General features: G+C 31.8%; 3 protein-coding genes, 1 long non-coding RNA gene and 1 pseudogene across 4 annotated transcripts; 3 read left to right on the top strand and 2 right to left on the bottom strand.

Annotated features, from left to right (window-relative positions):
* Nucleotides 1-2,161: 2,161 nt before the first annotated feature.
* LOC146898580 (putative disease resistance protein RGA1) lies at nucleotides 2,162-12,805 on the top strand. The gene is made up of 3 exons (XM_085736581.1): nucleotides 2,162-2,371; nucleotides 9,238-9,288; nucleotides 9,737-12,805. Exons 1-3 carry the CDS (start codon nucleotides 2,162-2,164, stop codon nucleotides 12,803-12,805), a joined length of 3,330 nt encoding a protein of 1,109 aa, XP_085592707.1.
* Nucleotides 12,806-17,169: 4,364 nt separating this feature from the next.
* LOC146898581 (uncharacterized) lies at nucleotides 17,170-18,449 on the top strand (annotated as a pseudogene).
* Nucleotides 18,450-28,194: 9,745 nt separating this feature from the next.
* LOC146898582 (uncharacterized) lies at nucleotides 28,195-29,468 on the top strand. The gene is made up of 2 exons (XR_015021308.1): nucleotides 28,195-29,043; nucleotides 29,240-29,468. It is a non-coding gene; the product is annotated as an uncharacterized LOC146898582 (long non-coding RNA).
* Nucleotides 29,469-36,000: 6,532 nt separating this feature from the next.
* LOC146898583 (uncharacterized) lies at nucleotides 36,001-39,486 on the bottom strand. Its single transcript, XM_085732027.1, has 2 exons — nucleotides 39,367-39,486; nucleotides 36,001-38,548 (listed from the first exon to the last, which is right to left on the bottom strand). Exon 2 carries the CDS (start codon nucleotides 38,544-38,546, stop codon nucleotides 36,192-36,194), a length of 2,355 nt encoding a protein of 784 aa, XP_085588153.1. The 5' UTR covers nucleotides 38,547-38,548; nucleotides 39,367-39,486; the 3' UTR covers nucleotides 36,001-36,191.
* A 28,938-nt stretch (nucleotides 39,487-68,424) lies between these two features.
* LOC146898584 (putative disease resistance protein RGA3) lies at nucleotides 68,425-70,494 on the bottom strand. The gene is made up of 2 exons (XM_085732028.1): nucleotides 70,362-70,494; nucleotides 68,425-69,836 (listed from the first exon to the last, which is right to left on the bottom strand). Exon 2 carries the CDS (start codon nucleotides 69,795-69,797, stop codon nucleotides 68,610-68,612), a length of 1,188 nt encoding a protein of 395 aa, XP_085588154.1. The 5' UTR covers nucleotides 69,798-69,836; nucleotides 70,362-70,494; the 3' UTR covers nucleotides 68,425-68,609.
* Nucleotides 70,495-72,089: the final 1,595 nt, after the last annotated feature.

Consider the following 72,089-nt stretch of genomic DNA (forward strand, 5'->3'; position numbering starts at 1 on the left):
TGATGTAGGGTAGGAAGAACCAGATATTAAGTTTGTAATATTGTAGAATGGCCTCAAAAAGTCATACATTACTTCAGCTCTATCCCACTCAACACTACTTGGACAGAACTTGTAATTTGGATCACACAAACTTAAACTATAAAAGGCACGTTGATAATTAAGAGCACTCTCAAGCATTATAAATGTTGAGTTCCATCGAGTTGGTGTATCCGTCCTCAATCCAATTGATGTATCAATCCCTTCAACGTTGTTAACACAGTTAAAAAAAGCAATTGTTCTACTTTCTGATGCCCTCACATAATTCACACTTTGCCTAATTTTTTGCAATGCATCACTTGCTAACTTCAATCCATCTTGAACAATGAGGTTCAAGATGTGAGCGCAGCATCTGATATGAAAGAACTCTCCCTTAAGCAACAAACTATTTGACAGTCCTAAGTGTTCTTTCAAATAGCTTTGCATGTTATCATTTGCAGAAGCATTATCCAAAGTGAGAGAAAAAACTTTTCTGTCTATGCCCCATTCTCGTAAAAGTTCCATAACCTTCAATGCTAGTTGGGATCCCGAATGTGGGGGTTTTAAATGAGAAAATGCAAGAATCTTACTATTCAACTTCCAATTCACATCAACAAAGTGAGCAGTTAAAGAAATGTAGCCATTATTTGTGCAAGAAGTCCAACAATCAGAAGTGAGACATACTCTCCCAGGAATTTGGGCCAATTGTGACTTTAACTTTTCTTTCTCAACCTTGTAAATTTCCATTACATCAGCTTTAATGGTATTTCTAGAAATCCACTTACATTCCTCGTTCATAAACTTCTGATATTTTCTGAAGACCTTCCACTCAACTATATTAAATGGTGCACCGTGTGTAATTATCATTTCGGCTATAATTGCACGATTAGCCTTCTGATCAAACTTTTTTCTTTTCAGGTTTCCTTCAACATCAATGTGCATATCACCCACATCACCAAATTTACCTTTAAGGAACATACAACTTTTTGTATGACGATTTAAATGTGTAGTTCCATCTCTAGACCGACAACTCAATTCTTTCCCACAACCCTTGCATTTACATTTCTCTTTTCCATCAGCACCGAGACCAATCTTTACAAGGTCGTTCCACACATCAGATGTTAAGGCCCTCGTCTTCTTTTCCACTGATGTGTTAGTGTTATCTTGTGGGCTGGCCTCTTGAGGTTGATTAACTTGTAGTTGAGGTTGATTAACTTGTAGTGGAGGGGTTTCAAGAATTTGAAGATCATCATCATCATCCGGCACCACACGTTTTCCATTACCACGAGCATTCATATTGAAAGAAGCAAATTTCTGCAAAGAAGCAAAGAATTTAAATTAGAAAAAACATGTCCAACACATCTCTTTCATGAAAAATAACGCAGGCATGCACTCACAATTACACAATTACATACATCTACGACTCAACAGTGGGATAACATATCCTTCAGTGCACAAAACAAATCACAAGTTGGCATTCACAGAATATGATCCACAACAAATTTCAATACATACAAGTAATGATGATTCTGCTCGATCGAACGTTTACCGGCATGCTTTGCTTCTTTATACATACACCTTAACCGACACATGTGCATATACATGAAATTAATATTTTTAAACCAAAATAATAGTACAATATTATTAATTAATGTAATAAAAATAGTTGAAAAGGACAAAATCATGAGAGACGAGACTAGAACCAACACACATGAAAAAGAATGAAAAAAAATCAAGTATATCTAAATTTACTATTCTGATTTAACCTCATACGATAGTTGTGATTTTAACTTTAATCCAGCACAATGAAAAGAATAGTAGAAGTTTTGTTCTGCATTATTAGTATTTAATGCATCATTAGATTTCTGATTCTCCGATGTACCACTAAGGTTGCCTTACCTTCAGCAGCCCAGTTCTCTGCATAAAATAACCGCCCTTGTTCCTCAACAAAAAACATTTTTACTGAATACTTACAATAATAATAAGGTATATTGATCAAAATCCCAAGATTCGACATACATCTTTGTTATTAGTATTACAAATCTGAGCAGTTGGAGATATAAATAACTTGCAAGTTTTGCATCAGATTACCAAACTAATAGAAAGAGAATAAATATCCAACATTAAAAGTTTAAAACAGGAGAAGATGGCTCACCAAAGAACTGAAGATGATGAAGCTTGCGATGTCGTGTGGAGGTTGAGGATGGTGGCGCGACAGCAGATTAGCTACGGTTCAGTCAGAGTGGGCTGTGGAGGAGTGATGTGCGGCAGCGGTGGAGGAGTGACAGCAGATCTAGGTCAGACGGTCATGGTTTTCTTTCAATTCTTTGTGAACGTGGTCGAGAGAGAGAGTGAAGTGAGTGAAGTGAATTGGTTTCCTTGTATTATTTGGGGTTTTGGGTTGGGCCGCTTTAGCCAAACATCAATTTTTTTTTCCTGGTGCATGGGCTGGACTGTAGAAAATTTAATATTAAAAAAATTATTATAAAATAAACGGGCTACCCTCGGCCCGGTCGGGCTAGCCCGCAACGGGCTCGGGCCTCAACGGGCTCGGGCTAAAAAGGCCCGGTTTTAAACGGGCCAAAAAATTTATGTCCAAGCCCTTTATTTTTCGGGCTTTTCCGGCCCGGCCCGGCAGGCCCGGCCCGTTTTGACAGCTCTACCTATGGTCCACCCGGTTCGACTCAACCTACTAAATTCATGGAGTTTATACCAACTCCCGGATTTCCAAAGAAGTGATGCTTCCTAGAGTTTAATAGATGTTTTAGATTTGTAATATTTAGGCTTGTTTGAATTATGCCCATAGTTGGGTTTCTTTTTGCTTAACTTGCCGTTTAAGACTTATGACTTGTTAATGCCCCAAAATTGGGTTGCTTTTGCCTATGTAATTTCTCAGACTTATGACTTATGACCTATGACTTTTGCCTATATAATATTTCAGTTTCAATTTGTGTGTTCTGTAATTTCAAGGATCTATTTGATATATGTTTAAAAAATTCAGGGACTTATTTGATGGTTTTTAATATTACTTAGGGATGTATTTGAAGGTTACATTTCTGAATCATCTTCAACCTCTTTTCATCACCATTAAAGTTGGAGCTTGAAGATGAAGCTCGACTTTAATAACAGTTTTTTTCCCATATTCCCATTTAATTAGAATGTAGATTGCATATTGTTTAATTAGGGTTCCAATTTTATACAATTGGGGAAGACATATACGTTGGGGAAGAAAAGAGCTGTTTGGGAAGAAGCCAAAAAAATTTCTGCAAATCAATCAATTTAGTCCTTAAAAATGTTTGTTATTTTCGGCCAAATTAGTCCCTGCCTACGTGGCGTATGACAAGTGAGAGGTTAACGGCCACGTCAGCCCGTTAACCCTCCGTTTGGACAGAAGGACGAAATTGATTGACAATTTACAAATTCAGGGACTAATTAGAAATTTCGTATAATTGAGGGACTAAGTTGGCCGACGCGTTAAAATTTAGGGACTAATTTGAGTATTTACTCAACTTGGAAGTCTTATTATTTGATCTGTTTTGTCAGTGTGGTGTGCCGTTCGAATTTTGCTGTGTACTTGTTGTGTGGTCCACATTATTAGATATGGGTTTTGCTACAAGACACCTTTTGTGAAGGTGTCTTTTAGCAAGTTACTCTATGAGCATTTGCGAAAAGACACCAACTTACTTTTATGAAGGTGTCTTTTAGCAAAGTTATAACTAAAAAGTGAAAATCACACCTTGAGGTGTGACTTGCTAAAAGACACCACCAAAGGGTGGCTTGTAGCAAAACCCATTAGATATAAACCTCATAATAAACACTTTGGTTATTTTGAAGGACATCTTGTCTTATTATTTGACTATTTACGTGATTAAGCCTGTGTTTGGATTCACGGCCAAAACACCTTTTCCACTTCCCAATGCAATTTCTAACGTGATTTAAAGAAGCTTTAAAAGGTAGCTTCTGCTGAAACGTGGTTTTTTGCCAAATCTACCGCTTGCACAAACATGCTATAATACTTGCAACATATACAAAGAATTAACAACTAACTTCTCAAATTAACTCGTTACTTGGTATACAAGTAACCTAAATAACGAACTAGATTGTTTCTTAACACACAAGTTACACAACTAACTAAGTAATCAATTTTTTTGAAATATAATAATAACTAATATACTTTTCATCAATTTTTCTTTTTGTGATTTGGAAGAAAATAACAAAATAAATAGAGAGAATAGAAGAGCCAAATTGTCGCTTTCATTTGGTCATAGATTATTACATTTAAAAAAAAAAAACTAGGTTAATTATGTTTAACATCATCCAATATTTTTAATATAGATAATATAAGGTTGTGAAAACAAACAAATTAGCTAATTATAGGTTTATTATTTATTTATAATAAAACAAAAAATTATAAGAAATTCAATTGGTGTTAATTTGTATGATCATATCTTCGGGATGGGGGGAGGTTGGGAATCAGAAAGGATGATGATTGCACTGACCATGACAGCAATTGGGGAAGACTAAAAGTTTCCTATTCTTAATAAAGTGATCACATGATAGTTAGTATCGGAAGATATTAATTTCTGATCATATTTTTAAAAAAATTATGAATAAACATTTTATAAAGAATTAGAATATTAAAAAGATGACTTCTTCACTATTTTTTTAATAAGTGAATAACCATTACGGTCCCTCACTAAAGGTATGTTGTCCAGATTAATTATTAATTAATAAAAAAATTGTCTATTTTAGTCCCTTCTTACAAACTAAATTAGACCATGTCAGTTCATTCATCAAAAGAAATTTAGACTGGTTATTATTTATTTTTTTAAATCCAAAAACAAGTAAACTTGAATATTGATCATTCTTTCATTCCATTTGTTTTTCCTTCATACAAGAATCAAAATTAAATTTTGTTGACCTTTAAGAGACTAAATTTGTACTTTTTTTTAGGGACCAAAATTGTTTTTTTGGTAATATATAATACACTTACAACAATAGTAAAAGTTGTTTTCACTTTTCAATCTGTTAGCATGAGTTAATCAGTTTTATTATTAGATAAGTATTGTTTTTATTTATCATGGTGTTTATTGTGTGTTAATCCTAAAATGTTACAAAAGATAATGACTGCATTGACCATGACCAGGATTGAAAAAGACTAAAAGTGGTCCTCAAAAAGAAAGCACATGACATTTGGTATGGTATTGAAAAATATTTATTTTTGATCATGTGTTTGTAATGAAAGAAACACTTACAACTTATTGTGTAATTTTTTAGTAGTGAGGATAATTAAAAACATGAACTATTTTGTAAGAATTAGAAGATAGTCACAAAAGGTATGTTGTCCAAATTAATTAGTTTCAAGCAAGAAAGATAGTCATTTTTTGTAGCTTAGTACCCACTCTTAATTTCGTTATCAATCGTTTGAAGGGGCACATATTGCCTTCTTAATGTTTGTAACTTCACCTTTTTCAAATTTTGATATCCATTAAACACTTTCTCTTTGTAACCCTTGCACATTCACAATGCATATTTATCTTTTCAAAGATATCAAAACCAACACATTGATGATGTATAAGGAACAAGGTTTTTCCCACTTTTTTCTTCGTATCTTAATGCGCGGTGGTTTGCGCATTAGTAGCGCCTTTTTCAAGCACACAAATATCATCTCTAACTACATTAAGCACATGTTGATATTGAAAGATCACCTTCATATTTATAATCCATTTGTCGTAGTTTTTTGCGTTAAGAAACAGTAAATGCGCCGAAACCCTCCATTATTTAAACTTGACGACGCAATCATTCACATATTGCACACACTTTTGATTCGAGGATTGATCAATCGAACTAGGGTCTTGTCGCCAATTTGATAGAAGTCTTTACTCTTTATTAATTTTTTAAAAAAAATATTGTTTTAGGGATTGTTGAGAATTGAGAGAATGAGTGATAGGAAATCATAATTTTCTTTATTAATTATGATCACTACTATTTACATTGTCCTCGTTAGCTTAGCTCAGTTGTTAGGGACAATGCATAAAATATGCAAGGTTTGGGGTTCGAACCCCGGCCACCACCAAGGTTTGGGGTTCGAACCCCGGCCACCACCAAAAAAAAAAAGATAACGGCAGAATATCTTCAAATAAAAAATACTATTTACATTGTGAACATTTGCTACTTATACAAAGAATTAAATACTAACTTGTCAAACTGACTCATTACTTGGTATACAAGTAACCAAACAAACTAACTATAACTTTATTTCTTAATACAAAAGTTACACAACTAACTAATAAACTATTTTGAAATAAAATAACTAATACCTTACTCATAAAGTTTTCTTTATGGGTATTGGGAGAAAATGACAAAATAAATGTAGAGAGTATAGATGAGCTAAACCGTCGCTTTTATTTGATCTTTATATATAGAAAAAACAAGGGTGTGTCTATTTTATTAGATAAGCTTTTATTTGATCTTTATATATAGAAAAAACAAGGGTGTGTCTATTTTATTAGATAAATAATGTATATCATTAGTTGAATAATAATCAGTACAAAAATATTACCCCACTTTTAAATTTCATTTGAATATTGTAAAAATCTTTACTTTTTTATTTTTAATTAAAAAAATTCAAATAATAATGAAACTAGGTTAATTAGTTTTAGAATCATCCAATATTTTTCTTCCCATTGCTCCCATGAAAATAGTGAAAGAACCAAAGCTTTAAAAAAGACAAGAAAAAAAAGTTCTATCAAAAAAAAAAAAAGACAAGAAAAATGTACTCATTTGAAACCATAGTTTTTATCATCTTGAGAAAATTGAAATGTAAATAAAAAATAATAATAAAATTCACTAGAAATTTGGGATTTAATTGAATACAATATTTATTTTTTATTAACTTATGTACCAGATAAAATAGAATTGGTGAGGTGATAAAGTTGCTTTTCCCTAATATAGATAATATAAGATTGTCAAAAAATTAGGGTTAGTTTGAATGATTATACTCTATTGGGATTGTCATGTTATTTATCAGAAATAGAAATAACGTGTATCAGTCCAATTTGCATTTTATTGATTTATGAGAGAAGACAAGTCTTCTACCAGGATAGTCCATTTCAACATACCAATTTCCATTCTTTCAACAAAACAAAAAAAAAAAACATACCAAGTTCCATAAAAAAAAAAATCAATTATTTTCTACCTCTCTAAGTTGATCACATTGCATACAACCAACAATTTGAGTCCAAGGCTGAGTCAAGAGGAAAGTGGTTGTTTGTTTCTTTGATTTTCATCAAAAAAGTTCAACTATTTCAGGTTGGTTTCTCTGTCTCTTCAAATCCTTTTTCTGCTCTAACTAATTAATTTTCAAGTAAACTATTAGTACTTTATCTTTTATGTTTTTTAAGACATGAATTCATATCTGATCTGTTCTTTGATTTTTGTTTGAACATGTTGGATTGTTTGAACATGTTTTTTGTTTATTATGGTAGTTATCACTTTAAGACATGATTTTTGTTTATATAGACTAACGTGATTTTTTCCTTGAACATGATCTTTGATTTTTGTTTGAACATGTTGGATTGTTTGAACATGTTTTTTGTTTATTATGGTAGTTATCACTTTAAGACATGATTTTTGATTTTTGATCTTTTAGTGTTTGATCTTTGATTTTTGTTTGAAAACTTTTCATACTAAAGAAGTAGATCTTTGAGTTTTTGTAAACAAAGTCCTTGATGAACTATGAATTACCATCAGGCAACTTTACTATTGGATCTAATTAAAAAATTATGTTTTTAATACCTAAATCCATATTTGAATCAACTTTTTTTTAAGGAATATTTGAATCAACTTATTATTAGGTAGTAGTGATTACGTTCTAAAATGTAGGCTCCTTATTATGTTTTGTAGTAGTTTTCCAGATTAATTATTAATATTAATTAATAAAAAAATTGTTTATTTTAGTCCCTTGTTACAAACTAAATTAGACCACGTTAGTTCATTCATCAAAAGAAATTTAAACTGAATATTATTTATTTTTTTAAATCCAAGAACAAGTAAACTTGAATATTGATCATTCTTTCATTCCACTTTTTTTTTCTCCCTTCATACAAGAATTCAAAATTAAATTTTGTTGACATCTAAGAGACTAAATTTGTACTTTTGTTTTTTTTGTGAAACCCCAAATTGATACTTTTGTTTTTTGTTAGGGACCCAAATTGTTTTTTTGGGTAATATATAATACACATACAACAATAGTAAAAGTTGTCTTCATTTATCAGTTTGTTAGCATGAGTTAATCAGTTTTATTATTAGATAAGTATTGTTTTTTCTATTTAAAAAAAAGAAGTATTACAATTTTTTAATGAGAAATGAATGTGTGTATGTTTGTTGTGTTTTTATTTATCAGGGTGTTTATTGTGTGTTAATCCTAAAATGTTAGAAATTAAAGGAAAATGACTGCATTGACCATGACCAGAATTGAAAAAGACTAAAAGTGGTCCTCTAAAATTGAGCACATGACATTTGGTATGGTATTGAAAAATATTTATTTTTGATCATGTGTTTGTTATGAATAAAACACTTACATTCGGTTGAGCACATGACATTTGGTATGGTATTGAAAAATATTTATTTTTGATCATGTGTTTGTTATGAATAAAACACTTACACTCGGTTAGCATGAATTAATAAGTTTTATTATTATGTGTGAGAAATGAGGTGTGAGTGTGTCTATTGTGTGGGAACCTTCCTCAACAAGTTCTCCATTTATTAATTAAGTTCATCAAAAAACTAAATTCATCACATTGCATCATACCAAGGATTTGTGTCTTCCATTTTCATCAAGAGGATAGTGCTGCGTTTGTTTCTTAATGTAAAGGTCACTTTAACTTCATTGCATTAATTTAGTGTTTGTAATTAGTTTAGTTTTGTGCACACTAGTGTAGTGATTGCTGGGTTTATATATGAAGATTAAAATATAACTTAATCGATACATTCAACAACCATATGAAGATTAAAATATAACTTAATGGATACATTCAACAACCTTCAATTTGGTGGGTATGTTTCAAAAAAATTGTGCAATTTCATGAAATTTTGTGTATATCCAAGATGTATATAGCAAGTGTGTTTTGGGCTGTTTAGTCCATCCCCGTCGCCGCTTACTCGTGTTTTTGGGTTGTTTTCGGTTGTTTGTGCTATTGTTCCACTTGTTTACTGTCTTAGGGATTTGTCATATGGATCTTTGAGGATGGAAAATGTGTTGGAATTAGGGAGGTAAAAAATTTCATAACAATGTATCAATTTTTTGTAGCATATCAAAGTAAGCTGTAAATAATGGATAAGTCATAAAATTACTTTCCAAGCAACAACACATATTAAATAGCCACACCTAGGTTCATGCATGATTTATTGAAATTTAGATGGAAATCTATGAAATCCAACTATGAGATGGATACAAAGATTTTGTTTATTTAAAGTGGTAGGTTCAAGATATCATGCATGGTAGATATCAAATATTAAGCGATGAATGGTAGATTTTTTGTGATTTTGTTTTCTATCTTTGGTACCTAAGTTAACATTTCCCTAATGTAAAGGTCACTTTAACTTCATTGCATTAATTTAATGTCTGTAACATTCCCCCTCTCCACAAAAGATTGTATATATCCATTAAGTATGATTCTTATCAAGAACTTTTTTAACTGAGTTTTTGTTCTATTGATAGGAAATGTCAACAAGTGTGCCGACCGACCCTGCCTCCTACTCTATAAGTTCTGCGTTCAGCATCATCTCGACGTTGATTGACAAGCTAGGGCCCCTAGCTATCAAAATCTGGTATTTGAGAGAAGATCTGGAGAAATTGAAGAATTTGATGGCTGAAATCCAAGCTGTGATTTTGGATGCAGAGGAGACACAAAGGATATCATACAGCCATGAACTTAACCATTGGTTGAAGACTCTTAATGATGCTCTTCATGAAGCTGAGGACTTGATTGATGAAGTTTCCACCGAAGATTTGTCTCGCCAGGTGATGACCAAGCACAAGAATTTCAAAAAATTCCGCGTTTTCTTCTCATCATCAAACCAGATTGGGTTCTATCTAATAATGGCTTTCAAACTTAGGGATATGATGAAGATGTTTCATGACCTTAATGTTGGTAAGAGAGTGTTTAATTTTTTAAGACACACTCCTAACCAACAAGTTATTAACCAAAGAAACACTAACCCCTTTGTTTTTGAGCAACATGTTATTGGAAGAGAGGTCAAGAAGAACATGCTGATATCGTGGTTGTTGAACTTTAAAGGCGAGTTAGAACCAACAATTTCAGTTATTGCAATAGTTGGAATTGGTGGGCTTGGCAAGACTACACTTGCTAAACTTGCATTCTCTGATCCTATTGTCCAAGAGCATTTTAAGTTCAAAAAATGGGTGTGCGTTGCGGATAATTTTTCCAGTTTTGATGCAAACAGTATTGCTGCAAAGATTGCTGGGTGTAATAATAATGATGACATGGAATCCGTGCTTGAGAAACTTAATCAGAAAACAGATGGACTTAGATGTTTGATCGTATTGGATGATGTATGGAGTGAGAGTCGTCAAGGTTGGGATCAATTGATGGAAATGGCAAGATCGATGAAGGTAGCTAAAGGAAGCAAGCTCATTGTAACTACAAGAAGTGAGGCGGTGGCCACGGTATCTCGCGCATCTTCAATTTTACATTTGGATGGTCTTGATGAAGAACAGTCATGGAGTTTGTTTTCTCGACATGCTTTTGGTGCTGTTGGAAAAGAACCTGAAAATAAAAAATTGATAACAATCGGCAAAGATATTGTCAAGAAATGTGCAGGGGTTCCCCTTGCCATTAGAGTTATTGGGGACTTGATGGCTTCCATGGACAGGGAACAAGATTGGTTGAATGTCAATAACAAGGATCTTGCAAAAATTGACGAACAAGATGAAAATAGAATTTTTCAATTCATCAAACTCAGTTATGAACAACTACCTTTTCCTTTGAAAAGATGCTTTGCATTTTGTTCACTCTTCCCAAAAGATGCTCATATTAACAAGAATAACCTGATTCGGCTCTGGATTGCAAATGATTTCATTCTGTCATCTGATGCAAATACAAGTTTAGAAGATGTTGCTGAAAAATACTTCCTGACTCTTCTTCACCGATCCTTCTTCCAAGACGTAAAAAGAGATGAGAACGGTTACATCTATAAGTTCAAAATGCATGCTCTCATGCATGACTTGGCATGTTCTATTGCAAATAATGAATATGTGAAGATGGACAAAAGAGGGAAGCCGCATGTTGACAAACAAACGTGTCACATCTCTTTTTGCTTAGAACATGGACCTTCATGCACACTTCCAAGTAATCTTTTCCAGGCTGACAAGCTGAGGACATTCTTATCACATCAAAGTTCATGGCTTCAAGAGCCTGCTTGTAAGTCGATCATGTCAAGATTTAAACAACTCCGTGTGCTGACACTTAACTTCTTGAGTATACGGAGCATTCCTTCTTGTGTTGGTGCCCTGAAACATTTAAGGTCTCTTGATATTTCTGGTAGCAAACTGATTGAGGTTCTCCCAAGGTCTATAACTAAATTATACAACCTGGAAACACTTTTACTAATTGGATGTCTCAGGTTGAGAGAGTTGCCAAAAGATATTTGGAAACTGACACGTCTCCGACATCTTGTTTTGATAGGTTGTGTTAAATTGTCTTTCATGCCACTTGGAATAGGGCAATTGACTAGTCTTCAAACGTTGCTTCCATTTGTGTTATCTGAACAAGGTGCTGGAGCTAGGGAGCTTGGAGAATTGAACAACTTAACGAAACGGCTCACTATTTTTGGCTTGAAATGTTTGAGGCCTGCACCAAGACAAGTAAAGCGGATGAATTTAATGCGCAAGTCGCACATTGAAGTCTTGGAATTGTTTTGGAGCTTGAAAGGGGGTGGTGATACAGACTTCAATGGAAAAGATGATATAATGTTACAATGTATGCGCCTGCACCCCAATACCAAGAAGTTAAGTATAAATGGATTTGGCGGGGTACAAATCTCTAGTTCGGTTAACTTATTTTCACACTTGAATAAATTGCAATTAGTTGGATGCCCCAAATTGCAATATCTCCCAATCTCAGTATTCAATGTCAAATCTCTTCACCTGCAACACTTGCCTAGTCTAGAATGGCTAGTCAACGACAACAACAGTGCCAACCCATCGCCCTTTTCTTCATCTCTTGAACAGATCAAACTTCATTCGTTGCCTAATCTTAAAGGTTGGTGTGGATGCAGTGAAGAATCACTTGCAGGGGGTTGCCATCAGTTTAAGGGCCTTGATAGTTTATGGATTAGTGACTGTCCAAATGTGATTTCAATTCCACAACACACAAAAATCAGGAATGTACAGCTTTACAATGTCGGACAGAAGGTGTTACAGGAAGTCCTCAATCATTTCGAAGTGGAGACTCTTTGGATATGTCTGATCAATGATTTAAAATCTCTATCCGGAGTCCTTCAAAATCTCACTACATTGAGTGAACTGCATATTTCAAAGTGCTACGAGCTTGATCCATGCAATGATGAAGATGGTTGCTACAGCATGAAATGGGAGCAACTCAAGAACCTTAAATTGATTAACTTGTGGGGAATCCCAAAAATGGTATCCTTACCTGACGGGCTTGAACATGCAACCAGTTTACAGGATTTAATTATCTGGCAGTGTGAAAATTTTAAATGTGTACCAGAATGGGCAAAATCGCGGGCAACTCTTTACAACTGTTGAACTTCATATCATATGTTGGTATCCAGTAGGTGTACCATTGTAGGTAACTTCTCTACACTAGTTCTCTGTAATGGAAGTATTGTTTATGGATATGGTACCTTTAAGAACATTTAGATTTTGAATTGTTTTAGCCGAATTTATATTTTGAATTGTAGGTAACTTATTCTAATGACAAACTGTGATACCTTGTTGTGCAGGTAAGTAAGTGGAGTCTGATTAAAGGTTTTGAAGGCTGTAATATAAGTGTCATGCTAGCTGCTTCAGACCTCTTTACAACAATTGAATTTCATATCATATGTTGGTATCCTGTAGGTGTTCCATCGTAGGTAACTTCTCTACTCCAGTTCTCTGTAATGGAAGTATTGTTTATGGATATGGTACCTCTAAGAACATTTAGATTTTGAATCGTTTTAGCCATATTTATCAGAACTGTGATGCCTTGTTGTGCAGGTAATTAATTGAAGGCAGTTGATCAAACAGGCCGTACAAGTGTCTGAGGAGGTAATATAAGTGTCATGCTGCTTCAGACCTTTGCATATGAAAGAAGTCTTTTTTTTAGTCACTGAATCGAGTGTAGATTCTTGCTGAACCTGCTTGCTAGTTATTAATTTGTTTTCTGAAATTTGGGATTTGTATCATGACATTTTATACTTTTGGCATCTATATTGCTAGTTAGAACGGTCTGACATGATTTTCCCCCAAACTTCTTCATTTCAGCTCCATATGTATATATTCTCTCCCAAACAAGTTTTACTATTATGACTAGAATGTAATATAATACAATGCAATACATGTATTGAATATGAATATATTTTTATATGGGTATATAGTCATGCATCATGATAATATATAGTCATAAGGATAAAGTAACATGATAACCAAAATGATTTTTGACAATATATATCTATCTCATTAATAGTAATAAGTTCAACACAATTAGGCATCTTAGTAAACAAATGGAAACTAGATAACAATGTGACTTCCCTAGCAAGGCTATGAGAAGCCTCATTTTCTTGTCTCGTAATAAACTCAACGTGCAAGTTTGTGAAAAAAGACGAGAATGAATTTCTACACTCTCTAATAATAGCTCCAAGTTCCGATTCATATTTGTGATTACTATGGAAGCTATCAACAACTTTCTTAGAGTCTAACTCAAAATTCATATTATTAATATGCAAATCCTTGAGCCATCTTATCGCAAACAGTTGGCCTAAAGCCTCTCCAATATCAACTTTAAGAATGGGTGATATCCATTCAGTTTTAGCCAAGACGAATCTCCCTTGATCATCCCTAATACACATACCTCTCCCGACTCTATTGCTAATCTTGGAGAAAGCTGCATCGAAGTTACATTTACACCTCCCTAAAAAAACATGCATGCTATCTTCTAGTCCATCTTCACATAACACACAATTACTTGGACAGTTAACACCACGGTCATGGAGCATTACCCTTGTTGGTAAACAATTGCGACAAATTCTCCACAAAAGATTCTTGACTTTCGGTGGAGCTTGGAGTTTCCAAATCAAATCCCAATTGCCTTCTACTATATGATTATTGGAATCTAAAAGTTGCTGCAAGCTGATACGATAACCACTCCAAACCGAGTACATTCCATTTGCTTCAAGATTCCAAAATTTTTTGTCATTTTGAATAACTTCTAAAGTAGGAGTTTGCAGGATGCGTCAAATCAACATTACTTACCGAATTTCGAATTACTCCTACATCCCACACCCTCAATTGGGGTATCCGAATGTCTGCAACTGTGATATTAGTCAGTTCATCTGACAAGGAATCCGGTCTGACAATTGCGCTACAATCGTCTAGCCAATTCTGATCTCAAAACGGAATATTATGACCTGAACCTATACTCCTATGCCTATGTGACACCTCTAAAAAACCTTCTCATCCTTTATTGAAATTTTGTCATCTTTCATATTCTAATTATCATATGAATGAATATATATTGAAAAAGTTCACTCTTTATTCATGAGACCTTTCATCTTTATGCGTTTGGTTTCAATTACTGAAAGAGTCCTTTGAAGACAAGGTTGTCATTAGATAAGTAGATTAGCTACTAATGCATCTTATCTATTTACTAACTACAATATTATCTTAAAACAATTTATTTTAATCAATCCAAGATTTTCAACTCAAAAATAAGAATTTTTTTGAAAAGGAATTATACTTTCAATTGTTTAAAGAATGGCAAAAATAATTAATCCTACTAATATAACCAATCTTCTTATGGCTCGAAATATTTCAGTTAAAATTTTGACTTAGCTTTCCATTATAGCATTTTAATCATTGTGACATTATTTTCCAAACTTGTTGGACCCATCCTTTCTCCTGGGTACGACCAACGAAGAATATAGATGTATCTGCTATAAATATTGATGGTATTTGGATGATTTGACATTGCAAAAATCAAGTGACTTTATTTAACTAGAGCGCGTTGAATTTAGTTATTTTAACATTTTCTCAATCAAGTAATCGATCAAAAGGCTTTATGAGTGTCAATGGAGTAAACTTTGATGTCCTCTCCACCCCTCTTTCTGCTGGTAAACTACGCATGAAATCGATCTAACCCCGCATAAAGCACGATTTCATGTGTACATTAATTGAGCAATTCAAACATCTCACAATGGATAAGGCCACCACCAAATATGATAATATATGAATGATCTAAGCCACCACCAAACCAAGAGCAAAGAGAACATGCAACAGAAAACACCACCTATCGATCAAAGAACACTCTCACCCACTTAGATGATAAGGCCACTTCGATCAAAAACTAGAGCTCCATTGTCATTAGCTATAATTCCTAAACTTTGAATCTGCTCCCTATACTATGATGCTAGCTGGTGTAAGACAATGTCATTTGAAATTGTCAATAGACAGATTGTATGTAAATAAACTGTTGCAATCTGTCTACTGAGCGCAAGATCAAAAAATAAAGGTCTTGACCCTCAGAACATAGTAGATATAAGTTACACGCAACTTACCAACCAGATTCGCATACACTAGTAAAAGTTGCAACCTGTCAATTACAAAACAAATAAGGGTCAGACCTTCATACTTACAAACCCTGTCTCAGATTTCACAAATAGAAATCAGAAAATATGAATTTGATAATCTTTATCATAATTATCAATCAAATATATGCATTTATTCAAGTAGAGCATCAAAAAGTCCATTTTTTTTACGTTGAATCCAGTAAAATTAATAACACGAAACAGAAAAACTATTCTATTAAATATCAATCATTGAGAATTCTCAAAAGTTGAAAAGTGAGGGTTCTACACAATAGAAAGGAGAAACGGTTATAAAGTAGTTTTTTAATAAAAGTATTTCAATGTCCAATACTTGTAAGGAAGAATAAGAAGTCAGAGAGTAATTTAAAATAGGAATTGATCTCAATGAACAATTTACTAATACTATCTTATATATATATATATATATATATATATATATATATATATATATATATATATATTGCTAACAGCGTTGAGGGCATGCTCTGCTTTACAAGTTTGTTATTATTGACATAACTAGTAAGAACGGTAACAAATTAAATCCTAAACTTTCTTGTCACCTCGGTGCTCATTTTGATAAATTGTAAGTACACCTTGTTCATCAATTTCTACTAGATTTTTGTTCTTGAAGGACACCATTTGTTTTGATTCTCTGGTTCATTTTCATCATCAAAAGCAAAGAAAAGAAACATTCTCCACGAAAGTGATGGACAAAGATCGGTTTGTTGGTATCATTGCCACTTTCTCACTTCTGTGGTTATGATGATTTTACTCCCTTTTGCTCCAAGTTTCAAAATGCCCATCAAATTTGACCAATAAAAAGGAGACCCATTCCACATATCAATCAACACAAGCAAATATCTCTTTCTATCAACTTTTTCGTGGATTAGCCGGTATATACGATGCATAGCAATATTAGTATCTGTAGCTTCTATAATTTTTGCAAAAATACTAGAAACATTAAAAAAAATTAGAAAGCCACACCCATTCTCTCCACTCAAAATATCTTTGGACTTCCTTATCATTGTATACAAGTTGAGAAAGTGCAGTCTTTCCAATTCCTTCTTTTCCAATGATGGAAATAACTGAAACGTTGTCGTTTCCATTGTTGTTGGTATTCGACAACAACTTTATCAAATCCTTCTTCTCTTTCTCTCTCCCAATAAAATTTTGTTCAAGAATGTAGGAATGAGTTTCTCTTTCATTCAAATCCTGCATTTGTTTAGCGCAGGACTTTCATTTTCATTCGACAGTTTAATTTCCTTGAAATTTCGTCGGAAAGAAAATGGTATATGTTATCTGCTCCTGAATGCAAGTTTGTGCAACAAAATGACCTCCATGCTCAACCAAATTGTAAGATGGGTGATGCATCCAAAGATATGGAGATATGTGTGTCTTTTTCATTCATGGTTGGCATCGCCGTCTTGTTTGCAAAAATAAACCACACATCGGGTACTAGTCTTCCATATAAGGCTCATTTGGTATTTTTGGTTTTCACAATCTCGACTTTTTACTCCTTTTTTGATAAAGCTAGCCAAAAACCAGATTCATATGTTCTGATTTCCAATGCAGCTTTTGCTATCATGTCTCTTTGTTTGTCAAAGCAAACTCGCTTCGGATTTGAGGCTGATCTCTTATATTTTTTCTGCAGTTGTTTAACTTTACAGCTCATGAAGATTAAATTGTTTTTAGTGATCGTTGGAGTGAGTTTCAACTATTCCCTCATCATTCTTCGTTTTTATTTGGCCGCAGCTATAGAAAGTGGCAATCTTGGACTCCAAATCCAAGACCAAAATTCTCTAGTCATTCAAATTGATGCAGATTTAGAAGAATCTAGTACTGCTGCGGAAAACGTGCATCTTACCTAGGCACAAGAAGCTGTTAATTATCCGAAAGTGCTGAAAATATGAATTCTCATGCCTTTGAAGAAAACACCCATATAATCCTGCCACAAGAAACCATTAATTCTGGAAGTGCTACAATTATCAATTCTGATGCCTCCCAAGAAAACACTCATCTCATTCTTCCACTAGAAATCATTAATTCCGAAAGTGCACCACTTTTGAATTTCGATGCGAAAATGCTCTTCTTAACGAGGCCCAAGAAACCATTCATTTCGAAAGTGCTCCAATTAAGAATTTTGATGGCCAAGACGAGAACACTCATCTTATTCTGCCACAAGAAAACATTAATTCTGAAAGTGCTCCAATTATGAATCCTGATTCTCCGTGAGAAAACGAAGAGGTCACTCAAGTAAATTCGCAATTACAACACAGTATTGCACAATATTACACACGACGTTCCATCATTACAAAAGAGGAAGAGAAATAGAGAGAGGGCTTGCATCTCAGGTAAGAAAAAATCCCTTTGGAGCTTGCTCCAATGAAGGGTTTAAAATAAAGTCACACTCAAACAGATTAAAATAAATCCAATTACTTGAAATTAACGAAAGCTCAACTTAAACGAGAATCTGCATCAAAATGGTGACGACAGACTGGCTGGCGGCTGCGCAAGGTGGGAGAACGACAAACAGCACAGCAGCAAATCAGCAATGTGGTGACGTGAAGAGGCAAACTCTGAATTATGAAATGACAGATGCACAAATGTAATGTAAACCAAATAGCAGAAAAACAAAGACATAAACATATTCATCATTAACTGATTCAAAAACTCAACCACAAGAAGCCATTTAAGGAAAATATAAATGCAAATTACAATCATGGAATTGTGAAACATACATTGTGTTGTTCAGTTTTTAAAACACTCTTCCTTTGGCATATATGATATCATGGATATTTTTCCAAATCAAAACATTAGTGCAATTGAAATTGTTTCGAATAATAAAAAACTCAACTTTGTCACTTCTCAATTTTTTATTCTCAATGATAATTCCTCATCTTAATACTATAACATACCAAACCCTTTGTTGAGTATGAATGAGTATCCTCGCTGGACAAGTTGTTTGCATAACTTCTGTCATTCCAATGAAATTAGGAGCTTCTGATTCCTTTTGATCATTCCAATGAAATTAGGAGCTTCTGATTCCTTTTGATCAAATTTGAAAAATAAAGCGACCAGTAACCATATCGATGTTGTTTATCTTTTAAAAAAACACAATATCCCGATCCATTGTATTTGAATCCAAATCCAAGACAATTTGAGTCTCTTAAACAACTTGATTCACAAATTATATAATTTAAACCATAGATTTGATTCATTGAGTCATTAGTGTATAGTTTACATAATCAAGCCTAAGAAAATGAGTGTTACTTGAAAGTGGAATTTTCTATTGCTCAAACACAAAAGGTTGAATTATAGAAATCTTCTCTAGGCATGCAAACTGAATTAGGAGCACATTTTCCTCAGGGTAAAAACTATAAATTTTTGTGTTTCCATCATTATCATCAAGAACAACTTTTCTAAACCTAAAATCAATTTCAATTCGACTAATATTTTGATTTGGTAAAATAGTTAGTAATTGATAACAAATTACAATGAAGACTTGTGAAACACTCTTCCGTTCAGCATAAACACAAATACACAATGTGTTCTTTCTTCACAGATTAGTGGAATAGAACTTATGATAGAAGAACAAGATGTAAGTTAGTGGTATTGGTTAGGTTAGGGTTCCGACTTCCGTTCCTACGAGTATGATAGAAGGCTTCGTGAGAATTTTTTTTGAGTATCTCACAATTTTGTTTGGATTATATAATCCAAAAGCGTTTTAGAAATTTTCAGATTATATAATCTGAAATATGCATATAAGCAACAGCAAGAATCTCTCCCATTTCAGTAGTTGCCAATTTTAAATCCGTGATTCAGCAAGTCTTTCAAACCAACTCGTTACTTGCTATTGCTTAAGCAAGCACTGTCCTGTTACTTTTTGTGCTAATGTCATAATTCTAAGTGCTAATCTATTCAAGTTGCTTATATTGATTAAGTTGAAGATACTAGCAAAGATTCATCCCGAAAAAATAAAAGGTTTATTATTCAGTACTTTCCAAAGCTGCTTCACCAATGGAATCAATTAATTTATATGTAGCAGTTCAAAATTTAGACCAGGTATGAATCCACAGACCATTCTTGAAATAAAAAAATAAAGTAGTAATTGATGAAAAATTTGCACAATATTATACGTCAAAACCTACTCTTTAAATCAGATATCAAATCCACATCAGGCACGTCCCGACACATCTTTGGAAGAAGCTTCCATAATGAGGAATTTGCTGGTCGAAGTTTTGTGGTATTTCATGCTAATAATTATAGGTTACCAATAAAACAAAAGACAATCTAGCAAAGAAGAGAGCTATTCCGAGAGACATGAACTTATGTATTTGTCATGTGGGGGGTTGAAAGTAGTGTACATCTATTTTTAGTACTAAACTTGGTGGTGATATACTATGAGAATACAAAGATACAAGGACTTTTTTGAGTGTTGTTTTAGGATGTTCTGTTCAGTTCTTCTTATGTTAGTACATAGCAAGGGAAAAGTTTTGCTTTTTTATCGTACCCTGAGGAGGAGTTTTCTGCTGCTGACTTGACACCATGTGATATACTAAATTTGGGAAGGCTGAACACCATGCTGAGGTTGCCCTTATTCCTTAATTATGATAGAGTTGATGGTTTTATAATTGGTGAGTGCTCCAATGTGTTGTGCCCAACTTAGTTTCATATCGAGAGAGGAAGGAAACAGACTATTTTCACCTTGAAGGAGTACAAAGGATGATGAATATCTTGAGTACATGCTGTGAGTTTCTTCCTTGCTTCCTACACTTCATAAAAAATTATTATGATCATGTTTTTCGTTTTTGTAATATAATTTTCACTCTTTTAGTATGTGATCAAAAAATTGTTCAACATTTGTGACATTTAAAAAAATGTGTTCTAGAATTCTCTTGCTCGTTTAGTTTGTCTATGGAAGAGCATTTGAATTTGGTCGGGTAAAATGCTTTCATGTTTCCCTTGTAGAAATTTCGATCCTTGTTAAGTTATGTAATGTTTCACACGTTGGTAAGTTTGAACCATTTTCCTTTTGCTGTCTGAAGTTTCTATTTTCCATGTGCACAATCAAGATTTCAATGCTTATCTTATCATGTTGAACTTTGTGCAATGATGTCATGCTTCCCTTTTAGAATATTTTTTTTGTTTGAAACAACCAATATTATTGCAAAAAGCCAAGCCTCTCAAAATGAGAAAACTGGGACAGGAAAGTACACATACAAACCCCAGCGTGAATGCAATACAGGGCACCCAAACAAAAACTACCGCTCACAAAAACAGATGCAGCTGATTTCAGTTCGGGAAACAGCCCCGTATCCGAGGAAAAAACCGGGGAAAAAAACGCCACTTAACACTGTTGCAGCCATCACCTGACACTCAAACTTTCACCGAATCTTTACCGAGCTAAGCATTCCCATGGGTTCAAACACCACTTGTAATACAAACATGAAGCAATTTTCAACCCAAGCTAACATCTTGATCCTCTCCACTACTCCGTCCATCTCGAAAGTGCCATTATTGAAAATAATCTCATTCTGCCTCTTCCAAATTGCCCAAATCGTCGCGCTCCAAATCACTTGCGCTTATTGTATACATTGAGTGGATTCATGTCAACACATCTGGTTTTATCTGCCATGGACCACTTGATAGAGATGCCAATGGTCCAAGTGCCAACCAAATTCACTAGAAGACAACATTCATGATGTATCTTGGCGAAACACATTGAAGGAATTGAGCGATATTGTGGTTCAAATGCAAAAATAAATATCATTGCTTTGCAGAATATTTCCAAGCTAGGCATGATTATCAAAAGGTCTACTCATGAGCTGGATCTGGATGATAGCATCACCATTGTGTTGTCGTAGAAAACTCATCCTTTGGTGTATAGAGACTTAAAGTAATTATTTTCCATTCACGTACGTCTTTTATGTTATACTAGATCTATGAGAATTATCCTTCAGTTATCTTTTGATGTTGGCTATATCACTTGTTCGCGCTACTTGTTTTTGATTTAAGACAACGTCGCATGGATTACACGAAGCTTTGCAAAGTAATTGACGATGCTGCAGGATCTTTTGTGGGAAGATTTTGAATTCTATAGTTGATTTTAATTGTCTTACTGCCATTGTTTGCTTTAACAGAGATATATGTGGTTGTCCTGTCCTATTTTTACTATGGTGTATTAGTAGATCATGGCTAAGAATTATTGTTAAGAAATACAATAATGTCGAGGTTCAGCAGGAGATTTTTAACAAAACTTGCCTACTGAAAACTCATATCATTGCTTTCAGACATATTAATTAACAATTCAAACTCTAATCACGAATGAAATAGAATTTGTATCATCATGTACACATGGTAAACAAAAAGAACTAACTTTCGTCACACACATCACATCACTTCGAATCATATATGAACTTCATAAGGGTATATTAATATAATTTAATAAAACATCATTACTAACTGTAGTTGGTTAAGTAGTTAAGTAGAGTTGAAATCAATAAATAAGAGTATATTAATGGGAAAAAAAATAAATGTTGAATTGATATTCTAAAGTGACAATTATTTTAAAACATAGAAGAAAAATGCTAAAGTGACTTCCATATCCGATATCCTCATTACCGCAAAAAGTTGTTGATTCATAGCAAAATCTTGCTTGCTCTCGTTCTCAATGCCAACTGCTCGCTCTTTGCGGTTACAATGATTTTACTTCCTTTTTTTCCTTTACTCAAAAGTAAAATCAGATCATACCAATAAAAAGAAGTCTTAAACTCCAAATCATCCAACACAAGCAAATATCTCTTTTCCTTAAATTTTTCGACGAGTTTATAGGATAGGTCTACCCAATCCTCATTCTCATTTGGTATAATTTTTTTGCCAATACTAAATATATCTTCTATTTTAGAAACCGATGCCCATTTTCTCAACTCAAAATATTGCTTGACTTCCTCATCATTGTATACAAGATTAGCAAGTGCAGTCCTTTCAGCTCCATCATTTCCAATTATGAAAATAATGTGAATGTTGTCGCTAACAAGGTCGTTGTTGTTTGTTTACGGTGTTGGCGTCAAACAACATATCCATCAAAGCCTTCTTCTGTTCATCCCCCATTCTTCTAATTAAAAATAAAAAATAAAAATAAGGGTTACAAACAAATTTTGACAAATTGAGGATTTGGGTATTCTTGTGCTTGAATTTAACAAGCTATATTTTAAACACTCGTTTTATAATTAAAGTAAAATTTCCATAAAAAAAATTAAAATTAAATCTTAGAACATGCTACTCAAAATATTTTGATGCATATTTATGAAATTAGTATGAGAATCATGCCAAACACGTATTAGAAATCAATTTTAATTTATTTGTAGGCAAAATTTAAGTTTTTTTTTCTTTCGAATTAAGTATTTTTAGTTTCATCAACATGACAAACACAACAACATCATCTATCTACAAGGAGGATCATGATGCTGCTAGGTCACTGATGAACAAAGCAACACCCATAAATTATTACCCTCAATGGGGCCAACATCATATACCATATTAACCTAATTTACTTGCCAAAGTCTCAAGCTTAAAGAAAAAATAGAGAAAAAGGAAGGGAAACAAATTTAACACCGATCATAAACAAACACAAAAGCAAAGAAAATTAATTAATTAGAAAGGGAAACAAATTTTACACCGATCATAAACAAACACAAAAGCAAAGAAAATTAATTAATTAGAAAATATTAGTACAGAAAGAAAAGATGAAGAAGAGAATACCTCATTAACACAGGTCAAAGGGAGAAGAGAAGAAGAGTGATTAATAACTCAAAACCCTTTTTCAATGTGTAGAATGAACTATGTGAATTATCTATATTTATAGAAAAAATTCATCACTAATATGTGAGAAACTTTGTGAATAAGTAACTCACATCTTAGATCTAACACCAAAGTATCTCTTATTGAGTACAAAAATATCTCAGATTAGGTACCAAAATATTTCATATTGAGTATCAAAATATCTTAGATTGTGTACGAAAATATTTAAGATACAGTACCAAAATATATTGGATTGGATACACAAATATTACAATTTGTGCACCAAAATATTTCAGATAGCATTCTAAATTATTTTAGCAACACTTTAGGATTCAGAAAACACTTTCAGGTAATGTTTAAATGAAATATTTAATTTAACAATTTTTTGAATAATAAAATACATAAATATATATTTTTCTCTCTAGTTGATAAAGAGGATTTTACTAATCCTTGTACAACAGTAAGTATGTCGGTTTATCCCAAAATAATTTGTCGAACTACAAAGAATCGTGCAATATCAAAGCCGTTCAACAACTAAATTGTTTTTGTCCTCATCAGCTTAGCTCAGTTGGTTGGGACAATGCATAAAATATGCAAGGTCCGGGGTTCAAACCCCGGCCACTACCAACAAAAAAAAAATTTGTTTTGAGTAGGAAAAGATAAGAGTTTCTTTGTTTTCATGAATTAGTCTTTGCAATTTATATGATAAAACAAGAGTACAAAGATTTTATTGTCGGAATTAAGCTTCATGAACTATTCGTCTAATATTCTTCCTTAATCGATTATATACTCTTTTTATTTCAATTATAACTTCATCTTTCCCTCAGTGTACATCTCCAGCTAAGGTTAACTGACGCAAGATCCATAGAAACAACTTACTTCCTATACACGACTTTAAAATAAGATGTTGGATATGATCCGTAGGAGTATAGTTATAGTTTATATGGATTTATATTTAGTTAAGATGCTGGATAACATAACTTTTACTTGATTAAAGTCTTGTAATCCAAATTCTTTGAAACCATAAACGATATATGTGGTGAAGTTGAATTTTTACTATTGTATTTTTTGGCAACTATATTAATATTTAGTTAAAATGCTGGATAACATAACTCTTACTTGATTAAAGTCTTTTAATCCAAATTCTTTGAAACCATAAACAATATATGTGGTGAAATTGAATTTTTACTATCGCATTTTTTGGCAACTATATTAAAACTGACTATATATTCTCATTGCAGTAAGGCTTCTCCGTGGTCGAAATGGTTTGAATTCTTTTATCCCATTTTAAATTTTTGCCTTTGTGACGACACGAACTTTTTTCATTGAAATTATTTAATACAATGCTTTTTTTCCAGTTACTTTCATTAGGTTTTTCATCTAAAATAAAAGAACATTAGAGTAATTGCCTATGATTTTGGGACATTTGTAATGTTTTCTATAGTCATGTGATTCTACTTTTCCCGAAATCGAAAATTTTTAGGGTGTTTTGATGTGATTTACGAAGAAATCAGAAGATATTACACAGGGAAGAAATATGAACAAAATTTACACTTACAAAGTTTTCAAGAAAATAAAACCCAACTTATCTTATTTTTTAACTTGAGATTTTTAGGCCTATGTTTTGATGCAAGAATCCAAGAGAGTTAAACACACTAGAAGAGTCTATGGATGTGTATTCTTTGGTATGCTATAAATAGCAAAGCATATGGTTTTATGACATAAATTTTAAAGTGATCATAGAATCAAACAATACCGACTTCTATGAAAATTAAAGAATAGAGGGAGCACTAGTGGAGGCGCATCTGATCACATTTCAAGTAATCAGAAATAGTTATGAATATATTGTATGAGATGTTATAAAAAGCCGAAGAGGTAAGAAATCAAGACTTGCTAAGGAGTATTGACCCTGTTATATGGTTTGTACACTCGAAGAAGATCCATTAAGCCTTAAAGAAGCTATATCCTCATTGGATGCTAAATTATTGAAAGAAGCTATTAACGATGAAATAGATTCTCTAGAGTCTAACTAAACATGACGCTTAATAGACTTGCCTATGGTTGCAAATCAATTAGTTTTATTTGTATTTTGAAAAAGAAACTAAAACCAAATGGTCTTGTGATTCATGGACAAGAAAACAAGTTCTATAAGTTAGATAAATCTTTGTATTGTCTAAAATAAACTCCTAAGCAATGACATGGAAAATTTAATAACTTAAAGATATCGAATGAGTATAAAGTGAATGAAAGTGACAAATGTATCATTGCAAATATGGAAATAACATTTGCACGATCATATGTGTAGGCAACTTTCTCATATTTGGTTCAAAGATTCATGCTGTAAATTATATGAAATCATTGTTTAGAAACAACATTGATAAGAAAGACATATGCGAAGTTGAAGTAATTCTTGGTATCAAGATTTCTAGAACAGAAAACAATATTTCTTTGGATCAATCTCACTATGTCGAGAAGATCTAAAGAAAATATAATTATTTTGATTGTAAACTTGCAAACACGCCTTAGGATCCAAGTGTTAAACCTTTAAAGAACACTAGATATGGAGTTAGACAAACAAAATACGTGAACAAGTTTGACATTCCTTAGGTATACCATTGAATGTACTAGACCTAACATTGCCTATGTCGTGGGACTCTTTTGTAAGATTACTAGTAGACCAAATGAGTAGTATTGAAATGCTATTAAAAGAGTCATTTGATGCCTTAAAAAGACTATTACTCTAGGATTACATTATGAGAAGTATCATATTGTACTTGAATGGTACAATGATACAAAATGGAACATTCTTTCAGATGATTCCTAAGTGACAAGTGGTAATACATTGAGTATCACTGAAGGTATTTTTCTTGGAGGAAAAAAAATAAAAAACAGACAATATTGACTCAATCCACAATGGAATCTGAGATGAGATCACTAGGGAAAACTAGTGAGAAGCAAGTTGAGAAGATACTTGCTAGTTGAGATCCACTTATGGGAAAAACCATTGTCAGGTGTTTTAATTCATTGTGATATTATTGCATCTATTAGAAAATTTAGAATCGTTACTACAATGGTAAGAGATGATACTTAAAGCACAAAAATAGAATAATTAGATAGGTAGCTACTTTATAATGGAACGATTCAAGTAGATCATGTATGTACTAATGAAGTCTTAGTTGATCCTTTGGCAAAAGGAATCAATACAAATAAAGTCTTAAACACATCCAATAGGATGAGACTAATGCTTATAGATCACAAGTGATGGTAACCCGACCTAAATGACATGCTATGATAAAACTAAAGAAGCATGATTCCTAAAGCAATAGGAGGTTGAGATGATAAAATCTCTTAATGAGATCTATACTATATATCGAGTGGAGTGCAAAACTACAAAATACTCTTGATAGACTCACCTATATGAATGTGGAACTGAGGCCGGTTTCTATGAGATTTTGAAGCAGAATATCTATAGGGTTCGCCAAACAGGGATAAATGTGCATGGCCATAAACACATGGGCTTTTAGAATACACCCTAAGAAAGGTTGTGTGCAGGTTCTATGTCCGAGATTGAGTTCAATTCCATGAGAAACTCTTGTTAATCGGAATTTTACTCGCTATGCAGAGGTTCAAGTTGATGTCAACACCTTTGTTTATTAGCAATCTTATAGAAACACTTGACGTTATTTCTGAAACCATTTTTTTAAATTTAAGTGGGAAATTGTTGAAACATTTGTGGAAATTGAGTTAAAAGACTAAACAAAAATTCCCACATTGAGTAGAACCAATGTTGTGTCAATTGAAAAAAATGGAAGTCTCACATCATGATGGATCACACACATTAGTTGTGTTTATATAATGGAGGTGTACCTCTAGAGGGTAAATAATTATGTGAATAGAGTAAACACTAGCGAATATATATATATATATATATATATAGAGGCAGGATCCGTTGACACCACGTGTAAGTCTAAAGACTTACACCAAATCTCAATCATTAAATCCAATTAATCTAACGGTTCAAATTATACATGTCAAAAATAGGGTGAGACTACTTTCCTTTCGGTGTACTGTAGCTCCTACGACAGTCTCACCTGCATCGCATCTTCTCCATCTTTGTCCTTCAATACGTAACAGTAACACATCTTAATTTTTTATAATCTCCCAATTTCATAATCTGTTTAGATATCGATGGTAAATCATGGTCTTGAAAACCATGTATTGATAACTAAAGTAATTTAAATTCCTTGATAAATCATGGTCTTAATCGAAAGCTTCAATTTTATATTGTAATTCACGTTTGTTTTATCAACCCACCGTTTTGGCTGTTTTCTGTTCTTGCAAAATTAAGGATCACAATCAAAGCATCACACATTGATCTCTAGTAATGGAACATATGCATCGAAATATGAAGCTGAGTTGTGTCTGATGGAAGATCTCAAGTAATTAGAAAGAATGATTTCAAGCGCGACAAGGGAAGGGAGAGAAGATCGTATGTGTCTCACTTTTGACCCCTTTCAATTTAATAGATGGAAGCCGTTGGATTAATTTAATTTAGGCTAAAGTGCACTTTTCCCCCCTTAACTTTCAAAAACTTGTAATTTTGGCCCCCTAAATATGAAAACTACAATTTTGGCCCCCTAACTTTTAGCCCCATTGCACATTTCATCCTTTTGGTCAATTTTGACCAAGTCAACGCCTATGTGGCATCCACATGTGTAATTACTGATTTTTTAAAAAAGAAAAATGACACTTGTGTATTAATTGAATTAAAAAAAATAAAAAAAGACCAAAATTGTAAAACCCAGAAACACATAACCCCCCGTTTTTTTCCTTCCTCTTTCTCTTCTCTGTCCATTGAAAAATCTCCTTTTCTTTTTCTTCTCTCTTCTTCATACATACCTGACCCAAAATTTATGCCTACATACCCCAAAATTTTTGAACCTAGAAATTTTAGAATATTCCGATAACCCTCTCATCATCTCTCTCAATCCGAAAATTAGGTTTTCTCTTAACCCATTTTCAATTTGTTGTTGCACGGTGGTTAGAGTCCTAGGTTTAGGTTTCTCTGAACCCATCTTCATCTCTTCACTGTGTTTTTATTTGGTTGAGGAAATATATAAAAAATATGAAGAAAAAAAATTCTTTAATTGATTTTTATGTTTTGGGAAAGGGTTTCAGAGCTGAAGATGGATCGGTTTGGGAAAGGGTTTCAGAGACAAAGATGGAGAGAGATGTTTCATTAGCGGTGCCGAAGGAGTTAGGGGTCACTTTCCGTCATCCCTTCCGTTACTAGAAACAAAAGGAGCTTTTCGAGTTGCTGAGGGTCATGTTGGTGACCGTGGTGTTTTTGCTAGAGCTTCTGGTGATTATGCAGCATGATAATCATGATAATGATACTTCTAGGTTTGCTTTTATTATCTCTTTTTTGTTTTAATTTGTTGATTATTGTAATGGTGAGGGTTTGCTTCCGATCTTGCTCATGAGATTGATGTTGGAAGTGGCTTAGCATTTGTGTCTTTTTGGATCTGCTATGGAGCTGTTTTGTCCGGTCTCAGTTTGCTGTTTGTTGGCAGTTGGTTCCTGTTGCTGTTCGGTTTAGGGGGAAGCTTGTATATAGCTTTTGTTTTGTATTTTTTGGCTTTCCCTCTATCTGTAACTTCCATTTTCTGCCAAGTTCCTTTTACTGCTTCAGTTTAGCAGGTAACTTCCATTAATGTGTGAAGGTGTAGTGAGAACAATTGATATGGATGCTACTGAAGGTGTAGTGAGATTTGATTTTGTGTGTTGTTTTCCCTCTATTCAGTTTATAAGAAAATTTGTTTGTGTTATTACTGTGTTTCATGGATCTGGATTTGTGTGTTGTTTTTGTTCATGCTCTTCATCTTCATAGTTTTTTTTTTCTGGGTTGGATTTGAAGACATGAATATCAATATGAAGAATGATGAATATGTACTTTTTTCGGTTTAAATTAAAAAAAAATTCTGATTTTTTTAAATTTTATTTAATTTATTTAATTTATAAAAATGATTATGTGGCTTTTTTTAATTTTTTAATTAGCAAATTACACATGTGGCATGCCACATAGGCGTTGACTTGGTCAAAATTGACCAAAAGGATGAAATGTGGCTAAAAGTTAGGGGGCCAAAATTGTAGTTTTCATACTTAGGGGGCCAAAATTGCAAGTTTTTGAAAGTTAAGGGGGGAAAAGTGCACTTTAGCCTTTAATTTAATGGTTAAGATTTGGTGTAAGTCTAATAACTTACACCTGGTGTCAACGGATCCTGACTCATATATATATATATATATATATATATATATATATATATATATATATGGGTTATGATAGAAGACACCTTTTGTGAAGGTGTCTTTTATCAAGTTACTCTATGAGCATTTGTTAAAAGACACCAACTACTTTTTATGAAGGTGTCTTTTATCAAAGTTATAACTAAAAAAGTGAAAATCACACCTTGAGGTGTGACTTGATAAAAGACACCACACTACTTTTTATGAAGGTGTCTTGTAACATAACCCTATATATATATATATATATATATATATATATATATATATATATATATATATATATATATATATATATATATATATTTCTATGTTTTATTATTTGAAAATGTTGAATTAAATAACTAATTTAATAATTATTAGAAAGTGTTTTCTTAGTCCCCAAGTTTTGCTAAAATATTTTGGAACACAATCCGAAATATTTTGGTGTACAATCTGAAATATTTTGGTATGCAATATAATATATTTTGGTACTTGATCTGAAAAATATTTTTGTACTCAATATAATATATTTTTGTACTCAATGTGATATATTTTGGCACTTAATTTGAGATATTTTTGCACTAGATCTAATATGTAAATTATTTGTTCCCAAAGTTTCTTACACATTAGTTGTGAAACTTTCTCTATAAATTGAGAACTCACATAGTTCATTCCACGCACTAAAAAAGACTTCTAAAACTTCAAATCTTTTTCTTCTCTTCTCTCTTTCCGGCTTATGTTGACAAGCCTTTCTTCTATTAATTTCCTTTTCCTTTTTTTGTCCCTTCAGAATTAAGAATATTCTTAAGAGCGTAGTCCTTTTCGAAATATAATGTCCCTTCAGAATTAAAAATGATCTTAAGAGCATAATTCCTTCTATAATTTACGTCGCTTCGAAATAAATAATATTTTTAAGTTAGAGGTTAAAATGGCGGTAGCACCATATTTGAATGGTTGAGATACCATGTTGATATTTGATGATGTTAAATGTTAGAATGGTGGTAACACCAAATTTTAACGGTCACAATACCATACTAGAGTGATCATAGTACCATGAATAATTGGTTTCAGAATTAAAATATGAGTGGTCTTAATATCATATTGGAGACGTATTTTTCAACGGTTTTCTACATGTAATTAATCTCACAGTTGTAGTTGAGCTTCATTTATCCAAGAGGTGGTGTGGTTAATAGTCTGTCATGCAGAATTTTGGACAATGTCATGAAACGTGTTAAAGAGAGCAATCTGGTCGTGACTCAACGTATAGTAACAATTTTAGTAGATGAAAATTTCTTTTTTAAAATAGACTTGAAAATCCAAATACAACCGTTTGAAAATCCAAAAACCAACAAATGTTTTTTTTCAAAGTGTGCCAGTTTTTAAATTGCATCACCATATACCAATGAGATTCAGTAATACTATCTTTTATATCAGATTTATCATGATAAATATTTTGATTTATATTAATTTAATATTCTTATAGAATTGGTTTTGGATTTAAGGTTTTGGATTATTTATCATGATAAATATTTTGATTTATATTAATTTAATATTCTTATAGAATTGGTTTTGGATTTAAAATTTATATATCTTTGACTATCAAGATTTGCATTATAAAATTTTCCAATTTTTTTTTTAATTTTTTTTTGAGGAAGGTAAATTAGCCCACCCAAATTAATTAACACCGGAGAGAATTGAACTTGAGACCTCAAGGAGGAGCACACTCTCAGGTCCCAAGCTAATACCACCAGGCCAACCCAAGTGGGTTAAAAAAAAATCCATTTTATAAATTGATTAGTCTTTTGGATTTAAGATTTGAAAATTATTGCACTTTGAAACATGAACAAATTTATTTACTACCCTGAATAACTTTGATATTTGATGATGTACGATACAATTTACAAACATGTTTTTGGCATTTTGTACCTTTTTTTAATGGCAATTAGAAATAAGCATTTTGTACCTTTAATATAGAAATATTCCAGACTATCTATAGGAGTATAAATAACTTTGAAGTCTTATTATTTGATATGTTTTGTCAGTGTGGTGTACCGTTCTAATTTTGATGTGTACTTGTTGTTGTCCACAGAGATACATTGGTATATTTTTTTTAAATAGAAACGTTGGAAACCCTCCATTGCTTGAATTTGAAGACAATGTCTTTTCGATATTGCACTTTTGATTCGTGGGTTGATCAATTGAATCAAGATCTGGGTGCCAATTTGAAAGAATACTTTGGTTATTTTGAAGGAAATCTTGTTTAGGGATTGTAGATAATTGTGAGAATTTGAAAGAACACTTTGATTAACGTTACTTGATATAGAAGTAACCTAAATAACGAACTAGATTGTTTCTTAACACACAAGTTACACAACTAAATAAGTAATCAATTTTTTTTGAAATATAATAACTAATAATTTATTCATCATTTTTTATTTTTGTGATTTGGAAGAAAATGACAAAATAAATAGAGAGAATAGAAGAGCCAAATTGTCGCTTTCATTTGGTCATAGATTATTACATTTCGATAAAACTAGGTTAAATTATGTTTAACATCATCCAATATTTTTCTTCCCACTGCTCACATGTACTACTCATTTGAGACGGTAGATTTTATCATTTTCAGAAAATTTATATAAAAATAAAAAATATAATAAAATTCAGTAGAAATTTGTGATTGAATTGATTTTTTTATTTCTTTATGTAATCACTAAGAAAAAATTTGTTAAGGTGAAAAGGTTGATTTCCCTAATAATATAGATAATACAAGGTTGTGAAAACAAACAAATTATCTAATTATAGGTTTTTATTTATTTATTTATAATAAAACAAAAAATTATAAGAAATTCAATTGGTGTTAATTTGTATGATCATATCTTCTGGATGGGGAGGTTGGGAGTCAGAAAGGATGATGATTGCACTGACCATGACAGCAATTGGGGAAGACTTAAAAGTTTCCTATTTTTTCCCTTCTTAATAAAGTGATCACATGATAGTTAGTATTGGAAGATATTAATTTTTGATCATATTTTTTAAAAATTATGAATAAACTATTTTATAAAGAATTAGAATATTTAAGATGACTTCTTCACTATTTTTTAGTGAATAACCATTACGGTCCCTCACTAAAGGTATGTTGTCCAGATTAATTATTAATTAATAAAAAAAAATTGTCTATTTTAGTCCCTTGTTACAAACTAAATTAGACCAGGTTAGTTCATTCATCAAAAGAAATTTAGACTGAATATTATTTATTTTTTTAAATCCAAAAACAAGTAAACTTGAATATTGATCATTCTTTCATTCCCCCTTTTTTTTCCTTCATTTGAATCAAAAATTAAATTTTGTTGAGCTCTAAGAGACTAAATTTGTACTTTTTTCTTTTAGACACCAAATTGATACTTTTGTTTTTTGTTAGGGACCAAAATTGGTTTTTTGGTAATATATAATACACTTACAACAATAGTAAAAGTTGTCTTCATTTTTCAGCTGTTAGCATGAGTTAAGTTTTATTATTAAATAAGTATTGTTTTTTCTTTTTATAAAAAAGAAGTATTTCACTTTTTTAATGAGAAATGAATGTGAGTGTGTTTGTTGTGTTAACTTTAAAATGTTAGAAAGGATAATGACTACATTGACCATGACTAGAATTGAAAAAGACTAAAAGTGGTCCTCTTTAATATGCTTATATATGAGTCTGTACACACTAATTATGATTCACTGCAATCAACTAATTATAATCACGTTGGAAGTACTCACCTGGATTTTTAAAACACGATTGGGTTATTTATGTGAATACGCAAAAACAAAAAAGTGTATTTCTTTTTCCATGGACAGTTTTTGTAGGCATTCAACTAAATCGTCGCACCATCTATTGTTCAAGATTAACCTCTTCTGACAAATGACAATGGTTAAGCTCTATTATTCAATTTCAGATAATCAACACAATCATTTGATCTTGAGACCTTTGTGGTTGGATTGACGTTAATTTGGATGTGGAGTGGTTTTACGTGATTGTAAATTAGTAGTTCGACCTTTTTGGCTGCTATGAATCCTATGATTAACAATGAACTTCTTAACATGTGCAAATTTGCGATGATAGAAAAATCATTTTATTAAGAATTGTTTTGGTAGCAATGATTATATATTACTTTTGCAAATAAAACTAAATTAAATCTAGAAACATGTGTAAATATATTTCATTAAATTCATAATGAAGAAATTATCAAGGCAACCAAATTAAGTTGCTCTTCAGTAGTGGCATAATACAAAAGAAAGCCAAATACTTACAAATGTGCATGCATTTGAATCTCAGAAGGGAAGAGTATTATTGAATATGGAGCTGCTGGTAAACTACACATGAAATCGGTCTAACCCCGCATAAAGCACGATTTCGTTTGTACATTAACTGAACAATTCAAACATCCACACCATTTACTACTACCAAAGAAAGCTAAATGAGAATAAAAAAAAAAAACTCCCACACTACAAGCACCAATACAACTCAGAGACCTCACAATCACACTAGACAGACACCTTCTTTACAAAATAAAAGCAAATATGATAATATATGAATGATCTAAGACGCCGCCGCCAAACCAAAAGCAAAGAGAACAAGCAGCCAAAGACACCACCTTTTGATTAAACTGCCAACCATGGTTTTAGATTGAAGACAGGTGCAGAAAAAAGAGATAATGCAGACCAGCCCCTCCATGGATCAACTACTGCCAGAACAGACCTAAAAATCTCGACACTTCACCTTTTCCAGACTCAACTAGACAGAACCATTGACCTATGCACTGCAGACCTGCTCCAAGAACTCTGCTACGATATTACCCAAGACCGATAAATGCATCACTGCTGCCCATCACTCTACAAACTGACCAAAAAATGCACTGCTAAACGAAAAGGAGTCCTGACCTCCAACAAAAGGGAATTTCAACTGACAACCAATGAAATTGACCACCGTGATAGCACCATAACACATCAAACAGATCCTCAAACAATGACAACACAAGATGGTAAGACCGACCTTAGCATATCTACGGATATGAGAGCGACCAGCCTCACTGAAAAACTCGGAATGCCAGCCTCCACTAACAAGGAAACCAGTCAGCAATTATGCCGAAAGACTGTACCTGAAATTTCAATTCACGTAGATGCTGACATAAACATTTTGGATCAAACTCCAATGAATTGCAAGATTGCCAAATTCACCAAAACCACCACCAACTGAAAATTTAAGCTACGGTGTCGCCGAGACACACTCTTGGGTTCAAACACCATAGCACAATGTCATATTCAATAGGAGAGAAGGCGTGCCATCCAAATTTTCCCCATCTTGAACAATTTACTCAATCCTAACTATTTAATAGACAATTTGTTCCTAACTCTGTGATAGTAGGAACTTAGGTGGAAATGAAAGTGGCATGTCATTTTGAAATCTAAGTATGAACAAGTCAATATCTATAATTCCTAAACTTTGAATCTGCTCCCTATACTATAATGCTGGCTAGTGTAAGACAATGTCATTTGAAATTTTCAATAGACAGATTCTATGTAAATAAACTGTTGCAATCTGTCTATTGAGCAGGATCGAAAAATAAAGGTCTTGACCCTCGGAACATAGCAGATCGAAAAATAAGTAAATAAAGAGGGATATAAGTTACACACAACTTACCAACCAGATTCACATACACTAATAAAAGTTGCAACCTGTCAATGACGAAACAAATAAGGGTCGGACCTTCATACTTACAAACCCTGTCTCAGATTTCACAAATACAAATCAGAAAATATGAATTTGATGATCTTTATCATAATTATCAATCAAATATATGCATTTATTCACGTAAAGCATCAAAAAGTCAAAAAAATTGTTGAAACCTGTAAAATTGTCAACACAAAAGAGACAAAACTATTCAATTAAATGCCAATCTTTGAGAATTCTCAAAAGTTGAAATGTGAGGGTTATATACAATAGAAAGGAGAACCGGTTATAAAGTAGTTTTTTAATTTAATAAAAACATTTCAACATCCAATACTTCTATAAAAGAATAAGAAGTCAGAGAGTAATTTAAAATAGGAATTGATCTCAATGAACAATTTACTAATACTATCTTATATATATATATATATATATATATATATATATATATATATATATATATATATATATATATATTTCTAACAGCGTTGAAGGGCAAGCACTGCTTTACATGTTTGTTATTATTGACATAATAACTACTAAGAACTGGAACAAAATCCTAAACTTTCTTGTCACCTCTGCTTATTTTGATAAATTGTAAGTACAGTACACCTTGCTCATCAATTTCTACTAGTTTTTTGTTCTTGAAGGATGACCAATTCGGCGTGTCATTGGAACGCATCAAGAATGCAACCCTGTAAATGGCGAGGGGAATCCCAAAACATTTTTTCACGATTTCCTTGCCAATGGACACTATTTCTTGATTCTCTAGTTCTTTTTTGTCCTTAAAAGCATATAAACAAAACATTCTCCAAGAATGTTCGTCTTCTAGTTTGTCCAAAGTGATGAACAAAGCTGGGTTTGTTGTCTTGTTTATCATTGACAACCTCTTGCTTCTTGTTGTTACGATGATTTTACTTCCTTTGGCCCCAACCTCCATAAGACTCACCAATCCAAGCCATATGTCAGAATGATCAATCAACATGTCATCTAATACAAGCAAATATCTCTTTCCTTCAAATTTATTGTGTATTTTCTTTCGCACACTTTCAAGGGTAATATCATTAATATCTTTAATATCATAAGAACCAGCAATTCTTTCACCAATACCTTTAATATCAAACAAATTAGAAATCCACACCCATTCTCTCAACTCAAAATATTGTTGGACTTCCTTATCATCGTATGCAGTTTCAGCAAGTGCACTCTTTCCAATTCCTTCATCTCCAATTATGAAAACAACTGAAACATTGCCTTTCGCATTGTTATTGGTGTTCAACAAAAAATCTACCAAATCCTTCTTCTCCTTCTCTCTTCCAAAAAATTGATTCATTGGTTTTTCTGTTCTTTTCACAATCGGTTGCGGTTGCTCACAAGGGTGAGGATAAATATCACAAACATTCTTAAGGCCATCTGTTCTTTTCCCAAGGTCCTTAATTTTGGTAGCCATCTTTAAAGAAAAGACAAGTTGGTTTGAAGATGAGAAGAATATATGAACCTTTTTATTCTTCTTGTCCCGGCGCTTCAAGTCTTCAGCGGAAAATTGATCAAGCAAGTGAACAACATCATCGCGAGCATCTTTGAGTTTCTTCAGCCAAACTTGAACTGCATAGGTATAGATACAATGCTTCCTTCGCAGCTTCTCTGCACATAAAACGGCACCTTTGATAACATACATGTTTTCCACCAAGTTTTCAAAATGATCTCCTCTAATGTTCCATGATTTAACATCGAAGGAACCCAGCTTCTCGATCAGGTTCTCAATCTTGTTAGACAACATGAATTCGTCAGTTCCAGTTTCTGTTCTTTTCACAACCCCTTGTTGTTGCTCACTGCATCCAGTAGTATAAATGGCGAGGGGAATCCCGTAACATTTTTTCACGATTTCCTTGCCTAGGGACACCAAGTTTTGATTCTCTGGTTCATTTTCATCATCAAAAGCAAATAAACAAAACATTCTCCACGAATGCTCTTCATTTAGTTTGTCCAATGTGATTGACGGAGATGAGTTTGTTGTTATCATTGCCACTTTCTCGCTTCTTGTGGTTACGATGATTTTACTCCCTTTTGCTCCAAGATTCAAAATGTCCATCAAAGTAGACCAATGGTAAGGACACTCATTCCATAAATCATCCAACACAAGCAAACATCTCTTTCCATCAACTTTTTCGCGGAGCGGCTGGTATACACCTCGCATAGCAATATTTGTATCCGTAACTTCTATAATTTTAGCAAAAATACCAGGAACATTAAAAATTTTAGAAACCCACACCCATTCTCTCCACTCAAAATGTCTTTGGACTTCCTTATCATTGTATACAAGTTGAGCAAGTGCAGTCTTTCCAATTCCCTCCTTTCCAATGATGGAAATAACTGAAACGTGGTCATTTCCATTGGTGTTTGTATCCAACAACAACTTTATCAAATCCTTCTTCTCTTTCTCTCTTCCAATAAAATTTTGCTCAAGAATGAAGGAATGTGATTCTCTTTCATTCAAATCCCGTTGCTCGCAAGGGTGACTATGAAAATTGGAAAATTTCTGAAGGGCCTCAATTCTTTTTGTAAGTTCCTTAACTTTGGTAGCCATCTTGGAAGAAAAGAAAAGTTGGTATGAGGATGAGAAATAGATTTGAAACTTTTTATCCTTCTTGTCTAGACGCCTCGAGTCTTCAGTGGAAAAGTCATCAAGCAAGTGAACAACATCATCAATAGCATCTTTGAGTTTCTTCAGCCATATTTTAACTTCACAGCTGTTGTTACCCAGCTGCTTATGTTGCGCCTCTGCAGATAAAGACAAAATATGGACAGAACGCATGCTTCGAACCAAATTTTTAACATCACCTCCTCTCATAGAGGCTTTAACATCCATGGATTCTAGTTTATTGATCAGCTGATCAATCATGTGAGACAACATACCTGCACATATTTATCGCAAACAAATTAGTATACAAACTTTTGGGATTTGGGTCAACTCATGTCAGAATTTAACATAGTGGTGGAGTTATATGTGGAAGAGTTCCCATGCCATTCTACAAAACTACAAAAACTTGGAAAAAAAAATAGTAAGTAAAGAATCATAGAGAAAAATTGGAGGATTTTGGTGAAATGAATAAAAATTGTTACCATAGAGAACAGAATCTTACTTTACTTTATGTACATTCTAGACATTATATATGTTGCTAGATAACAGAATCATATAGAGAAAAAAGACATGATTTGTGATTTGCGTGGAAGGCATTTTCTCCAATTCAAACATAATTTTTCTTTGATTCACTAAGAAAAAAGACATGATTTGTGATTTGTGATTTGTGAAAAAGACATGAAATAATGGAAGACATAATGTTGTTATTGTAACAGAACAAATTAGTATGAATAATTGTGAAACACTATTCCTTTGATTCACTGAACCATTAATTGTATAGTTTACATAATCAAGTTCAAGCCTAAGACAACTAGTGTTACTTAAGTGAAATTTTCGTCTTACTTACAACCCATTTCACTTCCACCTTCAACAGGCTCAAATCCAGAAGGACAAACACAAGTTCCAATCTCCAAATTGTGAAACAAACAAACAACAACCCATGTATTCTTAGGTTTCCATCATCATCAAGAACAAGTTTTCTATTGAGCTAATGTTTTGATTTGGTAAAATACACAATGTGTTCTTTCTTCACAGATTAGTGGAATAGAACTTATGATAGAAGAACCTAGCAAAAAAGAAGAAGAGGAAATACCTGACAAAAAGTAACACGAGGTTTTTCTCTTTCAAGCAACACGAAGTGACAAAGGTTAGGGTTCCTCTCCTCGACAGAATTGGTTAGGTAGTAGAGACGACGCCAGAGAGTGAGTTTTGAGTATCCTCTCTCAATTTTGTTTCATGTATGTACTCTTCTACCTATCAAACTTTCATGTCTACCAAAAATACAATTTTACCCTTCGTAATATTTTGAGACGTCGTCAAAATTATATGCTTTTGTGTCTTTTGCTTCAACCTTCCCTTATTTTTTCTCTCTTAAAAATTAATTAAAACAAACTCATTCGATAAAATACATTAACTTAATCCTTTTTCAAAAGAATAAACAAACATAATCATAATCCCAATCATAATTAATTTTCCTATAATTCTAATTCTAATTATCTAAATAGTTTAAAACAATCTAAAAGTTAATGACCTACAAAAATAGAATTTTGCCTCACTTTAATCTTTTGACACCTCAGCATATATTTACCCGTTTGTGTCATTTGTAATAAAAATCCTATTTAGATGAGAGAAAATAATTTCAAAAATTGATCTGATTTTGTAACAAATTTTTTTTTCATATCATTGTATTTAAACAATATAAATTATTTTTTATAAAATAATTTAAATATAATAAACAAACAAAAAAGTTTTTTTAAAGAACAAAATAGTTTTTTTTTGTAAAATCTCTAAAGAAAATCTATATATTATTGAATGTCAATTTTTTTTAATCTATAAGAAACGGGCCTACGAGATTTGTAATGACTTTTAAAAAATCACTTTAAAGATAATTGTATCTGTTTGTTTGTTAGAATTTAAAAAAAAAAACAGAATCAACAATAAATCTAAAAAAAAAACTTAGGGGGCGTTTGTTTCATGGATGTAAAATTCATTCCTTGGAATAACTTTCCCAGCAATACAATAATGAGAATTTTATTCCTAGGAATTTTTCAAAAATGTGTTTGTTTACTAATTTAAACTCCTGGGTATTTGTCAAAATATATACTTGTTTTATAAATAAAAAAAGAAAAGAAAAATCATCAATTAACTAATTTACATTGAAATAGAAGTGAATGGATACAAAACGTGGGGTATAAGACAGTTTTTATGCAAAACGTGGGTTCATATTTCTTGGAATAAAATTTTCCCATCCCTCTCTCTTGGGAATAAAAATGGTTAGAACATGGGTAAAATAGATTCCTAGGTATTATTTATTCCTAGGCATGTTGATTTTGTTCCTTCGTACCAAACACAGGAATACTCAATTCTCATTCTCTATTTTCAGGAATCCATTTTTTATCTCCGAAACAAACGCCCCCTTAAATTATAAAATAACATAACCTTGAAAAAATTATAAAATATTTACCACTTATAGATTATACACGGGATTAATATTTATTACAACCATACGACTATTTTTCATAAACTTTCACATTTTCAAGATTGATTCTTTTGTATAGATAATTTATCTTTTCTTTTTGTTCATCTTAATATCATATTCTTGTAGAATGAAAATGTGTAAAAATGTTTGTAACAATTCATAAAGTGGTAGAAACTATTATGTTTGTAGAAAAGATAAATAATATAATAAAGTGGTAGAAAAAAATATGTAAAAATGTTATAAATAATCAAAATATCATTGATGATAAAAATCTTGTTACGAGTCCCGTGTATGAATTGTATTAAGAATCAATCTTAATATCATTAAATAATATTGTTGTACAATTCATACACGGGACTCGTTACAAGATTTTTATCATCAATAAGATTTTGATTATTTATAACATTTTTACATATTTTTTCTACCACTTTATTATATTAATAAAAACTATTTCAGTGATTTTATCATGAGCAGGTTAATCTTTCAAAAAAAAAATCATGGAGAAATTACACTAACCTATTTAAGGTCTTCTTAAATAACACAAGCGCCCCCTCTATTTTACTAACAAAACATTAATCTCTCTTATTTAGTTATCAAAATGACAAGCTCTTCCGTTATAATTTAACACGGTTTAAGCTTTGTTAATTCCATTTTTTTAGCAATTAACTTTTTTATACGAGTATGAACTCCCTTAAATTTTAATTATTTTTTATTCCCTTTTTTCCCAAAAAGGAGGAGTAGAAAAGAGATACAGCCTCAAAATGTAATCTAGCTAAGAGATAACAAAACAAAACAAAAAAGGAGGGGGACAAGGCCAAAAATTCCCCAAACTAGACGAAATCCACAATTTGGCAACCCATAAGATTCCTCACAAAAGGCTCTCTAATAAATGAGGGTAAATCTAACCAAACTATATAAGAGTTCAAAGAGAGCCCTATATTCTGTCAGCACAATGGTTTCCTTTCCTATAGATATGAGTGATCGTTATGTTCATTTTTCTAATCAGAATGTTGTAATTATCCCGTCTATTCTTTAAGGAACATAGCATCAAAAAAGACTTCTTAAAAGCCTGGACAACTAGAGATGAGTTAGTCTCCAACCAATCTTAAGACTTTGGTGATTTTACCAAACTGAAGAGATCGCTCAATGTTCCTTTGTCAATGTGGTTTAATAAAAACAAATATATCGAAGATTATTGTCTTTTCATTAGTCAACCACAACCTCTATCTATCTCTATATTCTCTTTTAGTCTCTTCTTTAATTGTCGATGTTTGATTCTATTTGTTGGTAAAAACACTTGTTATTGTTTCTCCATTGCAAGAAAACACCTCATTTCAACTTATTGCCAAAAGAGAAAACAGAAACATGATATATCAAACAAATATGAATGAAATTAAATTGTGTATTTGGAATGTTATTGGAATGAAATTGGATAAAATTAGACGGTGTGTTTGTGTTGTTTAAGAAAATCTCAAGGAAGATCAATGTAATTGGCTCTTTTATCATTAACGTCATCTTTATCGTTAATCTTTTTTCTATTTTCTCAATACATTTAATATTGCAATTCGCTTTGACATATGACCCCTACTTGGATGTCCAACCCGTGCGAAGCACGGGCCTGTGCTTAGCACTTAGCACGGGGTTGTTGCTAGTTTTTTTATTAAAAAAATTCTCACATTAATCAACCCAACACTCCAACAACATAAACATATCTTCATCTTTTTTTGGTCTTTCTTCTTTGATTTTTCTTCTGTTTCTTTTGTTTTGGTGCCAAGTTAGAATTTGGTTATGGTTATTTTTTGGTTTTGGTTAGATTTATTTTTTTTTAGTAGTAAAAATGATGATTAAGGTTATGTAGAAAAACAGATTTATGTATATTCTGTCAAATAGATTTTACCAAACAACCTTAACTTAATTTATAAAGTTTTTGTAGCAACTTTCGTTTTGAAGTAGCTTATAGACCTTCAAAAAGCTGGGCCAAACGCACCCAAGTATACCATAAAAAATCATCACCGAATTGCATTTAACTACCGTTCATTTGAAAATGGTAGTTTTTTTTTTTTGTTGCATGAGAAAAAAAAGGGTAGTTAACTATAGTTCAAAACATTATAAGTCAATTAAATTAGTTTTTAAATCAATTTAACCGATTTAAAAAGTGCTCCTACAACAATTAACCATTGATCGAGTGTTCTAAGTGACTTTGAGCATTTGCTAAGCAATCTCCTTCGCCTTTTAAAATTGCGAGGTTTAGTTTATTTCTCACACCAAAACTCTTATTCACAATCCTATAGGTATTTTATTTGTTCCCGTGGTGTTTTTAAATATGCATTGATTGATAAAATAAAAAACAAATATGCAGTTTTTTTTTCAATTATCGGATTGGAGTTGAATGTTAAAATATGATATTTGATGAATATTAAAATTTGTTTTATCATGATGAACTCAACTTTTAAAATTTGTTTTATCATGATGAATTCAACTTTTATAATTTGTTTTATCATGATGAATCCCTCTTTAAGGCAGGATCAAAATCAGTTCTATTTTGATATCAGGCACTTCATATAATATCGTAGACACAAAAGATATCATTTCTTCCTTCAAAAAAAAAAAACAAAAGATATCATTTCTTGACTATTAAAATTTGTTTTATCTCGATGAATTCAACTTTTAAAATTTGTTTTTTTCTTTTAAATTTGTTCCATGTTTTAATCGAATTCATCATATCTAGTAAATTATTTTTTTCTTTTTTTGACAAAATCATATCTAGTAAATTGTTCTCCAAAGATAAGTATATGTGCAGTGAGTTCAACTTTTAATAGTTTGATTTGTTATAATATAAAAGTAATAAACATTTATATTTTTAATTTAAATCAAAAGTTCATCACATATTTATAATTTATTCCCTCAAAAAAACATATTTATAATTTATAAATGTTAGTACAATAATATACAAAAAAAAAAAATGTCTGTACAATAAAACAAGCGGAAAGACACACGGTGTCCGTCTTTTGCTAGTCTTTTTAGGGTAAGGTAATTTAGTTCCTCCGAAAAGAAAAAATAATTAAAAAAAAAGCAACAGTGATACACATTTGAAACAAATCTTCCTTATAAAAAGGGATAGTAGTACTCGTTACCCTTCAAAATCTAAAATAAAAACAGTAGTACTCCATCTCCTCGTGGACCTTCTCTTCTCCATCTCCTCTTTTTAGAAGGTGAGTCTCCTTTCTTGATTACCTTAACTCAACTAGTTAATCTTGTCGTTTTGGTGCGTGCTTTTGGGTTTAAACCTTATTAGGTGTTTAATTCTCTACGTTTAGTTAGGTTGGTTATATTAGTATCGAGGAGATTATATAATTTTGCTTTTAGGGTTCCCCTCAATATATTTAACTTTTCTAATCGTTCGTCACGTACTCCCTCCGTTCCTTTTTAAGTGTCTTTTTAGGGTGAGTTTTTCATTCCTATTTAACTGTTTTTCTGGCATTTTAAAAGTACGATTTGTCAATTATATCCTTTGTCAATTACTCTCATCTTCTTCAATAAAACTAATTTATGTTATCTATTTGAAAATCCAAAGTTAGCTTTGCTTTTTTTTTTAAACAAAGTTTGTTTCTTGTTATCTTCAAATTTAAACAAAATTTTGTTACAAACAATAGTTTCAAGAAGAGTTAAAATTCTATAAATAAGATGAATATTAATTGTTAAAAATCTCAAGTGCAAAGTAAAAGAACAGATTTGAGAGAAGAAAAATAAAAGACTCCATGAATGTTCAAAAAAATAAAAGACAATTGTTTGTTATAAGAGAGTGCGCAAAAAAATAGAAATTTGTTGGAGAAAAGAATAATAACTGACAATTGTTTGTTACGAGAAAAAGATAACATATTAAATTTATTGAAAAAATAAAGCGTGGGCAAAAAAATAGGAATTGATTTGTGGATTAAAATGAGGATAAAATAGGAAGAAAATGTGCCAAAATACACATCGCTATTTTAGTGTTAATTTTCTAAAAAGACACTTAAAAAGGAACGGATAGAGTATTTTATTTCTCTTCAATTGAAGGAGTTGATGATCTCATCACTATGGTAGACAAAAACCGCATTTAGTTAGGTTACTATAGTCCACTTGATATATACTGCATACATGATATAACTAAATAGCATGTGAGATGTAACATCCCGCCTGTCAGTATCAGAACTGTATCAGTCGATCGTCCCAGAGACCTTATTTTGGAAGAAAGTTTAATGGAGAATATTCATTACGTAATATCAGCTTATTACGGGTTAAGTATCAGAGGCGTATATAACACGCTTAAGTCAAGGGCAGTTTGGTAATTGCACGAGAGGAAGATATTTATTTGGTGGAGGACCAAAAATATCTCATTTCCTCTTCTCCATTCTCTCTCCTAAGATGTTGGCAAGGCTTTTCACTTCCTTCCCTCTTCTCCATCGGTTCCCTCTCTTCTCTCCCTACCACACCATGTTATCAAATCTTCTCCCCCATGGATCAAACATCATAGTTTCCTTCTCCTCCTCTCTCAAGAACAACAAGAAGCTTTGGATTAATATCTCTATTTCCTCACATAGAGATTCCTTTGAGACTAGGGTTTTGGTTAGAAAGCTTTGGGTTGGAGTAAAGGTGATCAAGCAAAGATCAAGATGCTATGGATTGCAAGAAAACAACAAGATTGGTTTGGTTTCAACAAAGAAAGCAAAAAGGGGCAAAAAGCTAGGGTTTGGTCATGTGAAGTGAAGATGATGCTTGAAGCTTGGGAATCATGTGTGAATCATGTTAGATGAGTTCCTTAGATAGCTTTCCCACCTTGAGTTTATGTTATTGACTTGTAAGATAAGAAATGAATTTTTAGGGTTTGCATATAGTGTGTAAGCACCCCTTTTTATGTTATGCTTGCTATACTTGCCAATGCTTGCAATTCAAATGTTTTACAAGTTTCCTATGACCTCTAGAATCATACTATGCATAAAGATATTTGGTTTTGAGGTTTTTGGGTCATGAACACCTTTTATGCAGGGCTGGACTGTCATAGCTCGCCTCGCGAGCAAGTGAGCTCGCCATCGCGAGCAAGACAACCGAACCAGGGGTACTGCTCGCCCCTAGCTCGCCTCGCGAGCAATGCAACTCGCCACAACGAGTAATGCTACTCGCCTCGTGAGCAAGACAGTGCTTACGGCATTGTTTGCTCGTCTCAGGTCTTGTTGACGTCCTATAAGCCGGTGTTACCCGAGCAGTCTTTTATGAAATGAACCCCTCAAACCAAGATTCTATTGGCTAATTTTAAGTAAAGATTTCTTGAGAAGGAGCAAGTATTTGGCATAATTAGCAAAGCATGGCAATGAAAGAATAGTAAGATAAGAGCGGGTAGCAAGTCAACCATTAAGAAAGGGAAGAACTAGAGTCTCGGTATAGTTAGAAAGAATAGAATGCTTTGCATTAGTAATATGCTTGATAGACGCGAGGTAATGAGAGTATTATCTTCGCATAGAAGCAAGTGCCATACGAGTATGGCAAGACGTGAATCGATTTTATATCCATTCACAAAGTAAGTTAAGCAAGCATATAGTTACCTCTAGTGGGATCGTCTAGGGATCCGAGGTAAAAGAGTTAGCATGTTTAAGTTTATTTCTCATGCATAAGACTAAGGCTTATAAGAAAGTAAGAAAGAGTGTCATGTCTCTTGTTATCCAAATTGGATTCAAGGGGTTCCCCAAGGGGAATGGTTAAGCCGCAAGGGAGCCGCATTTCACTAAGCTAAGGTGCCGTGTCTTTTGTATTCCATCCAAGGTTGGGTACAAAAGGTTCTCCAAGGGGAACGGGGTAAGCCGTAAGGGACCCGCACGTTCACTAAGGGAGTCCGGTGCGCTCTTGCTAAGAATTTCACCGGTAGTAACGGATTATCTTCCGGGGTTACTCCACTCGGGACTAATCCATAAAATGAATTCAAGATAATTGTCTGTTACACGCTAACATAATCAATGAAGCTGACAATGCATATTCATCATACATTTATGTGTTATGTCATAGAGCCTTGGCATAGACTATCAAGAACTAGAAAGAATATAGAAGTAGAAAGTCAAGAGCTAGCAAGCTAGAAAAAGTCACTTTTGTGGCAAGACTAAGGAAGTTTATTAGATACATCTTATTTAAGTAAGCAAAGTAAGCAAGTTAAGAGAGTTATACCGATGACGATCTTAGGTTTCCCCTAGTCGTCCGGTTTAGAGTTGTGTCATAACTTTAGCAAGTGAAGGCCATGATGCGTAGATCGTATCTTGGCATTGCGGTTTTAGTCTCCCCTTATCCGCCATGACACGTATAAGAAGAGAAGCCTATAACAAGTAAGATAAGCCTATGACGGGTCTAGCATGCACTACCGTCTAGGGAAGCAAGACTCCACACACGTATAATCAACCGTCAGGTTGTATTGTAGACACGTGGCGACTATAGGTTTTCCCCAGAGGTTGCCTATAGCCTAGGGTTAGGTGGAACTCACTGAGACATTATGTCTCATCCCAATCCTTATTTGTTTCAGATATCAGGATGGTTTGCAAGCTAGTAGCTGAATGGATGCTGCGACAAGTGTTGGTTCGTACCCGATGCCGGATGATGTGGATCTTCAAGGATGTATACATTATGCATTAGGAAAGTTTAAGATGTAATCTCTTGTACGAACGCATGTTGTTGTATAAACATTCATTTGAAGTTTTATTGTTGTAAATTTTAATGTATCCAGTACTAAAGATAACGCACGTGCTAGACTTTCTAGATACGTCTAGTATGAGTGTTACATGAGATCAGTTACATACCTTGCTTGATGAACGATTTCGAATTAGTTTCTTATTGTTAGTATATAGTATTTACCTGCGATTGAGTGTCTAGGGTTTGTGTTATCAACTTAAATTTTCACTGTTTTCTCCCGTTAATATTTTCAGCAGAGCATAAATGAATAACTGTTTGATAGAGATCAGTAAGAAAATTTGCAATAAATTTGATAATAATTAATACTATCATGTGTTAATGTGTAGAAATTATGAACAATTGTCTTATAAAATTTTGATTAAAATTATTTTGATTTTGATTAAAATTATAAGTATAGTGAATAAATATTTTGCATACTTATCTTTTTCAATAATACCAATAATATACTAAATACTAAATATAATAAAAATTCTTATCATTTTGAATGACACTAACAAAATATCATTCTTTGAGTCAAATTTGTTTAAAAGTATACTTGGAAGTGAAAAGCCAACTCAAAATCATGTATTCCCTTTATATATAGTATATATACATGATTTTGAGCTGCCTTTTTCATATCCAATTATATCTTTAAAAAAAATTGCATATAAGAATGTTTATTGTTGATGTCATTCAAAAAGATAATAATTTATACTCCCTCCGTTCTTTTTTAAGTGTCTTTTTAGAGTGAATTTTTCGTTTCTATTTAACTGTCTTTTTCATATTTTAAGGGTACGATTTTTCAATTATACCCTTTGTCAATTACTTTTATTTTTTCAATAAAACTAATTAATGGTATCTATTTGGAAAACTAAAGTTTGTTTATTTTTTTAAAACAAAGTTTGTTTCTTGTTATCTTCAAATTTAAACAAAATTTTGTTCCAAACAATAGTTCCAATAAGAGTTAAAATACTATAAATAAGATAAATAACAATTGTTAAAAATTTCAAGTGTGACTCTAGCATTGGTTGAAGCCATAGTTGAAACCTTAACTTTGATTAAAGTTAAAGGGGTTGGAAGAAAGTTAATTTTTTCTTAACTTTTGATTAATGTGAAGTTGGAATAATTTTTATATCGACTTAAAATAGTTAAGATGTGCACAATATTTAGCTTGTCAAAAAAAATTGGTTGAAGCCATAGTTGAAACCTTAACTTTGATTAAAGTTAAAGGAGTTGGAAGAAAGTTAACTTTTTCTTAACTTTTGATTAATGTGAAGTTGGAATAATTTTTATATCGACTTAAAATAGTTAAAAAGATGTGCACAATATTTAGCTTGTCAAAAAAAAAATGTGCACAATATTTATAAAATTGACAATTGTTTGTTATTTATGAGAGAGAGCGCAAAAAAATAGGAATTTGTTGGAGAAAAAGATAATAACTACAATTGTTTGTTAAGAGAGAAATATAACATATTAAATTTATTGGAAATATAAAGTGTATGCAAAAAAATAGAAATTTATTGGTGGATTAAAATGAGGGTATAATAGGAAGAAAATGTGCAAAAATACACATCGCTATTTTGGTGCTAAATTTCTAAAAAGACACTTAAAAAGAAACGGAGGGAGTATTATATTTATTTTATGGTTGATGTTTTCAAAAAGATAGGCACGGTTTGTTACAACATGAAAGTGCAAAATATTTATAATACAATTTTAATCAAAATCAAAATAATTATGATCAAAATAAAAATTTCATAAAAACTATTGTTTGTAATTTATACGGATTAATGTAAAAAAAAACATACAGATGTGCACAAAATGCTCGTATTAACGCTAGTTTATATATAAAATATATTAATCTTATAAAATATCTAAAATTACTTTCATTTTTTTGCTGACAAAAACACAATAAATTTCCTTTTAAAAAAACAAATAACTCATATCATTCATTTATGTAGTTTTATAAACTTACGCTCGTGAATTTAGGAATAAGTGTACAACAATATTGCCCTGACACCAATAGATGAGCAATATTGTTTGATTGTCTCGGAAGACTTAATCACTAATTGGCGTCATGAAGAAATTCATACTATTTGGGACCGGATCCGCCTGTTTAATCATTAATTGTCGTAAAATTTGATTTCTACGTTCAGATTTTGTTAATTTTATCTTTCACTTTTGCTATTTTAAAAAATTCATATTTAATTTGTTTCATATTAAAAAATTCTAAATTTTAATAAATGAATCTTTCGTAGTGATCTAAACGTGTTTCAAGAAAATTGTTCAAAAATTTAAGAGTTTAAGGATAATTAAACAAACTTTGTTGTAACAGGGACTAAAATTAGAAGTATTTTTTTTTGTAGGAACTAAAAAACCTATTAAAATTAAGTAAGGACTAAACTTAAAATTTCCCAATTTTGTAGGGACCATAAACATATTTAACCCTTATTTGTTTAATGATATATATGATTTAAAAATATACTAGTACTACATTTCTCCATTGTTGTTTGGGTTCAATTAGTAAAAGTTAATTAAAGCAAAAAATTGATACAAACTCTCTCATCCACAAAAATCACATCAATTAAATGAATCTAGTCTCGACCTTTGAAGTTCGATAATCTCCAATCTAAAATCTTCAAACTTTGTAGCCATGATTTTTGAAAGATAATATTGCGATAATTGGTGATTTGATTTGTATGGAATAATTAAGATATTCTAAATATGAGAAGGGGTCGGACTCCAAGAGTAACTCAAAAAGAGTTGCTCCAAATCTTGACCCTTTATTTTAATATTAATTAATGGCTATGATTAATCACTAATAGCCCTTATCATAAGGTTATTCTACTCTTTCCCTTTAAACATGAACGACACTGCAAATATCCTAACGAGAGGCGGCTGAATAAACTGAATGATATTCAAAAGCATGAATTAAGTTTTGTTAATTGTTTCAGCATATGATATATTTAAGAAAGTTTAGAGAACAAATTCATATCACAATGGATAGAAAGATCATGAAGGCAAACGAAGGCATCATTAGGTACCACTAAATATTGAATTTTATGAGAACGAGTAGAATAAGGATGCCTCGGGCGTTAATAACTTTTTGGGTTAATCAATTTTTTAGGTGAACAAATAAAAATCAGTCACGGTGATGTGTATAAATCATGGATTAATCACTTTTTTGGGCGAACAAATAAAAATCAGTCATGTTGATATGTATAAATTTGAGAAAAAGTAGAATAGGGATGCTTGAGAATTTGTGTATAATTTTGACGTGCTGCCTTTGGAATATAAATTTGAAAGACAGATCACGTCATGTGCAAACCGTTTTGAAGGAAGCAGCAAGAGATCAATTAGTAAACTAATTAGGAACCATAAGATAAAATAAAATTAAGGGTCAAGATTTGAAGTAACTCTTTTGAGTTACTCTTAGAGTCAATGAATCCCTCCTCTCTAAATATATTTGTTGAATTTAGACTTATTATTTAAATTTGTTGATAGGACCAAGTGTAATAATAATATTTAATTTTTTTTTAAAGAAATGTAAATACTAATTTAGTTGGAATTAGAGTAAATAAAGAGATTTTTTTTTGAAGAAACTAAATTAGCCCACCTAAATTGACACCAGAGAGAATCGAACCTGAGACCTCAAGGAGGGGCACACTCCCAAATCCCAAGTTAATACCACGACGTCAATCCAAATGGGTTAATAAAGAGAATTTTTTAATGTAGATAGACTTTGAAATTTTTTATTAATTTATTTATTTTTTTGTATGAAATGTGGGGCCGGCTAGCCTAGGTCAACAAAATTGGAAACAACAAACCTATGTTAGCCATCTTGTCTGCCACGTGGTTTCTCTTTCTCTATCGATACGAGAAATTAAGAAATTAAAATTGGTCAACACATACAAACAATTGATGCATTTGTTTCTTAGCTACCAAGAAACCATTTCTAGACTCGAAAGCTAAAGTTACAAGCTTGGGGTTAGTCTCTTATCCACAAAATTGACCAACCTCTACTTGCTACAATTTATATAACATACATATAATGATACTACTTTATTACAAGAAGTATTTGTAACTACTTTAATGATACTACTTTAGAAGTATTTTATTATAAGAAATATCTACCAATACTAGTATCTAGTTCATGTAGTTAGAAAGTTCCAGAGATATTAAGATGCTCCTAGTTATTATGACTTTATTTAGTAATATTCTTGAAAAATTTTTTGCATCTTGAAAGTTCCATAATGTTAGATGTTATTCTCCATCATTTTCTATCATTCCCCGAGTTGGAAAAGACTCGTCCTCAAGTCAGTATTTTTTCTTTTTCCTCAAGACAACAACTGCAATCTTCTGACAAAGGATGAAACAAGTCATTTTTTGAAAACATGTCTTTGACTACCATTTTAGAATCTTTCTCTTGTTGAATCCAAAGTATTCCAACGACAAATATGTACCAATAAACGGTGGCTTTTAGGGTACACAAATGGTTAAATTTGTGTACCCATACACAAGTCCATTATCTACCATAGGTTTATGAGTTCAAATATTCAATGGATATGATTTTGCAAGAAGAACATAAGATATAGTATAGATTTGTTCGTTATAAAATATCAATTACACTATATACCTTAGAATTATAAATAATTAAATTAGAATAAAATGTTATATTTAATAATGAAGAATGAGTGATTTTTTGTTGTTGATAAAAGTGAATAATTTGTTGTTTCCTTAACATATGGTAAAAAATTCAATACGTTAATAACTTATATCTTTCGTTTACCCCTCAAAAAAAAAACTTATACTTTTAGTTTAGAATTTCCTCAAAAACATCCTCCGTCTTATTTTATAATAAAAAAATCGTTATATCGTTAGTATATTTTTTGGTATTATAATGCAAATTAGTTTATTTAGAAAATAATTTAATTGTTACTGAATGGATGCCGACGGCTGCCTAAAAAAATATGTATAATAATAAATAACAGAATATGTTTAAAGATATAATATTCCCTAAAAAAAAAGTTTAAAGATATAGTATGTTTTTTTTAAGGAGGATATATAATATGTTTTTTTCTTTTGTAAAAAAGTACACTCTGGCACGGTGATTTTTATTTTAACTCGTGTTGAGCTAATGGTAAAGATCCTTAAAAGACATCCTTTATATAAAAAAAAAAGTCAAAATAACAGTTATTCAAAACATCTTGTAACAAAAATTTCAACTATTACCTTGAAAAAAATATTCATTAGTTCTATATAGTTATATAAATCATTTTATTTGTACAAGAAAATAGCAAAACATTTTATTAAATTTTCAAAATATAACTTTTTTTTATAATTTAGTTATTCGTAATGGTACATAGTGTAAATTGATATTTCATAACCATCAAAGATATACCATATCTTATATTGTCCTTGCAAAATCCTATCCATTAAATTTTAAATCCACAAATCAATGGTTACAAATGGACTTGTGTATGGGTACACAAATTTAACAATTTGTGTACCTTAAAAGCCACCCCAATAAACATATTCCCAGAGTGGCTTAGGAACTAGACGAAGCATATTTAACTTTGTTCTATCCTTTGATATTTTATTTCGGATAAAAGTTCAAATAGCTTGAGTGGTTATAGTTTATACTCATAGAAGGTGCAAGAGTAGACCAAAATATTTTTCTTAAATACTATTTTCGAGAGGATAATTAAACTATAACCATTGGGTTTTTGCAAGAAAATAAAATAAAATTAAACTATAACCACCAAAATACTCAACTATCGAAGATTCGATGAAGATACGGTTATTATGCTGATGCTATTTTGTTTGATTGTATTTGTGGAAATAGATATTTTTTTTATGTAAACTCATTCTAAACTTTTACTTGCTCTATAAATAAAGTTAAACCGTAATTCTGACCAAAAAAAGAAAAAGTTAAAATTTGGTCATATTTATAAAAAACAATTGATTTTTTAGATTTATTGAATAATTGATGTATTTGGTTTAGAATTTAGATCATACACATTAATTATTCAATAAATCTAAAAATTTAACTGTTTATTATATATAGAACCGAAAAGAGTGAAATATATTTATATATAATATATCCTTTAAACATATTATTCTTAGAGGAAGTTTTCGATGGACACAAACATTTGAGAATTTCATTTGGTCACCCACACCAAATAGTCTATAATTTGCGACCGCCAAAGTATTTTTCTTATTCTTACTGGCGAAAAGACGGGCACTCATGTGTCCGTCTTTCCACTCTTTTTATTGCGCTAACGTTTGAAAATTATGAACAGTTTTTTTTTTATTTTTATGAAATTTTGATTTTGATTAAACTAAAAAAATATAAATGTTTGTTGCTTTCAAGTTATAAAAAATCAAACTAACCATGATTATATATTTCAACGACACCGTCAATAATTCCTTCAAAAAAAAAAACGACACCGAATCTATTTTTTTTAATGACACCAACAACAATTTTATTATAGAAAAAGTTGTTTAAGGGTATAATTGGAATGATGAAAAAGTAAGCATAAATATATTGATATTGTTTGTAACACTTTTAAAAGATAAAAGGAAAAAATAACAAAAAAATATATATTCATATCATGTTTACTACGTTTGTTTTAACATTTAAATTTATTCTTATCTATTTGTTACAATTGAAAATTGAGGGTATTTTTGGAAAGAAAAATCTAACCCAAAAGTGCTGAAAGGGGTAGTTTTCTTTATATATAGTATAGATATAGATATTCTACACTGCTTTGCAGATTGTCGAAACCACAAAATGGCAATTCATACCCAAACCATCATATCTTGTTGTTCATCTAAAAAAAGTAAAAAAAAGAATTCAAAATTTTCTATCAATTTCGTCCTTGAATACAAAACACGTAAGGCAATCCACATCAGCACTCAACGTCACATGTCATCACCATTAACGATGAGACTGAACGAAGAGTCAGACTTGATCGACGTTCGTAAATATTTTAGCTATTTCGAATAATTTGAGGACGAATTTAAACGACCTCTGAAATTCAAGGGATGAAAATGCCTATTCACCAATCAAAATTGCAAACTTTCCAACATGTTGGAGGCATCCTTTCTCTTGAGTACGACCAAACGAACAATATAAATGATTTGTTCTTTTTGCAAAAAATAAAATAAAATATATTTTTGCTTCCATGGACAGTTTGTGTAGGCATTAAACTAAACTAAATCGTCGCACCATCTATTGTTCAATGTTAACCAAATTAAGTTGCTTTTCAGTAGTGGCCAGTGATAATACAAAAGCAAGTCAAATTCTAAAAGTTGAAACCTGTTGTATTACAGAACCTACTAATTTTGTCTTATATTATGTATATATTGCTAACTAGTAAGAAATGGAACAAAATCCTGAACTTTCTAGTCACCTCAGTGCTCATTTTGATAAATTGTAAGTACACCATGTTCATCAATTTCTACAAGATTTTTGTTCTTGAAGGATGACCAATTCGGCATCTCACGCATCAGGAATGCAATACTGTAAACGGCGAGGGGAATCCCAAAACATTTTTTTCATGATTTCCTTGCCAATGGACACTATTTTTTGATTCTCTAGTTCTTTTTTATCCTTAAAAGCATATAAACAAAACATTCTCCAAGAATGTTCTTCTTCTAGTTTGTCCAAAGTGATGGACGAAGATGGGTTTGTTGTCTTGGTTATTGTTGACATCCTCTTGCTTCTTCTTGTTACGATGATTTTACTTCCTTTGACCCCAACCTCCATAAGACTCATCAATCCAAGCCAAATGTCAGTATGATCAATCAACATGTTATCTAATACAAGCAAATATCTCTTTCCTTCAAATTAATTGTGTATTTTCTTTCGCACACTTTCAAGGGTAATATCTTTAATATCATAAGAACCAGCAATTCTTTCGCCAATACCTTTAATATCTAACAAATTAGAAATCCACGCCCATTCTCTCAACTCAAAATATTGTTGGACTTCCTTACATTTTTAGGTTTTTAGAAATTTGGTTTGCATGTATGGCCCCTGCAAATATGGCCCAGTTGAGTTTTGGTCCTTGTAAAATAAAAATTCAGAAATCGGTCCCTGCAAAATTTTTTGTCTTTTAAAAAAGTCCCTGGGCCCACTGAAGCTGCTAGGTGGCACTCCGATGCTGACGTGGCACAAGCTGACTGTGCATAATTGCCACGTGGCATCTGACGTGGCAAATAAATTAATTAAAAAATGTAAAAAATCTGAAAAATTAATTTAAAATCCGAAAAAAAATCCGAAAAATTAATTAAAAATCTGAAAAAATCCGAAAATTATAAAAAAAAATTTAAAATAGAAAAAAATGGAAATTAATAGAAAAATTTATTTTTTTAAATAAAAAATACGGATTGTAATTTTTACAAATTAAAAAAAATTAGAATTTTTGTTTGAAAATTATAAAAACAAATTCAAAATTAAAATATATTTTTTTAATTTTTTCAGAAATTAATTTTCGTAAATTAAAAAAATTATTTATTTAAATTTAAAAAATCTGAAAATAAATTTAAAAATCATAAAAAATTTCTGAAAAAAATCTGAAAATTATAAAAAATTTCCAAAAAATCTGAAAATAAATTTAAAAATCATAAAAATTATATTGCAAAACAAAAAATATTTTTAATTTAAAAAAAATGAAAAATTATTTTTTTCTAATATTTGGAAAAAATATTTTATTTTTCAATTTTTGTAATCCTAAATTTTTTTCCAGATTTTGGAAAATGTATTTTAAATTTTTTTAAAAAATAAATTAATAGTTTTAAATTTTGAAAGAATAATCTGAAGATAAATTTCCTATTTTTTTTAAATTTTTTAAAAAAATCTAATTTCTTGTTCTTTTATGAAAATTTTAATTTTTTTTTTGATAAGCCAAGAGTCCAACGACATAAAAAGGAATAGAAGACAGTCCAATAGAGTTGTAGTGTCTTGCAGATTCCAGTCTATGTCAGGTGCTCATATATATATATATATATATATATATATATATATATATATTATTAAAAAAAAGGAAAAAATAAATACAAAAAAAACTGGGGGGACATAAATCTAACCCAGTTAATCCACACAAAGTGTATGCCAACCCAATCGGGTGTTACAAAAAAATCAAAACAACACTGGTGGATTCTAATTTTTAAAAAAATATTTTTTTCAGAAATTTCAGAATATATAATATTCAAAAAAAATATTTATTTTAAAAACAATTTTCAGAATTTTTAAAATATTTTCTTAAAATTTAATATTCGAAAATTTTTATTTTCAGATTTTTTTCAGAAATTTTTTATGATTTTTAAATTTATTTTCAGATTTTTCGGAAATTTTTTATAATTTTCAGATTTTTTCAGAAATTTTTTATGATTTTTAAATTTATTTTCAGGTTTTTCGGAATTTTTTTATAATTTTTAGATTTTTTCCGGAAATTTTTTATTATTTTTTAATTTATTTTCAGATTTTTCGGAAATTTTTTATAATTTTTAGATTTTTTCCAGAAATTTTTTATGATTTTTTAATTTATTTTTAGATTTTTCGAATTTTTTTTATAATTTTCAAATTTTAAATTAATTTTTCAGATTTTTTATTAATTTTTCAGATTTTTTACATTTTAAAATTAATTTATATGCCACGTCAGATGCCACGTGGCCAATTATGCACAGTCAGCATGTGCCACGTCAGCATCGGAGTGCCACCATGCAACTTCAGTGGGCCCAGGGGTATTTTTAAAAGACAGAAAATTTTGCAGGGACCGATTTCTGAATTTTTATTTTACAAGGACCAAAACTCAACTGGGCCATATTTGCAAGGACCAATGTACTATTTAAGCCTATCTTTAATATCATAAGAACCAGCAATTCTTTCGCCAATACCTTTAATATCTAACAAATTAGAAATCCACGCCCATTCTCTCAACTCAAAATATTGTTGGACTTCCTTACATTTTTAGGTTTTTAGAAATTTGGTTTGCATGTTAGCTCCAAGTTCCGATTCATGTTTGCGATTACTATGGAAGCTATCAACAACTATCTTAGAGTCTAACTCAAAAATCACATTATTAATATGCAAATCTTTGAGCCATCTTATCGCAAACAGTAGGCATAAAGCCTCTCCAATATCAACTTTAAAATTTGGTTCTGACAGTAAAATGGGCTGAATCTTGCTTCAAATATCAGTGTGCTGCCAGCATAACTTGCTGTCAGAGCAGTGGGAAAAAACATGCATACTATCAGTCCATCCTCATATAACACACAATTACTCGGACAGTTAACACCACAGTCATGGAGCATTACCCTTGTTGGTAAACAATTGCGACAAACTCTCCACAAAAGATTCTTGACTTTCGGTGGAGCTTGGAATTTCCAAAATTAATCCCAATTGCCTTCTACTCTGTGATTATTGGAATTTAAAAGTTGCTGCGAGCTGATACAATAACCACTCCTAACCGAGTACATTCCATTTGCTTCAAGATTCCAAATTTGTTTGTCATTTTGAATAACTTCTAACGTAGGAGTTTGCAGGATGCGTCAAATCAACATTACTTACCGAATTTCGAATAACTCCTACATCCCACACCCTCAAATGGGGTATCCGAATGTCTGCAACTATGATATTAGTCAGTTCATCTGACAAGGAATCCGGTTTGACAATTGTGCTACCATCGTCTAGCCAATTCTGATCTCAAAACGGAATATTATGACCTGAACCTATACTCCTATGCCTATGTGACAAACAGTTTTGAAAACTCAAAATGGTCGTTGTTAGAAGACGAAGATTGTCATTAGATAAGTAGATTAGCTACTAATGCATCTTATTATTTACTAACTACAATATTACTCTTAAAACAAATTATTTTAATCAATCCAAGATTTTCAACTCAAAAATAAGAAATTCTTTGAAAAGGAATTCTATTTCTACATGTTCTCAATCAAGTAATCTATCAAAGGGCCTTGTAAGTGTCAATGGAGTAAACTTTGGTGTCGTCTCCACCCTCGCTCTATCCCCCGCATAAAGCACAATTTCATGTGTACATTAATTGAACAACTCAAACATCTCACAAACTCCCACCATTTACTGCCACAAAATCAAATCAAGGCAGAAAATTACAGTTTTTTTTTTAGCAGGCAAAAAGGATAATACATTAATGAGGCATAATATTAGCATATAAAGGAGAAGAGACGAATATTACTTAGCTTACTGTGCAAGTAACCTACTTGATTAGGTTTCATTTCCTTGTAATTTCATGTGCATTTAAATTACATTTAGTTAGTTAGAACAGTTAGTATGAGCTGACACTAGCTAAGTGTATATATAATTTCATCTTGTACATTGAGATCACATTGAATGAATAAACAAAATTTCTGTTTCTAAGCTTTCTTCCTTTCTCTCTCCCATTGTGGACTTTTGCTCTGACATAAGATATACAAAAGAAAGATGTTACAAAAAGAATCCACAAAAAGATAAACGAGAACAAATACAAAAACTCCCGCACTACAAGCACCAATACAACTCAAATCCCACTAGACAGACACCTTAACAAAATAAAAGCAAATATGATAATATATGAATGATCTAAGCCACCACCAAACCAAGAGCAAATAGAACATGCAGCCAAAAACACCACCTTTCGATCAAAGAACACTCTCACCCACTTGGATGATAAGGCCACTTCGATCAAAAACTAGAGCTCCAAACGAAGAGCAGTCCAAGCAACACCTGCCCCACCACAAACCACATGTTGACAACAATTTTGATTAAACTGCCAACCATGGTTTTAGATTGAAGACAGGTGCAGAAAAAAGAAATAATGCAGACCAGCCCCTCCACGGATCAACTACTGCCAGAACAGTCCTAAAAATCTCGACACTTCACCTTTTCCAGACCTCAACTAGATAGAACCATTGACCTATGCACTGCAGACCTGCTCCAAGAACTCTGATGCGACAATACCTAAGACCGATAAATGCATCACTGCTGCCCATCACTCTACAAACTGACCAAAAAATGCACCGCTAAACGAAAAGGAGTCCGGACCTCCAACAAAAACGAAATTCTAGCGTCGCAATAGCAATTCAACCTAGATTGATTGATATTACTCCTAGAGTATTCAACTTCCTAAGCTAGTGCTTACTAATTAAGCATTCAATGTATTGTAAAGCCTTTATAAATACAAGGTGTGTGATCTCATTATAGACACACAGAGTTTTCACAGACTTCACATATTTTACAATAACAAATGAAATTGACCACCATGATGGCACCATAACACATCAAACAGATCCTCAAAGAATGACAACACCAGATGGTAAAACCGACCTTAGCATATCTACGGATATGAGAGTGGCCAGCCTCACCATAAAACTTGGAAGGAAACCACTCAGCAATTTTGCCGAAAGACTGCATCTGAAATGTTAATTAACAGAGACGCCGAGATAAACATTTTGGATCAAACTCCAATGAACTGCAGATTGCCAAATACACCAAAACCACCAGCAACTGAAAATTCAAGCCTCGGTGTCTCCGAGACACACTCTTGGGTTCAAACACCACTGCACAATGTCATATTCAATAGGAAAGAAGCCATGCCATCCGAATTTTCACCGAACAATTTACTCAATCCTAACTATTTAAGAGACAATTTGGTTCTAACTTTGTATGATAGTAGGAATTTAGGTGGAAATAAAAGTGGCATATCATTCTGAAATCTAAGTATGAACAAGACACTAGTTATAATTCCTAAACATTGATTCTGCTCCCTGTGCTATGATGCTGGCTAGTGTAAGACAATGTCAGAGCCTACAAACTTATCAAAATATATCTTGCTTGTACCCAAAAAAACATTATCATTTGTGACTGCAATATTATATCAAGTACCCCATAAAACTTATGGCAACTAAACTTTGAATTCAAACAGGACAAGTGGATTTCAATTCCATTACTAATTCAACAGTATTAAGAGTTCCCTTGCAGTTTCATGAGAGCAGTAATCATCCTTAATATAATTCTTCCAATTGACATATGTGGCTGCTCAATAGACAGATTGCAACAGTTTATTTACATAGAATCAGTTCAATACAGCAGATCGAAAATCAAAGGTTTTGACACTCAGAACATAGCAGATCGAAAAATAAGTAAATCAAGAGGGATATAAGTTACACGCAACTTACCAACCAGATTCACATACATTAATAAAAGTTGCAAACTGTCAATTACAAAACAAATAAGGGTCGGACCTTCATACTTACAAACCCTGTCTCAGATTTCACAAATACAAATCAGAAAATATGAATTTGATGATCTTTATCAATCAAATATATGCATTTATTCAAGTAAAGCATCAAAAAGTAAAAAAAAAAATTGTTGAATCCTGTAAAATTGTCAACACAAAACAGAAAAAACTATTCGATTAAACGTCAATCTTTGAGAATTCTCAAAAGTTGAAAAGTGAGGGTTCTATACAATAGAAAGGAGAACCGGTCATAAAGTAGTTTTTTAATTAAATAATAAATATATTTCAACATACAATACTTCTATAAAAGAATAAGAAGTCAGAGAGTAATCTATAACTATTAATAAAGGCAAAACATACTTTTGGTGTAGCCTTTTTTACTTTCCATAATTGCCCCCAGTAACAACAGTTATTTGTGTAAATGGCTGCAGTTAGAATTTTAATAACCTACTCAAATAAGGAACACGGGTAGAGATAAGCAAAGAAAGAAAGAAAATAACAAAATAGGAATAAAGGAGAGATCAATAACGATCAATTAAAAAGAAAGAGGGAGATGAAGAAGAAAGTGGAGAGAATAGTGGAATGTTAAAGTATTCACATTATTTTTGTTTTTGAGAAAAAAACTTCTCTCATGGTATTTTTTTCTTTTTTACTCATTGTTAATATTTTTTGTTGATGTTTTCCTCAGGTTTTGTAGAAAAAGAAGTATAACTTCAATTTTACACTTGAGCATCTGATCCTTTCTTATGATCCTGTTAGTAGACTCAAATGGCCATCTCTCCTGTCGTTAATTACAGTGATGAAAACAAACCCAACAATAACGGTTTTCCTGAATGTTCCTTAAGGTGCATGCATTTTTCTTTTAATTTCAGTTTCAGTGCAATAAACAATTCTTTAGTGATTTTATATTCATCAATTGTTTCTATTATATCCTACATTTCTTTCCTATTATATTCATCAACGATTTTTTTTCCTTCAAATTTTGCCTTCATTATTGTGGGGGAAGAGTGGCCTAGAAAGTGAGATAGGGAACCAGGGACATCACGCCACATTTTTTTACTAGGGTAAGGTGCGACAAGTAAAATATAAACAACAATGCGGGTCTGTATATGTCGCACTATAGTCAGGGACTTGCAGACCGGGGTTTTACGTAGAACACACTTCAGAATGGATTAGGTGACGATACTATTTGGTAGTTTTTGTGACTATAAAAACTGAATCAATAGAGAAAGTAACCGACAACCTATCGTGGGGTAGGCCAATATCAAAATTAAATTAATCTTTAATTTAATATCTCTCTCTGAAATATATTTTCTTTTTCAAAATCAATGTATTTGATTTGTGCCTATTGCGATCACTTCTAATGTGATTGCAATAGGGTTTTGTGTTTTGTTTTTGGTGGTCTTTGTAGTTAATAATAATACTATTTTTCTATGCGGGGTATGATATGTTCCAAAGATTTGAGTGTGGGGTATGATATGTTCAAAAGATTTGAGTGTTTTGGTAGGACTTTTTATCGTTCTAACTGTTTATTTGTTGTGTGAATAATTATAGTCTCTACGATATAATACATAATCTTTTTTCATGAAATATATTATATGGTCTGTTGTTAAAACTTAAAACAGAACTGCATGATATTTCTACTTTTCATACTGATTTTTGCTCAATCCATAACTTAAAAAGGAAAGATGGGAAAGGGAGAAAAAGGAGGGAACGACTTGGGGTCCTTGGACGGTGACAACAATGAAGCATGTAAATGAGACGTGGCTATGTGGTTAGAAATAAAGGAGACCGTGTTGGCCAACCCTCAGCACCGATCTGATGTTGGCGGTAACATTTGCAAGGATACAACCTAGCACTCAAAGAAAAAAGTTGTCAACAATTCTCTGGTGTATGCTTTCATTTTCTTCTTTTTTTTGGGTTTCAGTTTCAGTGTACTGATAAAAAAATTGGTTGTTTGTTTCAAATATATCTTTCATTTTTTCTATTATGTCATCAAATTTTCATATTCTGTTTTTGCTTTTGATTCTGGTTACTTTGTAGGAAATGTCACAAGCCTCTTAAAACAATCAACAACATTTGTGTAAGGGGGGAGACAACTTGAAATCAAGGGATATTGAGGGACGATGGTGGGGATTTGTACAAAGACATGAATTGTTTGTTTCTATGGTGAGGATTTATGTGCATTGATAAGATTAGTGGTTTCTCTGAGTCCTTTGTTATCTCTTTTTTTTTAATAATGTTATTGTTATCTCATTTGTTTATTTGCCTCATTCATCGGAAATAGAAAAAAGAAAAACAATTGGAAAAAGGAAGTATGGATTAGAGACGCTACAATAAAGTAAAGACGGGAGAAGAAAATTGATACTAAAAGCAAAAGAGAGTAAAAGTTGTGATGGAAACAGTGCATCAGGCCGCCGCGAGGCCAAATAGACAGAACAATAACGGTTGACAAGTACCATGGAGTAGGCAGGACCCTATGTTCGTTTTTAATTTTTATCTTTTATTCTCATTTCTTATCTTCTTCTAGGCTAAGTTGAGATTTCAGTTATGTTTCTTTTCTATTATTTTTCTTCAGTTTTTGTTTGTTATTTCAAGAACCTTGGATAACATATTTCACATGCATAGGATAAGAGTTGGGTGTTCTATATGTTGCATATCAATCATGTCCGAAATTTGTAGGGTTTTTGGGCTGATTTTCAAATAGATGTTTGTAAGTGTTTTGATTGTTATGAGTTTTTCTATATGTTGTTTATGCTTTGTTATTAAGTGACTTCAATTTCAATTAGTTTTTTTATTTTTTATCTTTGACATAAACTTTGTTTTGAACTCTAATAGTTTCGTGTATTCCATATTTTGTATATGGGAATTTGGTATAAGTAGGCTTTTACTTATACTGTTCTTATGATACTACTCTCTTTCAGATGATATCTCTTTGCTGCAATCACACTCAAAAAGCAAAAATATCACTTCCCTCCTAATTGTGTTTAAAATTATTTTCTCTACATTCAGAGAGGATGACTATACTTTGAGCACATGGTTCTGGTAAAAACGTAAGAAACCCCTTCAACAATTTCAACAGTATGCTCATCTTTTTGTTTATTGTTTGATTTACATTTTTTAAGAATAAGTTGATTGATCTTCATTTTGGTTGAAAATATATGTGCAACATACTTTATTTCGTTTTCTTCGTATGTCTAACATCAAAAGATGAACATCACAAATCTAGGCCTGATTATTCAATTTTGTGTATAATAGTATAAAGATGAGGTTATAGATAATACACTATGCATCATACAAGTAATAAGCATATCCAGAAAATTGGGAGAGTGAAAGAGGAACATCATATGCTTAACTTCTAAGTTAATGTCAGGGTGCAATAAAATTGACTTCTCTACGATTAGTAGTTTTACTTTGGAAAAAAGAGAGGGGAAGTCAACCATTCATGTGGAAAGTAATAGTAGTCATTAGGATAAACAAAAATATTATCACATTTTTCTAAATTAAAAAATTGGTATTGCTATGCCAATTTGTTATCTATACCTATTACTACCTATTAATAAAGGCAATACATTGATTTGGTGTAGCCTATTTTTCTACCTATTTTACCCTTCAAGTTAAGAAACAACAATTGCAAATAAAATTTGAAAAGTGAGAATTGGGTGGTTTATTTATTTAAAACCGTAAGTTATAAAAAGAATGAGATGGTTAAACAACATTCACGACATCACAGAGAATAAGACAATAACTGATTCATGGTAGTTTCATTATCCACAAACTTGCTTTCATACAATAGACATCACTCATAATCATTATTTCTACAATTTCTCAAGGATATCTACTTTCTTGCATAGACTTAACGTTTGGCATTTACATCCCCTTGGTTATCTTCTTATAATTTGTTTTTGGTGAACCCTTCTGCTTATAATTTCTACAATTGATTATTGATTACTATTTTGCAGTTCCAATTCATAGACACACCAGTATATGCAAAAGTGAAAGCACAAGGGCTCAAAAGTGAAAAGGCTTGCTTAAAAAGAACGGTGGGGATCAATGTGAGTAGATATAAAAAAATCAAAACCTTTTTCATTGATGAAACCATGAGTAATTGCATGAGTAACATCTAAATCTAAGAGATGAAAGGGTTCTTCAATCAAGTTTAAATCATATGAAAAAATGATGATCGCCTCACAACATTTATCGGCTGCAAATTGGTAATTTTATTTATCAAATTGTCAATTTTTTTAAATGATCTTCATTTCTTAGTTTTTTTCTTCTCCATGATAGTTATAACCACTCCCTCATTATAGGGCCTAACTTCGTTTTCATTAACAAAAATTATTACAAATTATATAGGAGTACAATTTATATAATTTACACTAATTGAACCCACACACATCTTTTAACTTCAACTTACATTATTTCTACTTTCAAAATGGAAAGCTTATCCTTCATAACTGGAAAAAATGGTTACCCTTCATACTCACTCACTCGATTCATAAAACTATAATATGCAGAAAATAGGGAATAACGATGGAGCATGGCAACAACCTTAATATGTTAAAAAAATGAGATTAGTATGTGTGGTACATGCGGCAGGGATGCGATAGCTGCACAGATTCGGTGTTGGAATGTTGGGTTTTCACCTTCAAGATAGAGAGGTGAGAAAAAGGGGAAAGGTAGTGGTGTCCTTTGCCACCTTTGAAAAGAAGCGGTGTGGTGCATTGGCCACGGAGAAGTCATTGTGAGCACAACGAGTTATCACATAGGTGACGGTGTGCCACCATGACGACGGTAGGGATTTCTTAAATTTTTTTCCTTTCTTCTATTCTTCTTATTCACTTTTTTATATGCTCATTTCTCCCGTTATTTGTTGATTTTTGTTACAGCCTGTTATTCTTCATCAAAAAGAAATCCTCTCATACCAATTTTGTGTCGCTTATTTCTTCTAAGTCAGTTTCTTATTTCTATAATTCGCTGATTTAGTTTTTTTAATCCATGTTAACTACTTATCAAACCGGCAAGCCAATATAACCCAATCATGGCAGTTTATTATCCGTGTAGTTTTCTAAAAGTGAAAGTCATATAACTGCTAAACATTTCTTCTAAAACTTATTACATAATGTATATCCTCTAACATTTCCTCCCATTATTATACCTCCTTTTTCAACATGGGATAAGGTTTGATATTTACATCGCTTCACAATTAAGTAGTGTCATTGGAAAGAATTTGCTTAAAAGGCTACCAAAGCAATAGAAGAATGTTGAAGATCAGAGTAAGAAGATAGCATTATAGCAAACAAACAAGTATTTAAATTTTTATCCTTGATGAGATCACGAATAGTTTTTTAATTGTATATACAATCTTTTTTATTTTTGAAACTAACAAAAACAAAGATACTTACGATATATTAAAGGGTCATGCTAACCGGTGCCCCTGGGGCACTGATTAAGCATACAAAAAGAGGAAATTATTAACATAAAAGGAAACTTTGTTGACTTATTTATGGATTAATTATACAATTTTCAAAGCAATAATTACTATATTTTTCCTTTTTTAGTTCCCTTAACCAGTGCCCCGGGGGCACCGGTTAGCATTTCCCTATATTAAAAAATAAAAATAAGAACAATGGATATGCTCTATATTTGTTGTTTCTCCATTTGTGATTACTCCTAATTGAAAGATTTTTTTTTGAACGATCTCAATTGAAAGCATCTATACTTTTATCATTGATTACTCCTAATTAATTGCTATTTTGTGTTTGTGATTCATAGAAGACTCTTATTGACATTCAAATAATTATTTTGAACTCAAACTCTTAAGACCAAAATCACTTATGTGTATACAAAGAAGAATATTGAAACTGAAACGTGACGGTTGAGGGAACTGAGTGGAAAAGAGGGGACCCTAGGTGGTAATTCAGGAGATTAAAAAAGGGTATCCGGGAATTGTGTGAAAAAAGAGGAGATATGCTACAATGGTGATGCTAAGGCAGGACGGTAACGGAACCACGCGTAGAGTATTATACTGTGTAACACGTTGTGAACTTTGTCACGACGAAGTGATGAACAAAAAAGAGGTCAGTCACGTTGTGCGCAACATGGACTAACAATGCAGAAAATGAAACAACCCCTGTCGGAGGAAATTCAATGGCTGCAAGGGCAATACACCTTTTTGGTGTGGCCTATTTTCGTTCCAAAAATGTCCTTTACTTTAGTTCTCAAGTTTAGTAAACCGGTGCATAATAGTAATTTCATCGTAACCCCTAGATTAGATTAGATGAAGGCGGTGACTGATGCCTCTCATTCAATTTCAAACACAGAAACTACTAAACAAAAATTGCCGCACAATCTTGAGAGCGGAAGAATGGAAAAGGATGGATGGAATCTCATGAAAAACGGTAACCCATGAATTTTATTAAACAATTTCTCAAAGAAATTCCTCACACTCACTTTTTTAGCGGTTTCTTTGTTTATTCTTATGTCATTTTGATTACTCTAATCATTAGGACAAAAGAGCGAGAGAAGTGATGCTTGAATAGATCAACATGGATTCTTGACAATCAAGTGCTATGAGTTGTTTTATAATTAGACATTATTTCATACAATGCATATTTGGGTTTGCAGTAATAAAAATAGGCTTTCATTGAATTGATTTCGACGAAAAGTGAGTAGATGGTAAAGTGATTTATATTTGTATGTATACATTTATCTAAAAACCAATGTTATATCCTTCCAATTAACTGGCTAATAGTTTTTATTTTTTGGTAGTGCTGGCTAAGTGTCTTACATGATTTTTATTTTTTTTGCTCTTACTTGAAAGTAGTTCGGGTACCAAATTCATTTATCAAAAATAGTTAAGAGATCGTGATTGTTAAAAACAAGAATTAGAGCTATTCTAAAACAAAACTAAATTGATGTTTTTTGATTTATTTAATCTTCCTTTTGATTAATTTTCATAGACTTTTTTGTTTGTTTTTAGGATGGCCGAGTCTTTTTAGTATCTGCTACAAGAAAAAAGAAAAAGAGAGCATGCCAAAACAGAAAGTCAAAGAAATGGTTACAAAATCACTAAATCAATGTCTGAAACATGAAATGCAAAACGATGCTAAAACACAAAAATTAGTCAATGCCCAAACAATCCAGAGAGCTACACTCCAATTATATAACTGAAGGCTTTAATGGGATGATTGGCCTTCAGCCACCAAAATGAAAGCCTCTTTGGTATTATGATGAAAAATCCTATTATTTCTTTCCTTTCAGATTACCCAAGCACAAGATAACCAAATTAAAAGCATGATAGAGCACCTCAATAGTAAATGACACAATTTGGTACAATGCAAAAAGTATGATTAACATTACTACAACATATATTTTGTCAAAAAAAAATAAAAAATTACTACAACGTATCAAAAGTGTTAATTAATCACAGTATGAGTTTTCTACGGATAAAAAAATTGACGAGCACAACTATTTTTAGTTATGATTAATCATAATTCATTAGCAGAACGTATTAAAAGTGGATATGTATCATCTTACATTTTTTTTACCAAGTTTGATTTCTTAAATCAAGTACATGTATGATCTTTCTTTCAATTATGATAATTTTTTCCAAAATATAAGAAAAAGTAAACCAACATTTAACAAAACATAGTGTTTAAAAGTAACACACGTTAGCGCAATAGAAAAAGCGGACAGACGGGCACGGGAGTGCCCGTCTGGACGCTAGTTATTAAAATAGGAATTGATCTCAATAAACAATTTACTAATACTATCTTATATATATATATATATATATATATATATATATATATTGCTAACAGTGTTAAGGGCAAGCACTGCTTTACATGTTTGTTATTATTGACATAACTAGTAAGAACAGTAACAAATTAAATCCTAAACTTTCTTGTCACCTCAGTGCTCATTTTGATAAATTGTAAGTACACCATGTTCATCAATTTCTACAAGATTTTTGTTCTTGAAGGATGACCAATTCTTCGTGTAACGCATCAGGAATGCAATTCTGTAAATGGCGAGGGGAATCCCAAAACATTTTTTCACGATTTCCTTGCCAATGGACACTTTCTCTTGATTCTCTAGATCTTCTTTATCCTCAAAAGCATACAAACAAAACATTCTCCAAGAATGCTCTTCTTCTAGTTTGTCCAAAGTGATGGACAAAGCTGGGTTTGCTGTCTTGTTTATCATTGTCAACCTCTTGCTTCTTGTTGTTACGATGATTTTACTTCCTTTGGCCCCAACCTCCATAAGACTCATCAATCCAAGCCAAATGTCAGAATGATCAATCAACATGTCATCTAATACAAGCAAATATCTCTTTCCTTCAAATTTATTGTGCATTTTCTTTCGCATGCTTTCAAGGGTAATGTTATCATAAGAACCAGCAATTTTTTCGCCAATACCTTTAATATCTGACAAATTAGAAATCCACACCCAATGTCTCAACTCAAAATATTGTTCGACTTCCTTATCATCGTATGCAATTTCAGCAAGTGCACTCTTTCCAATTCCTTCATCTCCAATGATGAAAACAACTGAAACATTGCCTTTCGCATTGTTGTTGGTGTTCAACAAAAAATTTATCAAATCCTTCTTTTCCTTCTCTCTTCCAAAAAATTGATCCACAAAATTATATGTTCTTTTCGTAATCCGTTGCAGTTGCTCACAAGGGTGAGGATAAATATCACAAACATTCTTAAGGCCCTCTGTTCTTTTCCTAAGGTCTTTAATTTTGGTAGCCATCTTTAATGAAAAGACAAGTTGGTTTGAAGAAGAGAAGAATATCTGAACCTTTTTATTCTTCTTGTCCCGGCGCTTCAAGTCTTCAGCGGAAAATTGATCAAGCAAGTGAACAACATCATCAAGGGCATCTTTGAGTTTCTTCAGCCAAATTTGAACTGCATAGGTATAGAGACCATGCTTCCTTTGCAGCTTCTCTGCACACAAAACAGCACCTTTGATAACATACAAGTTTTCTCCCAACTTTACGATATCATCTCCTCGAATGTTCCATGATTTAACATCAACGGAACCCAATTTCTCGATCAGTTGTTCAATCTTGTGAGACAAACCTTCACCCATTTTTTTTCTCACAAAGGAACAAACACTTTTAGAATGATTCTGCACGATGCAGAGAAGAAGTCATAGTTAATCACTATAATAGAGAACAGAACAAGATGCACACTAATGTCGTATGCGATTCTTAAAACAATCTGTGATAACAAACACTTTGAAAGAAGTCAAAATAAAGTCCACATTAACAAACATGCATCAGATTGAGATAGATTCCGATCGATAACTCAACCAAAAACGCAACATTGATCCTATCATTTTGGTGACAATCTAATAAAATATTATTAAGAGAAACAAAATACATAAATAAAGATGATAGTAACAGAGAATCAAATGAAATATTAAAACATATGGTGTTGTATTGGTGTCGGACACCGGAACACGCCTTCAATCAGAAGTGCCGGTGAAACAGAGATAGTAACGTTTAAATACCTAAGGTTTAATGAAATTCAAAAGCAAGTACCGAAACAACAACAACAATAACAACAACGAGATGAGTTAGTGCAGTGAAGATTTTAGGTTCCCCGATGAAATCAAAATTGCAGAGTAAGATAAACTAGGAAGAAGACAGACCTTCTAAAAAAAGAGATGGAAGACGAAGATCAGAGAAGAACTGACAGGGATTCGGCGGCAGCTGGGAGGAGAACGGGAAGAGAGAATGGCTGCGTAGCTAGGGCATAAAAGTAGACAAACCCGCGAGTGAGTTGAATGGCCCTCTGAGTCTGATATGATATTTTATACTACGTAAACGTAAACAAAACTACCCCTTCAGCACGGGCTGAATACCCTCGATTTTCAATAAAAATAACACATAATAACTAATAAATATATAAGAATAAATTTAAATACTAAAACAAATGTAACAAATAAGATATGAATATATATATTTTGGTTTTTTCCTTTATCATTTAAAAAGTGTAACAAACTAAACGACTTACTTTTTCACCATTCCAATTATACCCTTAAACAACTTTTTCTATAATAAAATTGTTGTTGGTATCATTAAAAAAAGAATTTAGATTATATTTTTTTGTTATATTATATTATTGTCGGTGTCGTTGAAATAAATAATCATGGTTAGTTTGATTTTTTATAACTTGAAAGAAACAAACATTTATATTTTTTTTTAATTTTAATCAAAATCAAAATTTCATAAAAAAACCGTTCATAATTTTCAAACGTTAGCGCAATAAAAAGAGTGGAAAGACGGGCACTCAGTATGATATAAAGAGAATAGGTTGTTTTGGGTTGTTTTTTTCTCCTTTCAATAATAAACTTGATTATAAAATGTTATTTCGTTGCTGTCATCATTTAAAATGATAAAATTTATATTATATTTGTTATATTTTATATTTGTTATATTGTTGGTATAATTAAAAAAGATAAGTATAGTTTGTTACAACATAAAAGTATAAAATATATAATATTTATGCCTATGATTTTAAATTTGTAAAAAAAAAAAAAGTTAATCAAAATTAAAAAAATGTTAATTGTATTATTTAAGAGAAAAAGTTATACTAATCAATTCAAAAGTAAAAAATGAAAAATTCAAACCTTCAAAATTATTGGTTGTTTGGAAACACAAAAAGTGAGTTAAACACCATATTTTCATCGAAAACCTTAAAACATTAGATTTGTTGATCCCCTCACGTATATATCAGTTGAGCAATGCTATTTAGAATAATTTTATCAATTTACCGTCCCAAAAAGCATATTGCCCAATCAAAATTTTGCCCAACTAGAAATCAAATTTTTTGAAGCGGTAGTGAAAAAAATTGAAATCTAAGGGACACTAACATGCCGCATCATTTGTGAATCCAGTCATGAAAATCCATTCGCTATATGCAACATTATCGATATAGTTATATCGTTGTTCAACTTCAACTCTTCAATTTAACACGGGACTTTAACTCACATTTGACACGTCACAACCAACCGTTGACACTGAAATATTTTTATATCATTGATGTTTACATGAAACTACAAATATTTGACACATCACAACCAACTTGACTCAATATAAGTTTTACAAAATGTAGCATACTGTTCTGAAGCAATACATAAGTTCAAAATAAGGTTAAAAGGATACTTCACAAGAGATACTTCTTTATAGTTGGAGAGTATTTTGAAATAAACACATTAAGAGATACCGTTGATAAATCATCTACCACTATCAAAGAGGTTATATACTGAAAAGCTTATCGAAACTTGGTGTTCCCATCCATCTTCATATGTGGTTGATCCAAGTTACGGTTGAACTTGACAATGTGACGGTTTCCATATATATTTAGCAAGTTCCAA

The sequence above is a fragment of the Medicago sativa genome, chromosome 8 (genome assembly GCF_051527215.1).
Source record: "Medicago sativa cultivar Bolivia chromosome 8, Bolivia_mono, whole genome shotgun sequence".
Lineage (NCBI taxonomy): Eukaryota > Viridiplantae > Streptophyta > Magnoliopsida > Fabales > Fabaceae > Medicago > Medicago sativa.

Coding starts and splice junctions, on each gene's coding strand:
- LOC146898583 (XM_085732027.1), bottom strand. CDS start 38,546: ATGTTGTCTCACATGATTGATCAGCTGATCAATAAACTAGAATCCATG.
- LOC146898580 (XM_085736581.1), top strand. CDS start 2,162: ATGGCTCACCAAAGAACTGAAGATGATGAAGCTTGCGATGTCGTGTGG. Junction 2,372..9,237: donor TGGTCGAGAGAGAGAGTGAA/GTGAGTGAAGTG, acceptor TTACTGTCTTAG/GGATTTGTCATATGGATCTT. Junction 9,289..9,736: donor AATGTGTTGGAATTAGGGAG/GTAAAAAATTTC, acceptor TTCTATTGATAG/GAAATGTCAACAAGTGTGCC.
- LOC146898584 (XM_085732028.1), bottom strand. CDS start 69,797: ATGGGTGAAGGTTTGTCTCACAAGATTGAACAACTGATCGAGAAATTG.